The sequence below is a fragment of the Leguminivora glycinivorella genome, chromosome 13 (genome assembly GCF_023078275.1).
Source record: "Leguminivora glycinivorella isolate SPB_JAAS2020 chromosome 13, LegGlyc_1.1, whole genome shotgun sequence".
Taxonomy (NCBI): Eukaryota; Metazoa; Arthropoda; class Insecta; order Lepidoptera; family Tortricidae; genus Leguminivora; species Leguminivora glycinivorella.
This window is the reverse complement of record NC_062983.1, coordinates 1,312,543-1,367,652: the sequence shown is the minus strand read 5'-3', so window position 1 is coordinate 1,367,652 and position 55,110 is coordinate 1,312,543. Positions and strand designations below refer to the sequence as shown.

Genomic DNA, 55,110 nt, shown 5'->3' with positions numbered 1-55,110 from the left:
GTCTACTATTCACAGTTGCTGATTAAAGTTTACGTGATTACAATTAGTGTTTTACTTAAACTACGAAAGCGTTTCCCTGCGTTAGAATTAAATACTGAATGCGTAACTTATTGAGACAGCCGAGCGGCGAGTACTAAAATAATAACTTTCCAAAATATTAGATAGTTTTTAAGCAAATGTTGTTTCTTTATTGCAAAACTGGATATAAAATAGTCTTGTTCTTTGTCTCTGCTAAATATTTAGATAAATATACACTGTAACACTAATGTGGCTATTCTATGCCATATTAACTACGTTTTGATACATTTTTCAAGTTTCTCAATTGTAAACTAAGCTAAAAACAGTTGCCATTTGTACCATTCCGGTTACATTTACGCCCCGAATTTGTATGAAAATCATCTAAGACCGTCATTTACGACCCTATCAACTCTAATTGTTCAAAAAAATCGTGGGTGTAAAGGACGTCCATAGCATTTTGACGTGTCCTTTACAACTATCTAACTTCTAAACCGTTTAGTTTATCACTACGGTTGCTACACTAAGTGAAGGATACTAAAAATCTACATATTTTTCTATATACGTCACAAATATAGGTCAAAAAACAAAAAAGATATAAACATTTTTCTAAAAAAAAAGTTGTTTTTTGCTTCTCCTGAAAACCTGCATTTTGTCCTTTACGCCAATTGAACCCAAAGGTATCGATATGTATATAAGTATGGATATTAAATAAATAAAAATAAATAAAAATACGTTTATTACCATAACACAAAAAGAGTACAGCAATGGAATAAAAAAGTAATATGCTAATTCACTTAAGCTAAGCAAAATAAGAGCTAAGTACATTTTTTTTTTTTTTCGTGCTTGGTAAAAGGATTCAGGTCTCAACATGCGCTAGGTTATAATACCCAGCGTTGATTTTCAGACTGATCCTTATTCCGTTGCCAGGGTGAACATCATTAGTAACAATACTTACGAGTTTTATTTATAATGTATATCTCTATGCCAAATAAATATTTTCTATTCTATTGTATTCCAAATCTAGAGTTGCAGAAGAAAAAAAAATCGTTGTGAGGGGCGGTTCGCGCAATTGTGTGTGCGTGCATGTGTGTGTGTGTGTGTGTGTGTGTGTGTGTGTGTGTGTGTGTGTGTGTGTGTGTGTGTGTGTGTGTGTGTGTGTGTGTGTGTGTGTGTGTGTGTGTGTGTGTGTGTGTGTGTGTGTGTCTGTTTGTGTATGTTTGTACGTGCGTGCGTGCGCGTGCGCGCGCGCGTGTGTGTGTGTGTGTGTGTGTGTGTGTGTGTGTGTGTGTGTGTGGGCGGGTGGGTGGTGTTTGTATAAATATAATATAATAGACGACAATTATATATTGTTTTGTAATAATTAAATGCTTTTGTAATTTATTGTATTGTATTGTGGATTTAACACTTTCGCTACCAAGAACCCGACTGTCGGGTACACCGCTCGTAGAAGCGTAGCCGATTACATGGGTTTCCCCGTATGTAGCGAAAATGTCGTAGCGCCGCGTAGAGCCCGGTTTCGAAAGTGTTAAGCTATATTTTGTGGTTTGTTTTACCTTACTTTCTATATGTAAATTTGTTCATGTAGTTATATGCTTAATTGATTTATTTATTTTTTTGTATTTGAAGAAGGTAGGTTTTGGTTAGTTTTTTAAATTTCAGGAAATGCATCGGCTGTTTTAGTGGTGGCGGTAAGTCGTTCCAAATTTTTGTTGCAGCGAACTTAAAGCTCCCTCTGAAAGACGTTGACTTGTGTTTTGGAATTACCAGCTCAAGCTTTCTGTGTATTCTCAGCGGTCTATTGTGTGTATCTTTAATCCATTTTAGTTCATCAAATAGGTAACGTGGTGTCTCTGTCTCTATAACTTTTCGGACTGTAGCAGCAAGGTGCAGGTGCCTTCGACTTGCCATGTTCAGTATACTTTTGCTGTTGAGGTAAGGCGAGATGTGGGCTCTCTTTGGTATGTTATAGCAAAAACGAATACATGCATTTTGGACTCGTTGAATGGATTTTTTCGTTTTTTCTAGGAGCCTAGGACCGTATACAATGTCACAGTAATTTAATTGCGATAGAACTAGAGATTCGGTGAGAGTTTCTCTTACTTTCTCAGTTAAATACTTCCTAATACTATACAAAGATTTAAGTCTATAGAAGGAGTTCCTGATTTTTGCATTCACATGCTCCATATATCGCATTTCGCCGTCAAGGATAAGGCCAAGATTTTTCGCTCTTTCCACACGTGTAACTGGCTCTGATCCTATGTAAATGCCGGGGTTTTGTGCAAGGATATTTTCACGTTGTTTTTTGGTTCCCATTATGATATACTGTGATTTTGATGGATTTAAAGCCAAGCTATTTTTAACTGACCAGTCACGTACTATGCTCAAGTCTTCATTTATCTTTTCCAGTGCCAGACTTATATCTTTCACTGCAAAAGAGTGATATATTTGTGTGTCGTCATTAGTACATATATCTGCAGTAGGAGCATATTACAGCAGCCTGCAATAAAGTTTCGTGTAAATAAATAAGCGACGCTACAGCAAACATCTTGGTTTCACCAGCTAATTAGCGAAACAAAACAGACAAAGCTTGGGTGCACAGAGAATATTATAATGCAGAAGTTTAACTTAAAACAAGAATGGTTTCATTGATTTTCTCAATACGATAAGATAAGATATGATTTATTGTATAACTGTGTACAAAGATGTTTACAATACTACAATTTGAGAACCAACAGTTTATTCATCACGGACATACAATATTATTTCCTTACACTAAACTATAACTGCGAAACTTGTCAGAAAACATAAAAGTACAGGAATCTATCTTAAAACTAGATAACGATTGAAAAACAAGTATTTTGTATACACAATAAATAAGTAGGTAACTAAGCGCTAAGTAACTTAAGTTATTGATGCTATGGGTGACCAGAGTGCTGGCCTTCACATTTCACTGTTTTACTCATTGTCACTGGTGGTTTTGCGAGTTCATACTTTTGCATCTTGCTACTTACGATTAGTGGTAAACGTATTCAACTCTCAATAAACACTGATCATCGTTTAAATAGGCCAAATGAGAAGGCCAGACACACTTTACCTTAAGACACACTTACCCATATTGACCTTGCATGTTATGTGATAAATTATACTAAGTATTTTTTCTGTTTTTATAGTTTCATACCTGTATTTAAAGAAAAAGAGGACAAAAATTATTTCAATAACAAAACGGACTTTAAGATCAATCGAGATGATTCACAAAAATCACAAATTATGCTTAGTCGACTTTTAGTTAAACTTAAGTAATACTACTGTCGGGGCTAAGCTGCAGGCTACCGGCGGGGTCACAGCTGGCGGATAGTGAACGGCCACCAGATATGGTGGTTGGGCGAATAAGCAGGCGAGCACATACCAGAACTGGCTGGAGGACGCAAAAAACGACGGCTCTGTGACATGGCGGTAGGCCGCCTCCAACTCCCCTGGTGTTGGGCTGGCAACATCAGAATCTGGAGGACGAGGAAAATGATCCAGGCTGGGAAACTTATCATAATACTGCGGTGTGGAAGGCAAATGGGGAAACCACCACACAAGCATCCCTATTCAGGAGCAATGAGAATGTCAACAAATGAAAATAATGTTCTTGACAACGGGCTTCCACGACGTAACATACCGTGGCGGTCCGAGTCCGGCAGGCATAGTAGCAGGGCTAAGTCGGTCGTCATCATGCGAAATCCCTGCCAGATAGGAACATGGAACGTTAGGACTATGCTGCCGACAGGTAAAATAGAGGAGTTGTTGTCAGAGATGGAGAGATTAAAGATTGATATTTTAGGTATTAGTGAAACTAGATGGGGAGGCAACGGAGATTATTGGAACGGAGATTACAGAATCATTTTCACTGGTGATATACAAGGGAGTAATGGAACAGCAATTATATTAAACAAAAAGTGGGGGCAACAAGTAGAGAACACAATACATCACAGTGACAGAATTACCGCAGTCAAATTAAAAACCGAAAACATAAACTCACTTATTGTTCAAATCTACATGCCGACTGGTAGCCATCCTGATGAAAAAGTAGAAGAAATATATAACAACTTAGATACAATATTAGATGTAGCAGACAAAAAAGATAATTTAATTGTTATGGGAGACTTTAATGCTGTGGTAGGGGAAGGTAAAGAAACAAATATAACGGGGCAATTTGGACTGGGTAAAAGAAATCGAAGGGGAGAGAGACTTATTCAATTCTGCAAAGAAAATAATCTGGTGGTATTGAACACAATGTTTGACCAACCCAAAAGAAGACGATATACATGGAAAATGCCAGGAGATATCGGAAGATACCAATTAGATTATATATTAATAAAAAGTAGAGATAGAAACACAGTAATGACATGTAAGACTCTGCCTGGTGCTGATATTAATACAGACCACAACTTACTTATAAGTAAACATACATTTGAAGTTAAGAAAACACGTAGAAAACACAAACCTAAGAAAATCGATCTCAGTAAGTTAAAAGATAAGAAAAGCAATAATTCAGTGCAATATAGTAATATGGTAGGTGATAAGTTAGTTCAAAGCAAAGAACTAGATAAACATGTAGATGGTAATAGTAATATTCATTTAAACGACCGTTGGAACAAAATTAGAGATATACTTATGGATTCAGCGGAAACTTGTTTAAAGAGAGAAAAACTTGTTCCTCGGAAGAAATGGCTCAACTCGGAAATAATAGATCTCATGATAGAGAGAAGGAAATACAGAAATAAAGAAGATAATGATAGTATAGAGAAATATAAAAGACTAACTAATATAATTACAACAAAATGTAGGAACCAGAAAAAAAACGATTTAGAACAAAGTTGTAAGGAAATAGATTTATACATGAAAAAAGGAAAAGCAGACAAGGCATACGGCATAATAAAAGAACTAAATAAAAATTATAAATCAAGAAGTACAGCAGTTTTGGATGAAGACGGTAGTATAATTATTGATAATAAGAAAATTGTGGAGAGATGGAAGAGATATATTGAAGGTTTATATGACGGCGACGGTTTGGAAAACGACGATTTAGAAGCAGAGAGTAGCGTAACGGAATTTGACTTAGGTCCAGAAATAACGAAAGAAGAATTTAATTTGGCAGTTAGAAGCATAAAGACCGGAAAAGCGGCTGGTAATGACGGTCTATACATAGAATTAATAAAATATGCAGAATGTGATATATTGAGAAACGAAATTTATGACATAACAAATCAAATATACAAAACAGGAGTAATTCCGAAAGACTTCCAAGTAAGTAAAACAGTTACACTGCCAAAAAAGCTAAATACACTACGCTGCGAGGAACACAGGACTTTAAGTTTGATATCTCACGCTTCTAAAATATTAATAACAATAATCCAAAATAGATTAAGAGAAAAAATTGAACGAAGGTTAGGACCAGATCAATACGGCTTCAGACAAAATAAAGGAACACGGGAGGCTATCTTAGCACTGCGGATGATCATAGACAGACGTATGGATTTGGGCCTGAGTACGCACATCGCTTTCATAGATTTAGAGAAGGCCTTCGATAAAGTAAACTGGAAACTTATGATGAAAACGCTCAAGGAAGTAGGAGTAGATTACAGAGATAGGAGAGTAATATATGAATTATATAGAGAACAGGAAACTTTAATACAGATAGGGGAAGAAAAGGAAAGCATTAAGATCAGACAAGGAGTAAGACAGGGCTGTCCACTTTCGCCATTGATATTCAACGCTTTCATAGAAAGCTCCATCACCAAAATAATAGAGAAGGAACAGGGAGGAGTCAAGTTCAATGGGAGTAAGATACATTTCGTACGTTACGCCGATGATATAGCAGCATTAGCAGAAAATAGCAATCAACTAGAACTATTGCTTAAAAATATGGACTCAATATTTCAGGAATCAGGTTTAAAAATTAACATGTCGAAAACAAAGATCTTAACAGCATCCAAATTTAAAAAGAGAAGTAGACCAATTAAGCTTAACAACACAGTTTTAGAAGAAGTCAATAACTTTAAATATCTCGGAAGTATAATTAATAACAAATCAAGATGTAGCCAAGATATCAGTACTAGAATCGCAATAGCTAAACAAGCCTTCAACAATAAGAAACACATTTTCAAATCGAAAATGTGTACTACCACAAAAAAACTTTTTATTAAATCCTATATCTGGAGCATCGCCTTATACGCCTGTGAAACGTGGACAATGACGAAAAGAGACAGAGAGAGATTGGAAAGCTTCGAGATGTGGTGCTGGCGGAGAATGGAAGGGATTAGTTGGACAGAAAAAATATCAAACGTTAGAGTTCTAGATAGGATTAAAGAAAAAAGAAATATATTAAAGACAATAGAAAACAGAAGAGGCGTACTGGTTGGACATCTGCTACGACACGACCTGTTTCTCAAAAACATCGTAGAAGGAAAAGTAGAAGGAAAGAGGGGAAGAGGAAGACCTAGGAGAAACTATTTCACCCAAATTAAAGAAAAGGTTCAGGTCATGTCGTATCAGAAGGTGAAGGAGTTGGCAGAAGACCGCACGAGTTGGAGATTGCTCCACCGACAAGAGCACAGCTCTTAAGTTAGAAGAAGAAGAAGATGTTATACCATAAAAAATTATGATAGGTACATGACTTGCACGTCTTGTTTTTAACCCCGACGCAAAAACGACGGGGTGTTATAAGTTTGACGTGTCTGTCTGTCTGTCTGTCTGTCTGTCTGTCTGTCTGTCTGTCTGTCTGTCTGTCTGTCTGTCTGTCTGTCTGTCTGTTTGTCTGTCTGTCTGTGTCTGTCTGTGGCATCGTAGCTCCCGAACGGATGAACCGATTTAGATTTAGTTTTTTTTGTCGGAAAGCTGAGTTAGTCGGGAGTGTTCTTAGCCATGAAACATGGCTGTTTCATGAAAATCGGTCTACTATGTCGCAGTCGGGGGTTTTTTTTTTTCAAAATTTTAATTTTGTGGTTATTAACAATTAACTATGAGACACATTGTGTAAAAATGCATTTATTTGTGTATCTTATGTGTTTCAATGGGTATAATAGATATATATCCCTATCCGGAGGTCGCGGGTTCGAATCTCGGCTCGTACCAATGAGTTTTTTTGGAATTTATGTGCGAAATGTCATTTTGATATTTGCCAGTCGCTTTTCGGTGAAGGAAAACATCGTGAGGAAACCGGACTAGTCCCAATTAGGCCTTTCGGGTTTTAACAACAACTGCCTACGCCAAATCTTGGGATTAGTTGTCAAAGCGAACCCCAGGCTCCCATGAGCCGTGGCAGATGGGATAATGCAAGAAGGATGATGATTTTAAATCTATCCACAAAGAAACGGTACCCAGTCCAGGAATAGTTACAAATGCACATAAGGTGCACAACAGAATTGAGCAAAGTTGAAGTCTGTTGTGCAGTATTTATTAGCAAAGTTTAGAACGCTGTGTGGCAATGTAGGTACAAAGGGGCAAATCTTTACGAGCTACAGGGTGTTGTAGATAGAAGAAAAAATGCATGCGACCTCTAATTGTATGCCCTGCTCTGCTCTGCTCTGCTCTGCTCTGCTCTGCTCTGCTCTGCTCCGCTATGCTCTGCTCTGCTCTGCTATGCTCTGCTCTGCTCTGCTCTGCTCTGCTCTTCTCTGCTCTACTCTGCTCTACTCTGCTCTACTCTTCTCTATTCTACTCTATTCTATTCTATTCCTCTCTATTAGCAGTAGTAGTAGTAATAAACACTTTATTGCACAGGACAAATTATAAGTACAGTGTTGGGGATATTACCAGGTTGATGATGAAAACTATTACTTGTACCATCACATTTACTTTATTCACTTATAACAAACATATTAACAACCAATTTACAATAAATAATTCAAGACTTCTTCACTACTACTCGTCTGTACTCGAACTGGCCACCGTCACTGCTTGTCCGCCATTTTTATAACATTCCAACATGGCGGAAACCCAGTGACTACTATTAGTCAATTGATATTCTTTAATACTTTCATCATAAATGACAGTAAGATAAATCAAAATAAGGCATTAATAAATAATTACTCTAACAGCTCGGCCATCCTGTTCGAGGCGAGACCCTTCGCCAAAACTTAATGTGAAATAATTCAAAAGAAAGACAATATCAGTTTATACAAGAAAAAGATTATAAAAGTGTAGTATAATATGCATTTGAAATAATTCTTAAACAATAGAAATACAAAACATCACTTCACTTCATACCGATACCTTTACCACATAATTACGATATGCTATAAAATGGATTTTTAAATATTTCCATAAATCTTATCAAGAAATATAGGCCCGTGAAAAATAAATATATGAATAACATTAACTTCGATACAATTAAATTAATTAAATTAATTACATCTAATTAAATTCATTACATCCAATTGAATTCATTACATCTAATTAAATTATGATAATTAAATTAATTTCACAAGTTATAAACATATTTAAGTAAACAATGCAACACTTCACTTCACACTTCACTCGCGAAACAAGCAAAAAGAACATATTTACACGGTTTTATGACATCACCACCTCATCACACGATTGAATGAAATTCCCGTGCCGCCACGGGCTTCGGCAACATGATGTACCCGTCCGCTGCAACAGCATCATGGGCCACCCAAGCTCTGTCAGCCTGGATAGTGCTGCCGATGCTGCTCATCACGGACGCCGGACATTGCGCCGCCAGACGCAAGCTCGCATACCATGCCAGCGTATGAGGACCCACGGTGGACGATCGAAACAGAGGTATCTTTACCCTGACCCTCTCACCTGGGCACTCCTGGGTCGGAAGTGAATCTACACCCCGACCCTCTCACCTGGGCACTCCTGGGTGGTAAACGAATACCAGGCCCTGGCCCTTTCACCTGGACGCTCCTCGGTCCTTGATCTGAAACTTGCAACACTTTCTTTAGGAACATAATTTCGACTGTCTTCGAAATTATGGTAAAACGATTATGGTTCGGTAATCAATTCAATAAGTCATAATGTATCGATAGTCGTTATGATTAATTAAATTATTGTCATCGCCTATTAATATATCCACTGTTTATATATACTGAGTATATTCAAGATTTTTCAGATGTATATATCATACACATTTACAGAATCTTTAAATACTCAAATGACCTGTCAACAAAATATCGCGCCTAGTTAATATTTACCATTTGTAACGTAAACATATTATATTACGCAACCATTTAAGACTAATCGCAAGTACACGACTACGGTGTAGGTCCTTATTATTATTATTTTTTTTATCCTGTTATTATTATTATTATTTTAGGTACTAGCTAAGATTGATGCAATAGTATGCCGAAATAGAAAAACTCTTTGTACATATACTATTTAGGTTACAGGTCAACAATAGCGACACCCGTCAGACATTATATACATAATCTCTTTTTTTTATATATACCGTGTCGTATGAAAAACCAAATACGATATCCGACGTATCTTTATTCGCGCTGATTACAAGCCGCAAGTGGTAAGCAATTCATTTAATTATCAAAAGATCTATTCACACATAAAGCAAGTATATATTTTCTTTTCATGAAGAGCTATCGCGAATTTAAAGACAAAAGATTATTAATGTTTGCTCTCTAGATTTCAAATTGCACATTTTCAATTTATTTATTTTATCTATGAAAGGGAAACTAGTCGTTAGTAACGATTTTATTTTAAATCTAATAGGTCTCTTCATAACCGATACAAAGTTTAAGTACTTCACTTTTAATATTTTACGAGCTAAACCTGCTAGGTAATAAGTTTTATATGTTATCAATAAAGTCTCTTTTTTTGTTACTTTATTCTTGATCACCTAAGACTATAAAACATGTAAAGAACTGGATACACGTATTACACGTAGCCAAAAGATAAATATTTAATTATTGCTGTACTACTTTATCCAATCAAAAGTCGCAAATAATATACATTCTGATATTAAGGCACAGTCATTTATGTTGTACTTTTATATTAATGTTTCATGTATTTATAAAGGTTGAAATGAAAGTCTTTCACGTTCATCAACGTGCTTAAATGTTATGCACGTATATCCACGCGCTTTGAATCTCGCACGTTCATCCACGCGCTTTAAATCTCGCACGTTCATCCACGCGCTCTAAATCCCGCACGTCCATCCGCGTGCGTCAACCATTTATTCCACAAGATACGATTCATTGTGCAATACCCTGGCTCAAGTCATTATTTTATACTGGGGCCAAAATACTCGAGTTTACGCGTACATATGACTCTATGACCTACATATGACTGACTCTACATATGACTGACTCTACATATGACTGACTCTACATATGACTGACTCTACATATGACTGACTCTACATATGACTGACTCTACATATGACTGACTCTACATATGACTGACTCTACATATGACTGACTGACTCTACATATGACTGACTCTACATATGACTGACTCTACATATGAATGACTCTACATATGACTGACTCTACATATGACTGACTCTACATATGACTGACTCTACATATGACTGACTCTACATATGACTGACTCTACATATGACTGACTCTACATATGACTGACTCTACATATGACTGACTCTACATATGACTGACTCTACATATGACTGACTCTACATATGACTGACTCTACATATGACTGACTCTACATATGACTGACTCTACATATGACTGACTCTACATATGACTGACTCTACATATGACTGACTCTACATATGACTGACTCTACATATGACTCTACATATGACTCTACATATGACTCTACATATGACTCTACATATGACTCTATATATGACTACATGTGACCATCACCCATGTCATGTCACATGCACCATAATATATAAGCATATCAAGATTGAATCGTTATTCTTAAGAAGCAAACAGATATTACTAATAGTCTGAAACATGTCTTAATGATATTTATTCACACCATAGATGTAATTTTTCGATTTCCCATCGAATTATCACCCATGATCACCATGGTAAAATGCGAAGAATTTTATTTTATACGTTACTTTTATTAAATAATTCTGCCATCACTGGCCATTATAAAATAGTATTCATAAATGTGGTAGCATACCGTCAACAATCAAAATGAGATCAATCAGTCCAATTCGTGAAATAAAACGTTGAAAAACAACACATTTCAATTCGTTGAGTTTTAAAACTTTAAAACGCTAAACATTTTTATAACGAGTTATCATAAAATATCTGAAGATGATTAGAGATACAACTTACTCTCCATTATTCATACCAGGGGTTGGCAACCTTATTATCAAAGTTGTTTATTTAAATTCAGTACTTAACAGAATTAAACTACCCACAATTGCACAACTTCAATTTTAACGGTTAATATAATATGTTAAATTCACTATTAAATATGTATTTGCAAATGAACAGGAATCGTTTTTGTTCAAAATCGTACTTAAAGCATTAAATATCAAAATTAAGAACTGCATTATAATTCTCAGTTTGAATTGAGATCAACTTTTCATAAGTATACATAATTTTTACCAATCTTGTGTTACCGGACACGAGGGATTAAATTATTGAAGTACTTTATGAGAACATATTTTACACAGCGTATTTCATTCAGTATGAATGTTTAATTGTTTATCTGATCTGTATAACTTGATAAGCTCGAATATGTATAATTATATTATAATAACAGAATACAACAGCAGGACAATTGCCTCGTTGGAATAAATTACACCACTTTTCGGAAACAACATAAAATGGCTTGTGTTTAACAACTCGAGGCATCGTTAAATAAAGCAGTCGTTTAATCAGAACTTTATTTCTATTGATAAGATACAAATTTACTTTACTCATAATTCCACGATTTCCTTATGCCAATTAATTTATGAAATTTTACTGTCACAAACTGAATGACGTATCATATGACGGCGCTTATTGTGTATCCAGAATATACTAGTCATATAGTTATCAGATTTATGTGTTTCAATAACTAATGGGCAATGTAATGTTACACACCTTTTGTAAAAAGATTTTTAGGTACAAAAGTAAGTCATCTTTTAAATAAAACAATAATGAGAGCTCATCAATTTATACTGCCATGAGGGTAGATTATCAAACCAGTTTCAGAACATGAAGTTTAATTTTAAGAAATAAATATAATACATGTCTCACTTACCAAAGCAATTTAAATGCACGTTTCGTTAAATAAATCCGTTACATTATTTTGACTAAAAAAAAAAAAACCTTACACTTGTGCGGCGTGGCAAAAATCTTATCGATTTTTGTTTCATCCCACTTCTGAACTGTTGGGGATATTACCAGGTTGATGATGAAAACTATTACTTGTACCATCACATTTACTTTATTCACTTATAACAAACATATTAACAACCAATTTACAATAAATAATTCAAGACTTCTTCACTACTACTCGTCTGTACTCGAACTGGCCACCGTCACTGCTTGTCCGCCATTTTTATAACATTCCAACATGGCGGAAACCCAGTGACTACTATTAGTCAATTGATATTCTTTAATACTTTCATCATAAATGACAGTAAGATAAATCAAAATAAGGCATTAATAAATAATTACTCTAACAGCTGTGAATAATTATAATGGTTATATACAAAGGCGAGCTTATCCCTTTAAGGGATCTCTTCCAGCTAACCTTAGAATAACTGAGAGAGGAAAATAGATGGTAGACAAACAAAACTAAAGTGCATCGGCATATATACAAAGTACCTATCAACATTGTAATAGTTTAAGATTTAGATTAAGTACTTATATAGGTACCCGGCAACCTTCAAGTCAAGAGTGAACAGGCATCTTCTAGGAGCTCACTCCATCGTAGGCCACGTCTGCCTTTGGCTAGTCTGTGGCCAAGAGTAAGCTCATTTATAATTAAAAAAAATATTAAGTATAGGTATAGATTTTACGTACCTCATATCTTTGTATTCGCTGTGTTGTGGCAATAAACGAATCTTCTTTCTTTCTTTCTTTCTTTAACATATCTTTACACATTAGCGTGCAGCCATTGTATATATACCTATACATACCTCCAACTCCAGAGGCGTAAAAGACATAAACTCACAGGTAGAACACATGAAACTGCTAAAGTTTCAGTACGTACCAATCGTATCAAATAAGGTGTAGATAGAAAACGAAATCGTGATTTTGAACGATTTTGTCGATATTCGGTCATTTAAAACAAAAAAGGATAACACGAAAAGGTGGGGATACTAACATACTTGTTGTTGTTGTATGTCCTAAGGCACCCCATAGGTGCATAGGGCCTCCACAAGATCCTTCCACGCCTTTCTATCTTGAGCCACCGCCTTGGCCTCGTTCCAGCTCAGTCCATATTCCCTCAGCTCGTTCTCAACGCTCCGCCTCCAGGTGTGTACTAACATACTTACCCTATATTAATAATCATAAAAATAATAACCTCCTTCTCTCGTGGCGTGGGTGATGGGCTGACGGCCTGTCACAGCCATATCACGATTTCGTTACTTTTAACCCCCGACGCATAAACGAAGGGTTGTTATAAGTTTAACGTGTCTGTCTGTGTGTTTATCTGTCTGTTTGTCTGTCTGTCTGTCTGTCTGTGTATGTGTCTATCCGTGGTATCGTAGCTCCCGGACGGATAAACCGATTTAGAATTTTTTTTGTCTTAAAGCTGAGTTAGTCGGGAGTGTTCTTAGCCATGTTTCATGAAAATCGGTCTACTATGTCGCGGTCGGGGGTGTTTTAAAAATTTTAATTTTGTGGTTAGGTTATTTCAAACCGTTAATTGCTAAAAATTTCACCAAGAGGTTTCATACAGGTGTGGCTTTTCATTATATTAAAATTGAAATCGAAATTGAAATTTCTTTATTGCCACAGAAACGAATTAACAATTAGAAAGTAGGTACAAAAAAAACTTAACCAATACTAAATTAAATCCAAGTACGAAATATTCTTGAATGTCGTAAAAGGGTACCTATATAAAACCATACTTTTTTGTGATGTCAAAGAATATTTCCATCCTGTATATCTCTTACCGACGATTGACTCCTGCATTTGAAGTTCGCAAAGCCAAAGTAGAAGTAGTAAATAGTATTGGCACTTGGCAGTGCTAAAAGAGTAATTAAAAAAGTATGAAGACGATTAATCTATTAAACCTGTATGTAGGTAATTTACGTAAGGTATAGGTACCTTAGACTTACTTAGCCGGGACAAATCTCGACTGGGGGCCAAATTTAACTGATCTATTTTTTCCATATTTTACAAAGTTTGCATTATTAAATAGAGCGTCCACCGGTTATATATGGTAGACGTGTTAAGTGGATACATGTAAAACTCAACATCATAGTGTAATAATGGAAAAAATGGATCAGTTACAATAAAATTGTCCCCCAGTCGAGATTTGGCCCGCTGTACCTTACGAAAATTTATGTAATGGTAAGACGTTAATAATCGTCTGCTTCTAAACAAAGCTCAAAGTTATAGTCACCTGTGTTCCAAGTACCTATCAGTCTGTAAGTACCTTGTTATACAGAGTGGGGCCTGTAACCAAGGTGAAGAATTGAACTCTAGGCTATTCCCCTTATACTGATCAACATTTGTTCGGCGACTTTTAAAAATAACTTGTATTTTGATTTTTATTACCCTTGAAAGTTTTTTATAAGAGGTACCTAATGTATTACGAATTCTGTTAAGTCTAAAGTGTGACAGACAACGTCAATGACAACAATAATGGCGTACATTGAAGCTAATATTTATTTTGTATGAAAAATTAAAAATTTAAAGACTTCATAATTTTTAAAAGTCACTGAACAAATGTTGATCAGTATAAGGAGAATAGCCTACAGTTCAACTCTTCACCTTGGTTACAGGCCCCACTCTGTATAGGTTGCTTGCCCTAATATTGTATCACAGTTTTCTTTGACCGGAAGAATGGTTTAAGAATGGTACTGAAACATTCTCATGCTCAGGTCTATTGCTCCACTTACTCATTTTGGGGATACATGCATATTTACATACATACAATCACGCCTGTTTCCCAGAGGGGTAGGCAGAGCACGGATTTCCATTTACTACGATCCTGACAAACCAATTAAAATATCAATATTTATAGATTATTCATACACTGAACCAAATAAACATGTTTGTTACCGTGACTCGTGTAAACACCTACTTATTTATGTAATTAGGTATGCAATTATATTTAAAAAAACAGTTTTCTTTTGATAACCTGAACATATAATGCTCATATCAATTTCTAGTATATTATGTATCTGTATACTGATTAAGTACCTACTTACTTATATAAACATATTTTAGAAGGTTATACTGTTAACAAAAAAAATGCAATAAGTAATAGTCAATTGTTTATAGGAAAATGCTTAGTATTTAGTTACAAAAAAAACTTTTCGTTTACAAAAACTTTTTCAACAATAACCTATACAAATAAAATGTCATCCAATGGCTCAGGAACAAATATCTGTGTTATTCCAAAAATGAATGCCCTTAACGGTATTCGAAGTAACCAGCCAGGCTAGATTGGTCTGTAAACGAGCTGACAATTAGCTTTTGAAAGAACTTCTTGCCCCGCACAGCTAAACTGGGGAATGAATGAGGAGGCACACTCAGATTATGACAGATGGCGCCACCCTATTGCGTATCCGGTATCCGTATAAAGTCGAATGTTAAATCTTTTCTTTCTCGTTAGGTTAATGGTTTAAGTTTTTTAAATTTCTATTTATGTATTATAATTTGGTTGTGACCGAGTTCAAAATGCCTGGAAGAGCTACCAGTATGAAAGAGCTAATGAAGGGCGACCTTCCAATGTCACTGAAGCGCAAACTCGTTGACATGTGTATTCTGCCTGTCCTCACCTACGGTACCCAAACGTGGTCGTTCACCGAGGGTCAGAAGTCCAAATTGAAGGTTTGCCAACGAGCAATGGAGCGCAGTATTTTAGGTGGGATGGATCGCATCCGAAACACTACACTGCGCTCCAAAACACGAATAGATGATGTGGAGGAGAAGACCGCCAGACTAAAGTGGGACTGGGCAGGCCACGTTTGCCGCATGCACCCGGATAGGTGGGCCAGTAATAGCCACCAAGTGGATGCCTCAAATTAAGCGCGGACGTGGCAGGCCCAGACGGAGATGGCGGGACGACCTTGATACCTTAATGATTAATTGGTCAGAAATAGCACACCAACGGGAGCTGTGGAAATCACGCAGAGAGGCCTTTGCCCAGCAGTGGGACACATAAACGTGCTATTAAAAAAATGGTTTCAGTTTTCGCCCGTATTGAATTTACACTATGAGACGCAAATATAGTTGATTTTCTAGACTATTATTTTGTAAACTGTAGCTATTACTTCCACTGATGCATTTATATTTTTCTATCGTGGTATGTTACCGAACATGTTTTTCAGACCGCACCATATCCGGATTCAGTCAAAATTTCTCCCAAGCCATGCATCGCTCAACTGATTCAAAGTCAACTGAAAGCATTAAGAAAATCGCAGAAGAAATATTTTATTATCTCTCGAGTACCTACAGTAACTTTCCGAGGATTGAAAGGAGATAAATCATATCTTTAAACTCGGTAGATACGTCCTTTTTAAACGAAGCATAAGATAATTATTAATGTTTATTAATTTTTGATATCCGACGTTAAACCATTAGTAAATATTGGAAAAATTTCATCATTTTCTAGCTTGTTTATAATAGGATATGCTTTGGATTCGCTTTAATAGTCGTATTGGCTGTGTATCGAGCACATTGTTTATAGAAAATGTGTTTGAAGAGTATGTGTTATGACAGGACCTTGCTAAAAGGACACAGCCTATCACAGGTTACTTGTGAACGGCAATATCGTGTTGACAAAATCCTTAATCTGTGGTGTTTGATGTGATCTACTTGGTGCAAAATAGTTGACCAGTGAAGGATTGTAACTCCAGAGGTGTCGTAAGTGCGTTAGAAAATAAGCAGAAAATAAACAATAAGTAGAAGACACCAAATGTGAAAGCAGTGAAATCCAAAAGTATCTCGATAAAAACTTGTCAAAGGAAGCATTTCTAAGGATTCACATCTTTAAAACGGGTCAAATGTTTAATGTCCTTATACGAGTGACCATTCATACTAAATTGAAAAATACAAAAGTAGAAACCAAGTAAGTATTGCACGCAATGTTACCAAAAGATAAAAATTAAGAAATGTACAATAACAGTGTTTTGTTGTGATTCATAAACGATGTTGTGTTAGTTGTAGGTATCTATTTAGTGATGATGCTAAGAGAAAGGTATCAAACCAGTTGATATGGTATTTTGTAAAGTGAATGAAAAGATCCAGAGCGGTCTTCACTATTAAAATGGTAAGTATCATTTTACAAGGGGTGTCATTTAATCGATCTGCAGAATATTCCTTTTTTGGTAAGCAAAAATATATATTTGGTCAGCAAAATTGGACAGTTGGTTAGCAACTGAAGGTCAGAAAGTATTTTTAAACTAGTTCACAATTAATGTCATACTGAGCTGCTCAAAAATTTTTTGGTTGACAGTTTGATTACTTAAGCGGCAGTAAGCTATCAGCCTTAAATCAGATTTCTTTAAGCAACCTGCGGGTAAGCGATTTATTTCAGTTTGGATTACAATTCAACTGATCCGCTAACATTGGTTCGCTAAAAAATCAGTTGATCAGCAAATTTACCTTTTACCAGCCTAACTTATCTTTTCCTGATCGGCAAATTTATTTTAATTTTTTTTTAAGTTTTGTCCTTCAAAAAACTTACTGCCCATTTGTAAAATGGGTACAATAATAATTATGTGCTGGACATGATATATTAGGTCATTACCTATGAAATTGGCGTTATTGTTCAAAGATATAGGTCTGATTCTATTTTATTTATTTCAGTAGTAACTTCGGGAATTGTTTTTTATTTTAACAATGCACTCAATAAACAATGATTTTAAATAAAAATAATTGTAATTTTTTAATGTTCTGTATTCAGAATAAAGCCTTGAAAACAGGCCTTTTTATGTGCTGTCGGTTCGAGTATTAAAATTACTTATATTTTTCTAATGGTACAATTTTTTAAGAAATTGAGACATTAAAAATATACCTTAAAAGTGTCTAAAATTACTGACAGAATTTTGTTTGATTTGAAATTGCCATCAAAAAATATTCCGCAAAATTCATTGTATGAAAATTCGGGTTCCGTTGAAATTCCCCATACAAATTGCCAATAACACCTTTAAAAGTACCAAAACAAAATAAAAATCACTAACAAACACGTAACGTAAGTCCGTTTTCACATTATCCGATCTGATATCGGATGTCGGAAGGATTTCAATGGAAAAAATCCAAGATGGCGCCTGTAATGTATGGGATATCGGTCCGACATCCGATATCGGATCGGATAATGTGAAAACGCACTAAACAACAATAATCTTAGAATGAAATGCACGCACACGATTGGCTGCTCGTGTGACGTGGACTAATTTCACTCCGGTTACAACTTTGCCGATTTTTCAAATCAAACGCCACCAACTTTATTATATTAGATTACCAATGCCTTAATAGGCATACCTTTCAATTAAACTGCTCACGGCCATGTTTTTTCTGCCCACCAATTTTTAAATGTTGCTGACCAACTAATTATTTTGCAGCTCAACCATTTATTAAGCAGATAAATTATAACAAAAGCAGATCGATATTGGTTATAATGTTGTCCGTTTGTGATTTTTTTGCTGATCAAGAGTTGTAGATCCATTTTTATTTATAGCCAGCAAAATTTTTGTATGCTGACCAAATGATTTAATAGCTATTTTTTTTTTGCGAATCAGTTTTAAAAACGGCTGATCATTTAATTACTTCCCTTTTACAAGTGTTAACACTTACGACCAACCAATGAGCTTCCATGAAAGTAAATAGTTATTTGTTTTACCTATACGGGGAAAAATTGTGGTTTAACCACACGTGCCAATATTGATACCCGAGCAAGCGAAATATTCTAAAATCAAAAAGTGGAATCTTGAGCGTGGCGAGGATTTCAAGGCACGAAGGTTAAATAAACTTTACCGTTGAGTGAAACACACTTTTTTCACCACACCAACACAAACAAAATACTGGTAACATCAAATCTATCAATTTATTCATTATTTATGATTCAAAATCATCATTTATAGGTAAATTCTGCCAGCCAGCTCAAGATATCAAGTTAAAATTTGTATTAAATTACTTTGCACGCTTGAGGATAAAATGCAATTTTGCTATCTGTTTTCGAATAGCAAAGTAAGCCTTTACCAGTTGGCGTGGTGAGAACATAATTGTTTTCTAACAATAAGTGAGTAAGTATACATATTTACACTTTTAGAAAGTAAATACGAGAACTATTTAGCTCAAGACACAGCGATATAATATGTACTTATCGCCTAAAATGTGTAGATTTTTTTATGTATTCAAAATATTTATTATATATTCAAAATAACTTTTTTTTGTTTTGTTTGTTTTCCAATATTTTAAACGACTCAATACATAACGATAAGACCGGACGGTCCGACTGGTTATCTATCATTGTTTGGATTATAATTCTGTGTTGTGTTTTTGTTATATCTCTCAAAGTAATAATAAACAAATTTTTCTAATGTTTAGACTATGGTTACATAATCTGATACAGAACAGATAACCACGTATTTGTTGTTCGAAAATTATTTTTTTATAATATACATGGTAGTATTGGTAGTAGCACTCGATTAGATATATAAGAAATATGGTTCGATCAAAAGTTCTGTCGCAAAGCTTTTTACTATTTGACGTACTACTAAGGTTTGAAAGCTTTTTCTACCTCTAATTTTCAAAACGTATTATAATGGAATATGCTTTTTTTAAAGCTTTTTCTTTATTCTACACCCGTATTTTTATCTGCCAAGACAAGTCTATCGTCTATTCCTAAAATACGATTTTTTTGCATACAGCCTGTACTTGTGATGTTGTAGTGAGAAGCTGATGAAGAATTGATGAAACGCCCTTAGCCACTTTTTTGTCGTCAACGGCCGGTAGTCAACGTGCCCTTGTAAAATCTAGCTATCAATTTACATGTGCCAACTCACCGTACACTGTCGTACCTACTTACCGTACCAAAATCAATAACAATTATCTCATATCACCTTGACACTGTCAAAATATGTATTCCTAATGGACTGTAGCCATTTAATTTTAAAAACTTAATTTAAGACATGCTTATACTTAATCCAAAGTAATCTAAATACAGCTCATAGAATGCTCTTAAATGGCAATAATTATAGACAGAAGCAAACAACAGGCTTTCTTAGGGTGAATCTAATAAGCAAAGTACATCAATAGCAAAAATCAGAACTAATTACGATGACTCTAATTGTATCCGAGCCTTTCATTCGTCTCTGATAAAGCAAGAGAATGTTTATCACCAGCTTTATTAAAATTATTCCATTGCAGTCGGAGAAGATAGTCGAAATTCAAAACACATGTGAAAGGTCACCTGATAGTTGTAATCACAGCGTTACTAGGTAGAAGATAAGGGGGTGGTTTGGGTATATAAGGCCGTACCTGGAGTGGTTCGGTACAGTTGAGGTCTGCATCAAGATGAAGACTGTCCTGATCCTAGCTGCCGTCGTGGCCCTAGCGGTCGCGGGTACTGTTCCGCACAAACATGAGGTGGAGCTGAAGTCTGGTGAGTTCTTTAACTTCTAATAGTTACCTTAACTTTAGCATTTACTTGTTTTTTAGGATTTACACAGATAGTATATATTTTTTCATTATTGAAATCTAAATTTGCTATCTTTCCATCATTGATCACTTACCCATAGCGTGTCGTGCTCTGTTTATTTAATTTGACAATTATTTTATCATTTCATGTTTCTAAAACCAGTTTCTAGATCAAAATTTAATGTTGAAAATAATGTATAGTTGTTAATAACTAGCATTTGCTGAGTGCGGCACAAGTTAATTAGTTCTCCTTCGCCCATATGCATAATGTTTATAATATATTATTTGTATGTATATTTGTATTTATATTTGTGTATAAGTATACGTGTAATGATATGAATGTATTATTTATGTATTATATTGATTGTATGTAAATAATATTGCTATACTTGTCAATAGTTGTCATGCTTTCTAAATTTATTTTTCTCACTGCACCCACATTCGCGAATTTCTGTTTGGCCCTATGGTTGACTGGTAGAGAATGCCTGAAGGCATTAAGTCCGCCATTTGTACTTTTTTTTACAATTGTGCAATAAAGTTTAAATAAATAAATAAATAAATAAATAACTTGTAAATTTGTTTCATTACAGTTGATGCTCATTACATTGAGCATCAAACTAAAGTCATCGACCTTCTGGAGAGCATCGGACAGTACAGAAAGGACGCCGATTGGTTCAAGCTTGGCTACGAATACGATGTCGAGGCTAACATTGACAACTACACCGTAAGTAACACATTTCTTAATTTGACGTATATTTTAAAACACAAAATTCAATTCAAATTTTTTGGTATTAAGTACTCAGTTTTGCACTCGAACAAACTCGTAAGTCTAGTTGAACGTTACGTCATGACGCCATCTTTCTGTTTCCAGAACAAGAAGGCCGTCGAGGAGTTCCTCGTGTACTACAAGAGCGGTTTCATGCCCAAGTACAAGACTTTCTCCGTCTTCTACGATGAAATGAGGGAGGAGGCCATCGCTCTCTTCAAGCTCTTCTACTACGCCAAGGACTTCGAGACCTTCTACAAGACCGCCGCCTTCGCCCGCGTGCACTGCAACGATGGCCAGTTCCTCTACGCCTACTACATCGCCATCTACCAACGCCCTGACACCCAGACCCTCGTGCTCCCGCTCCGTACGAGATGTTCCCTCAGTACTTCGTCAACACCAAGACTTTCCTGAAGGCATACCGCACTAAGATGCAGCACGGCGACTTCGACCCCGCCTATGTCGCCACCCACGGCATCTACCACGAGAACGGCAAATACGTCTTCTACTCCAACTACACCAGCCCCTGGTTGACCGGCAGCGTTGAGGACAAGCTTTCCTACTTCACCGAGGACATTGGCATGAACTCCTACTACTACTACTTCCAGATCCTCTACCCCTTCTGGTGGAAAGAGAACAGCATCCCTCACTTCGACGAGATGCGTGGAGACTACTTCTACTTCTTCTACCAACAGCTTATTGCTCAGTACTACCTGAACCGTCTCAGCAACGGACTTGGAGAGATCCCTGAATTCTCGTGGTACAAGCCCATCGAGACCGGTTACTACTGCCAGCTGTCCACTTACTATCCCTTCTTCTCGAGAAACGAATACTACCACATCAACAAGGTTGAAAACGACCAGTACATTCAGTACCTTAGCAACTACGAGCAGTCTTTCCTGTACTACTTGGAGCAAGGCCACTTCAAGGCTGTAAGTATAGCTTCTACTTCCTCTTTTATTCTTACCTTAACGAAGGTTCAGTTACTAATTACTGTAGTAGGTACAATATATTCTAATGTTGGTATCTTATGGGTATTCCTTTTTGCAGTACAACCAAGAGATTGACCTGCGCAACTCCAAGGCCATCGACTTCGTCTCCAAATACTGGTTCACCACCGTCGACTTGTACGAAAAGATGCCCAAGAACTACGAACGTTTCTACGAAGTCATCGGTCTTCACCTCCTCTCTGCCACTCCTGAGCCCACTGACAAGTAAGTTATCAAGATCCAAAATACAAATAACTATTACCTAATTGACAGAGTAGAGAGAAAGTAATAGCACGGCAATGTGTTCCGCATCAAGTCGACCCTCGTCGTTTGTGTATGTTATTGCCCGTTTTCGGACCAAGTCTTGAAACTAGATCATCTTTTATAGATGGTGGAACCTTCGAGATAGCTGATTTAATGGTATATTTGATTCTGATTATGTTTCTATCAACTCAACCCGACTTTTTCGCTAGGTTTAAACGCAACCATATCACGGTAAACGGTGTCCTGAAAGGTTATAGACATTATAGTACAATTTTACTAATGATCAATTGTCTTTCCAGATACACCATCTTCCCCAGCGCTCTGGAGCTGCACCAGACCTCTCTGCGCGACCCCATGTTCTACCAGTTCTACGCTCGCATCCTGAACTACTTCCTCCAATGGAAAGAGTACCTCGAACCCTACAGCTACAGCCATCTCCACTTCGAGGGTGTCAAGATCAACGACGTCAAGGTTGACAAGCTGGTCACTTTCTTCGAGCCCTACGACTTTGACATCACCAACGACCTCTTCCACAGTGTTGAGGAGTTCAAGAGTAACGACCCCAACATCTACGCTGTCCGTCAGCCCCGTCTCAACCACAAGCCCTTCACCGTCACCGTCGATGTCAAGTCTGACGTCGCTACCGACGCCGTGTTCAAGATCTTCCTGGGTCCCAAATACGACAGCAATGGCTATCCTCTTAACATTGAAGACAACTGGATGAACTTCGTCGAGCTTGACTGGTTCGTACACAAGCTTACCGTTGGACAGAACAAGATCGACCGTCACTCTACTGACTTCGCCCTGTTCAAGGAAGACTCCGTGTCTGTTATGGACCTCTTGAAATACTTCAAACAAGGAAAGGTCCCTGTTGATATGTCCGAGAGGTTCTTCTACCAGCCCCAGAGAATGATGCTGCCTAAGGGTACCAAGGGTGGCTTCCCCTTCCAGCTGTACGTCGTCGTCTACCCCCACACTCCTCTGCCTCAGGGTTGGGAACTGTTGAAGGCTTACTTCCCCGACATGAAGCCCATGTCCTACCCCTTCGACCGCCCCGTGTACGAGACCTACTTCAAGCAGCCCAACATCTACCACGAGGATGTGTTCATCTACCACGAGGGCGAGCTGACCGCCAACTTTTACAACGTGCAGGAGTACTACCCCAACTACAAGAACCAGGTTCCCAAGCATTAAGGGGAATATACGTCCAAGGTGTGCTAGTCGTGATGCTGTTGAACTGTATGAAATGATCTAATTATAATAATTAAAAAAATTACAATATATTTGTTTTGTATTTACTATTCACCTTATTGATACTAGTCCGTTTCATTCGCTTTAAGAATAAAGTATGATATACTCCAAAAACGAAGAACACAAATATCATATGTAATGCATGTCGTGACTAAGAAATAGAAAGATTGGGAAGCAACTGGTCAAATGTACCTATGCTTTTCTGCGTTTTTCATAGTTTATTCTCTCCAGAGTAAAGTTTTTCAAAATGCTTTATTTGACCGCCAATTTGTACAATGTGCAGGAGTACTACCCCAACTACAAGAACCAGGTTCCCAAGAATTAAGAGAAACATACGTTCGAGGTGTGCTAGTCGTGATTCTGTTAATCTGTATGAAATAATCTAAATATTTAAATAAAAAAACAATAATAATATTTTTAACTTTCATTATCTGCCTACTTTATTCATTTGTCTATCAATAGTCCGACTTATTTCCCTAAAAAAAGTCTCTAGTAAAGTTTTGCTAAATCCAGACGAGTAGGTCACATAGGTTCAGAAAGACCTGGGGGGTTACCATGAAGTGTTAAAGCCGTTCAGTTTAGGTTGAGAGAAAGGGACGAAGCTATAGCAGTTCCATAGCTCTGTCCCTCTCTCTCAACCTAAACTGAACGGCTTTAGCACTTCATGGTAGCCCCCCTGAAGTTACCTACAAATGACTGGATGGCATCAGATCGCACAGGAAATGAGTGAATGGGAAGTTTAATGTTGAAATCTAAATTAAAACATTTATTCAGCAAGTAGACCACAGGGGTACTTTTACATGTCAACATTACAACAAATAAATGAATTTAACTAAAGTACAAAGTTACTATAATGACGACCGGTATGGCTCAGTCGGTAGTTAGTGTCAGATATTTGTTCCTGAGTCATGGATGTTTTCTATGTATTTAAGTATGTATTTATCTATTTAAGTATGTATATCGTCGCTTAGCACCCATAGTACAAGCTTTGCTTAGTTTGGGGCTAAGTTGATCCGTGTAAGGTGTCCCCAATATTTATTTATAATGATTAAGAGATTTATAGAATTTCTAAATGTACATAAAATAAAAAATAACTAAAATAACTTTAGAGTTGAAAGAGACCCTTAGATGTCACAACTAAAGATAATAATATTTAACTGTTTTTTATACAAATGGTCACCAAGAGTCAGAAAGGAAATAAACAAACAAAGTACCTCAAAATGTTTCGTTGGAGGCCAAGATCTAATGGGTCGCGGAACCAGCGAAGTAAATCAATATATTGCCATGAGAAGACCATTAACGAGACAATACAATGCGAATTGAATCATGTTTTTTTAACAGTCGGTTCTCGACTTCTCGCTATCCAAGAAAAGAGATGTGAAAGAGAATCTTACATAGATCATTTTCAAAATAATGCCAGAAAACTTGGTAAACAGGCTATTTCTGTACTTTTAACGCCCCTATTTAAATAATATGCAAATGATCGTACTACTTTAAGCGCCTCTCAAAGATACCGTCAATAATAATATGCAGATCGCCAAAACTTTTGGCTAAGCATTATCTTAAAAAACTCCTACATTAAACGATTAAACGGACGCAGGGATGCTACCGAACATATTATTATTACTTGGTTCTGCACAAAATTGTTTTCCCCTCACTAGCTCGGAAACACGAGTTTTGTCCTTTAATAGCAGCGGGTAAAAACGCACTTTATCCACTAGTGGGTAAAGTAATTTGACCTTGAATAAAGTCAAATTAACTGCCTTAAAATTGATAAAAGTAGGTGAATCTAGTAATAAAGATGATTTACCACCTGTGGAACTACTGAAAGCAGTGATAAACGCATTTTTGCGCTGTAGTTTCCTCGCTATAGTGAGGGGAAAAGTTTTGTGTTACACTCGGGCGCAAATGTATTTTAGTTCTCGTGTGTTAAAAAACTCGCAAGTTCAGGATTCTATTCTCGAACCACTCGCTTCGCTCGTGGTTCAACTATAGAATCCTTTCACTTGCTCGTTTTTCAATTTCACACTCGGCGTTAAAATACAACTTTGCCCCCACGTATAACAAATAACTATTTTTTTTTAGTACAGGTGCTAGATCGTGCTTTTTTACGCACTAGTGTGAAAAGTGGTTCATTTCTTGTCCGGTCGAAACTTTGGAGAAAAATGATACACGTGCGAAAAGGAAGTTCGTAACTCGTGTCGTTTTAACTTCATTTTTCCGCATTTGTATCGTAATGGTCTATGTCATGTTTGTGTGGTCTGGTGTTCGGGTGTCCATGGGCGGCAGTGATCGCTTACCATCAGGCGACCTGTCTGTTTGTTTACCTCCTATCCCATAAAAAATGTTTATATCTTTATTCTGTTGACGTATGGTTGTCTATAAATAAAAATAAGTTATTTGTAATCGACATTAATTGCATCGAGAGAGAGAACAGCGCCCTTAATGGTTACCTACACATTTTTTTATAAAACAGAAAATTTTGTTAAACTTTTTCATACAATATAACCAGCTTTTATTGCTCTTGAGTGCGCACGTTTGAAACAGTTACAGTACACGTGCGGTGCACTAAAACTGGCTAAAACAGGACTATTTACTGAATGGCAGGACAACGAAATGCCAGGGGTTTTAGTAAACAACGCGGGTTCTATTCTGGTGTTTTGGATGATACTAGAAATATGGCGATCATAATAGTTTTTTTTTAGATAAATCGTTATCATATAAATTTTGTTATTTTTGCGCAGCTTTGATATAAAAAAACGTAAGCATAAAATGTGATCCTCGCGCCTTCTCGTATATTAGGGTTTTAGTGTAACCAGGTAGACTAGTATCTTGGCCTCGGTAGTGACCTGTCCAAAAAGCAGAACTCTGTCTCAAATCCTAGAAAAGGGCTTCTGTTTGTGACACTGCCACACAAAGCCAGGGATATTGGACCAATTGCTCTTAACCGTTCGCCACAGCGAATGTACATTAAATTCTACTGCGAGAGATGCATACCTACGTAAACAAACCTAACCACAAAATTAAAATTTTGAAAAAACCCCCGACCGCGACATAGTGGACCGATTTTCATGAAACATGGCTAAGAACACTCTCGACTAACTCAGCTTTAAAAAAAAAAACTAAATCGAAATCGGTTCATCCGTTCGGAAGCTACGATGCCACAGACAGACACACACACAGACAGACAGACAAACAGACAGACAGACAGACACACACAGACAGACATGTCAAACTTATAACACTCCGTCGCTTTTGCGTCGGGGGTTAAAAAGTAATTAAATTATGCATGCACAAGCCAGCGATAATGTTTGAGCTTGAGTGGTCGCTCGGAGCGGAGCGTTCGGCGGGGCGGGCGAGCGTACATCCACCCTATGCAGCGTCGACTCACGACACTTGTATGAGTTTCAATTGTTGGATATGCACGCCGTACGCTCCACCTTTCTGCACACCCAATATGGCCAAACACAGTGACAAACTAGTAATTGTAGTCCAGCTGATCGTCAGCCCTTTTTTAATGCTAGTCCATCAAAATTTGTAGTCAGTGCTACTGGGTCTTCTACCCTTCCTAAAGAGTTCTACCCTTACGAGTCAAAGTCGAATACTGCCCCAACCATTTCATACGGAACCCTAGGAGCGTTTAATTTAAAGTTGGGACGTGGCAACACTGCAGGACATGTGACGGGGCTGCCAACTTTGAGGAAAAACGAAAAACGCGAAAACTCACGGACAGCTCGGGATAAATAAATACAGACGCGGACGTAGGCATAAGTGTCCTTTTAACTCTTTTATTTTTGCTATTGTCTGTAAACAACTAATCATAATAACCACCTACTTTAATACCCACGGGAATAGTGCAATGTACGTACTTGTGCAATTCCCGAAAAGTTTGTATACATTTGGATCACGTCTCCGATTTGGATAAAAATTGGTAGGCTGATAGAGTCCATGATGCTGAGCAAGATCCACTAGGTTTCCCAAAATGTTCTAGGTGGATTGTATGAAACCTTCCTTTTTTGTTACCGAAAATTTCATGTGTATGTGTAATTTTATTTCATGAGTAACTATCGCGGTAACCGAAGACAATATTAATAGGTATATAGTTTATTCTCTCTAATCTCCACTCTATCTAATCTTTGCCCCTCCCAGCTTATGCATGGCAGTAAAATTTAACGTTTCACAATAAAGTAACTGAAACTAAGGCCGAGCGCACACTTTTACGCAATAACTTACTGTGCACGCGGCCTTATGACCAGCTATTAAGGGATTTCGGATTCTGGTCCGTTTTTTTTAATCATTTTATGGAGGGCTTATGGCGATTTTTGGCGTCAAGTTGAAGCTTGTACAAATAAAGTTATTTAGAAACATATTTTTAACTCAATAGGTTTAATATTTATTGAAAACTATCTAAATTAAAAGTAAAAATAAAAAAAAAAATAATGCGCCTATAAAAGGATTTATTATCGCGTTGCGTAGTCAATTGGTAATATTTTTTGCATATTTAAAAAATTGATTATAATAGTTTTGTTTTGAATTTGTATTTATTAGTTTTATTATTAACTAGTCACTTTAAAATCCGATTTATACATTATTAATTTATCTTAAACTGGAAATCGTTATAAGTAAAAAACTTAAGAGCGATCTAGGTACCTATTTTAAAAGAATATACTCGTATAACGTCCAGTGGATACAGTAACAGACCTTTGCATCTGAGACAGATGATTTAAGCAGCATCGTTACGACACTTGCGTTCGTGGCTGTATAGCCCATTTCGAGAGAGGACCCCTCGTCCGCACACACGGCAGGTGTATGCTCCCCCAGATGGGCGGGGGTTAGAGGCCTGCTCGTGACGCCTCATGCGTTTATCATTCAAGGAGGAGAACCAGGCATTGTCGTGCTTGGATTGACCGTCATGGAGAACACGGCGCCACGCGGGTCGGTCTTCGGCCAGTCGTTGCCACTGGTTGCATGGAATATCAAATGTGACCATGTCACGCTTCACGCAATCTTTGAAGCGCAGCATTGGCCGTCCGACCGGTCTTTGCATCTGCAACCTCTCCCAGCAGGATTTGTCGTGGTAAACGAGTCCGCTCCATTCGATACACATGCCCAAATCACCTCAGGTTCTGTTCTGGATATAGAAAATGTAATATTTGTTCAGTTGGTCATAAGTTGTTCACAGAAATCGCGAAGCGTCTGGTTGAGGTAGCTCGTGACCGAAGAGCTGGCGACTTTCTCGCACAACGTATCAGCATTGCGACACAGCGAGGAAATGTCGTCAGTATCCTTGGTACAATGCCTCAAGGGCCTATTTTAGAGATTAGCTATCTTTTAATTTAGTCTTAGTTTCTTATATAATTATATATGTAAATATGTTCATGTAAATAAAGATATTTTATATTCATATTTGTTGGCAGCACTGCTCTTTGGATATGTCACACAGCGATGCTTTTGATCCAAAAATTAACGGTTGACTTTGTATGCGCTGCAAGTCATGAACGCTAGCGATCTTTAATGAAAATATTTTACATTGTGTTATTTTAAAGCTATAGTCACACTACCATAATGTAGAAATTAATGGCGAAATAAAAATGTAATGTATTTAATGTAATGTATATATTTATGGACCAATAAGTCTGAAATAAATGATTTCAATTTCAAATACATATGCATTACACACTGCCTACCCCTCTGGGAAACATGCGTGATTGTATGAATGTATGTATGTACACATATGAAATAGAAAGTCTATAGCCCCCAGTGCCTTGGTCACAGGCAATTGTATATATGTTGCGCATATGAAAGTTAATTTGATCTAAGCAGGCAGGCAAGCACGGTCGCGTGATAAACGATACTTTATATCGTATAACGTCAGGCCGTCCTTTTCGCACTATTTGTAAGTGCGACCGATGTGATAAAGTTTATCGAACTAGTGTGCTTGGCCTGCAGCTGTGACCTGGGTGGCCGAGAGGAAACAGGCACCTGCCGCGAGTTCAGAGAACGCTGGTACACCTCGGACACTGGCGATCAAATACATATAATACGAAAGAGGCGCGTTCCTAGCACACAGTCTAAGCTCGTGTAGGTGAACGCATACCATGCTTGTGTAAGTGAAATATAATAGGTCGACTGTTCGCGTTTTTGACATGCGGTAACTGTGAAGTAACCGAGAGGGGGTGGGCGGCACTTTCAGAGGGGAGCGGGAGTGGCCATACTGTACGATAGTATTTACTCTTTATTATACTGTGACGCTGGTATGATTCCAACCTCAGGGCACTTGTCTTTTTCTTTCATAATATGTGTAATTTATTTCAGTTTTAATTTAGGCGCAGAATGTCAATTTTTTCGCCTCAACAGTTGAAAGTGCTTCAGGTAACATTTTCAGTTAACTAATGTTTTTGAATACTTAACCCATTAACGTATACTTTATTTCATAAACATAGCATGTAAGTGTACACTAACAACTATGGACTGTAATTGTCTGAAAATAAACAATTTTTATTTTATTTTTATTTTTTTATTTTATTTATTTATTTATTTCGTTGTTCTACTTATACACGTTAAACTTTCGTGAGACATATTCAAATAATTAATGCATCTACGGTTGTACTCACGTTATTATATCGCTATTGCTGCGTCATGTTTCGGGCCAAATTAGGAGGCCCCTCTTCAGGCATATATAAGTTCTCGCGGCGGCTAAACTCCGTTTTTCTTAATTTTCCCGTATCAATTACTCATATTCTTGCATTTATTGCCTTGGACCACACCATAAAGTCACCACAAAAATAGTATTTCCACAATGCAGCAAACAAAGCTTTTGCCGGCGCAGCTTTTTGCCCCAATTTTGACGAGATCTTTAATTCACATGTGTAATTGCAACTGACACGTTCACAGGGTCTGAATTTTTGGGGGAAAATTATTGCTTTCAGTCAAAATGACGTTTCGGCATCTGTTTCTGAAATATGTTCATTTTAGTTGCTTATGATGTCTCAAAAAAAAAGGGTGGAATGTTATAAGCACCAAAAAATAAATTGTTTCCTACATTCAATATAACAGCTAAGCCTAACAAGCCTAAATTTTATACATAAAAATTAATAGTTATTTGTACAAGGGGGCAAAGTTGTATTTTAACGCCGAGTGTGGAATTGAAAAACGAGCAAGTGAAAGGATTCTATAGTTGAACCACGAGTGAATCGAGTGGTTCGAGAATAGAATCCTGAACTTGCGAGTTTTTAAACACACGAGAAGTAAAATACATTTGCACCCGAGTGTAACACAAAACTTTTCCCCTCACTATAGCAAGGAAACTACAACGCAAAAAAATGCGTTTGTCACTGCTTCCAGTAGTTCCACGGGTGGTAAATCATCTTTATTACTAGATTCACTTACCTTTATCAATTTTAAAGCAGTTAATTTGACTCTATTTAAGGTCAAATTACTTTACCCACTAGTAGATAAAATGCGGTTTTACCCGCTGGTATTAAAGGACAAAACACGTGTTTCCGAGAGTGAGGGGAAAATTTTTTGAAAAACCCCCCGCCCGCGACATGGTATGAAAATCGGTGTACTATGTCACGGTCGGGGGTTTTTTCAAAATCTTAATTTCACATTATCAGCCCACATACGTGACTGTGCTCGGGAAAACGTCCCACTTTGTCGATTGCTATAAAGTCGCTTTAGTCAGTTTATTCATATACTTAAACGATGTTTTCCTTCACCGAATGACAAATATCAAATAAAATTTCGTACTTAAGTTCCGAAAAACTCATTGGTGCGAGCCGGGGTTCGAGCCCGCGAGCTACGGAACGAAAGTCGCACGCACTTACCGCTAGGCTACCAGCGCTTCAAAAATCTTTTTCTTAATATTCAGGAAAATTCCCCACCATAACAAAAGCCCTCACGCACACAATGATATCTAGAGGAGCCAGTTTCCTACCCCTGGGCCGTAAAATTTTACAACTTAAAACGGTTAGACTATACACCGTGTTTTTTTTGTTTTCCGATAAATTCGACACGTTGTTAGGTTCGTTATCAGGAACCACATTTATTTAAATTCGCCGAACATTTTTTTTCATCGTTTTCATACATAATAAATGAATTAATTAGTGTGGAAGACCCTTAAGAATAATATTCAAGTTTGTGTCAAGTGATTGACGGCACATGTCAAAACAAATAACATTACGAAGTGGTAAAGGCTGTCACAGAATTCGATAAAAACAGGGTGTTCTTACTGGGTCGCTAAAGGGATCCTGTAAGGTGACAAAAATTGGTTGGTATTTAATTTTTTTTATACTACGTCGGTGGCAAACAAACATACGGTCCGCCTGATGGAACGCGGTCACCGTAACCTATGGACGCCTGCAACTCAATGGGTGTCACATGCACGTTGCCGACCCATTAGAAACTTGTGCACTCCCTTTTGCTGTTTTAAGTACACAGCAAAAAGGAGTGTACAAGTTCTGAGGGTTTGGGTTGCCGACGACTCAAAAGACAATAGACGGAACGAGTTAGTTCCGTAAGTCCTCCCGTCATCAGCACACCGCACCCTCGTTGAGCTCTGGCAGCCTTACTCACCGACAGGAACACAACACTATGAGTAGGGTTTAGTGCTATTTGGCTGCGGTCTTCTGTAAGGCGGAGGTACTTCCCCAAATTGGGCTCTGCTCTAGATTCGAGCGAGAGGATATCCGCTGTGCTGAGCCTTACCACACAAAGCGGAATATCATTCGCTATGCCCTTGCTCCTTTTCATTGAAAATTAAAAGATAAACTGCGGAAGAGCTAAACTGTGAAATGAACTGTCGCCTGCGGAATTTACGGACGAGAATTTTCAAGAAAAGAACGTACACGGGTATCTTAAAGGCCGGCAACGCATCTCTATTCCGTTTGGTTCTTCAGATGTCCATGGGCATCAGTATCAGGCTATATCGCTTACTATCAGGCTCGTTTGCCTCCTGTCGCATAAAAACTCTTTGAACTGAATGTGACGTAATTTTGATTTATCAAAATAAAGAAACAAAGTTTTATTATAGATCTGGGCAAAGAGAAGAGAAATGGATTAAAACTCATCAAATTTATGGTAAAGTAGCTTTTGCCCGCGGCTTCGCTCGCGTTAAAGTCGAAAACTGCGGAATTATCCATACAAACTTCCACCCCCATTTTAGGGAAGTGGGGTGTTAGAAAGAGACAAAAAGTAGCCTATGTCACTCTCCATCCCTTCGACTGTCTCCATTTAAAAAATCACGTCAATTCGTCGCTCCGTTTTACCGTGAAAGACGGACAAACAAACAGATACACACACTTTCCCATTTATAATATTATTTAGTATGGATAATTCTAGTATAACCTAACCTAACCACAAAATTAAAATTTTGAAAAAACCTCCGATTGCGACATAGTAGACCGATTTTCATGAAACATGGCTAGGAACTCTCCCGGCTACCTCAGCTTTCAGACAAAAAAAACGAAATCTAAATCGGTTCATCCGTTCGGGAGCTATGATGCCACAGACAGACACACAGACAGACAGACAGACACGTCAAACTTATAATACCCCTTCGTTTTTGCGTCGGGGGTTAAAAATTATATGGTACATACAAGAATTTGTCCGGTCAAGCTATAACCGACAAAACGAAACTATAATTAAGAAATAAGTAAGCCAATTCAACCACAAATCAACAGTTTTATATCTACCCAGAAAACGCAGTAAACACGTGCATACAACACACTGTTTAAACAGCAGCATTTGGCAACAAGATCTGTTTAATAACAACCATAAATGTATCCGCCATTGCATTAGAAAGTAAATGTTCTAAATATAAAAATGGCGTACTTTACAAGCATCTGCCTTTTAGGACCATAGATCGTAGAAGCCCGTAGATGGCTGGTATGAGGTGTCATCACGGCACCACTTTCGCATTACGACAACATATGATATAGCCAGGTTAACAAACATTGGCATGTATTTCATAATTTACCGCAGCAACACATAGACATAGAAAGATTTTATTCAACATCACATGAAATTGTTACAGGAAAGTGTTTCGTTGTAGTTGTTGACATAAAAAACTTCAATTTAGACTCAAACATCTAAGAAAATTACAGCTGGAGATTAAAATATTCATGCCATGTGTGTACTGTAAGAGAGACGGCCTATTGGTGAAGGGAATCCATACATTTAACTCAATATCTTTTTTTTATTTCATGGGAGTTAAATCACAAACAACTATTCCCAATCGCTGCTTCTAATTGAATCCCCTGTCAAGTGTTCGTTCTCCTTGACGTTTATCTATTATTCCAAATTCAAATCGGGGACTGCCAGTCAGCTAACATCAAAATGCTGTAAAAGGTTTCATTCTGTATATGAAACATCTTACGGTACACCATGTGTGTAACACCGTAGGTAAACTTTTCAACTCAATTTGCTTTTGTATGTCTGGATGTTCTCAGTTCTCTAGCTCAGGTCACAATTCTCAACTGATTCTCAGAACTAACTCATTTTTTTGGCAATCCAGTTTTTGGGAATTACTTAAAATGCGTTTTTGTTTTTGGAAATTACTTTAATTGCCATAAATGACTTAATAGACTATCGTGACTGTGTGACTTTTAGAACTAAGTATGTTTCACTTATGCGTTTTCTAAGCATGTCGCAATGGTCTACCTGGAGCCACTAATTAGTTTTTGAACAGGAAAAGCGCTAGAAGGTTCAAGATCAAATTGAGTAGCTATATCTGTCTCTATCAGTATATGATACATTTACTGAGTGTGCAGGTGACATTATACGATACTCCTGCATAAAACTTTCCCTCTATATTTTTCTAAATCTATGTTTACGAACATCTGTCTTTCAGGACCACCTAGTGAGACAGGTCTGACACCACCATTCATCTTTATTCGTTGGGAACCAACTTAAAAGCGCAACGAAATTTCTTTACCACTTTTAACTTAAAGATGAAAATCCTGTAACTTAACTGTAACAGTAAGCTTGTACAGGATGAAGTACCACGATTTGAAGGCACTCAACGCATCTTTAAAACTTTTAGCATAAAGTTGAGTTTCCTATACCTCGTCTGTAAATATAAATTTGTTTAGAATGATATGCTAAGTAATTCATGGTTATAACTCTTATTGTAATGGGTTATGGTCGTGTTTCGATAGAGGATTGATGAAATATGAAGAGATGCATGTTTGTGACGTTTTGTTACCGTATGTATGGAAGTCTGTGAAGTCTGAAGCGCTGGTGGCCTAGCTCTTACGTGCGACTTTCGATCCGGAGGTCGCGGGTTCGAACCCGGCTCGTACCAATGAGTTTTTCTGAACTTATGTGCGAAATGTCATTCGATATTTGCCAGTCGCTTTTCGGTGAAGGAAAACATCGTGGGGAAACCAGACTAGGCGGACTAATTCCAATAAGGCCTAGTTACCCCTCGGGTTGGAAGGTCAGATGGCAGTCGCTTTCGTAAAAACTAGTGCCCACGCCAAATCTTGGGATTCTTTGTCAAAGCGGACCTCAGGCTCCCATGAGCCGTGGCAAATGCCGGGATAACGCAAGGAGGATGATGAATGATGTATGGAAGTCTGTACATCCCTTTTGCAGTAGTTGAAGAGTCTTTTAGTTTATTGATAAACAGTACAGACAACCAATTGGAACCCTAGGCCACTCTACAACCATATCAAAATGACAAGCCGTAAGAGATTTCTTACAACCTGATTTATAACGTCACTATGACATAGTTCTACAGTGGCCTAGGGTTCCAATTGGCTGAATATTGGCTACGTGCACGACAATTACGCCCACTACCATGTGAACCTGAAGTGGAAAATGTCAAAAAATGACATGTAAACAAACATTATATTTTAACGATTTTTCGTTAATTTTAAATAAATCGAATAACAAGAGCTACTATTTCAAGTGTAATTTAGGTAGATAGATTATAAAGACATGGATATAATTGTGGGTAGATATGAGATTTGTGTATTATGCATGTGGGTAAGCGAATAAACCTTCAGTCAGTCTGAGCTCGAACTTGGTGTTTAATTTACGTCCTTAACATGGCGCAGCCGAAATAAAAGAATCTACTTCTATTATCACTGTTCGGAGTGAGTTTTACGGTTTACGTAGTTAACCTGTTGTGTACGTGCTGTAGAAAACACAATCTTTAGACGTTTTGTGGAAACAATTACACGGGCGTTAATCATGGAGTCGATTTTACCACCGCCGCCGCCATTTGTGTTCGTTAATAGTTTAGAAAATGTAACTACGGGAAATTTATCAAAAGAGTGGGAAAAGTGGAAGAATTCATTTCTCATTTACTATGAAGCGTGTGAACTATCTAAAAAAGATAAGAAAGTACAAGTAAGCATCCTTTTACATATCATCGGCGAGCAGTGTCGAGAAGTGTACGAGCAGTTTGACAAGTCATCTATTACGACATCATCGCAATTACTGGATAAGTTTGATGCATTTTTCCTACCTCAAAAAATCTCACAATCGAGCGGCACAGATTTTTTACGCGCGATCAAAAGGAAGGCGAGTCTATCGAACAATATTCGTTCGAATTAAAAAAGTTGGCAAGTTCTTGTGAGTTTCAAGACTTAATGGAAACTTAAATTCGGGACAGACTTATTTGTGGAATAAAGGATCACGCTATTCGGGAAAGACTGTTACGGGAACCGGATTTAACATTGAAGAAATCATTAGATATTTGTAATGTGGCGCAAATTTCGAAGGTGCAAGCCGGAGCTATAAAAAAAGAATCTGTGGAGCATCATGCCTATGCCATACAACGTAATTATTCTTGGAACCACGAAGTGCAAGGAACCCCTAGTGAGGGTGGTATCGATACGAGTGATGTGAATCGGGTGATGTGGGTAGCTCGGCGAGGAGCGTCTGCGCATCGAGGAACAGCGCGCGGGTGGCCCCGCGGTCGTAGCCAGCTGTCGCGGGCTCGCGCGCCGTCTGCTCGTCCTCCACTTGTGTCCGCGCCAGGGCAGCGATGGCAGCCATCGGTGCAACGAAATCAGCTGACGCACAAACACGGTCGTGGTGGTGCTAGTGAGAATAGTGTGTGGTGTTCAATGTGTGGTTATGAACATGGGAGCTCAAGATGCCCTGCTGCAGGAAAGAGGTGTTTGAACTGTAACCGGCTTGACCACTTTTCCCGAATGTGTACAGTTTACGAGATTTGTGCGGACGAGTCAAATGATCAGGTACGAGTAATATATTATCTCTCTGATTCTCAAAATAGTTGGTCTGTTGATTTAGCGATTAATAATGGTACATTAAAGTTTAAATTGGACACTGGGGCTGACGTGAACATTATACCACTTACTTGCTTGCGAGAGTTAGGCTTATCCGAGCGAGAGTTAGGAATGTCTTCAGTCCGATTAATTGCCTACGGTGGTACCGGTATAAAAGTTGTAGGGCAGTGTAATTTAAAGGTGGAGCACAAAAATCGTAGTTATATTGTGGATTTTATTATTGCAGATGTAAATTCATCACCAGTTTTAGGTCGCGACGCATGTTGTGAGTTAAATTTAGTAAAGTTGGTACTGGAGGTGAAAGGTGATACGGAATGTAATTCGAAGCATAGTATTTTTACAGACTACAGTGACGTTTTTGAGGGGGTAGGTTGCATGCCAGGTCATTATAAAATCGAGCTTAACGAGAATGTCAGGCCGGTGGTACATGCACCTAGGAAGCTCCCGGTTGCTTTAAAGGAGTCAGTAAAGTGTAAATTAGAGGAAATGGTTAAAGATGGAATTATTGCGAAGGTTGAGGGCCCAACGGACTGGGTCAACAGCATGACGGTTGCTAGAAAAGCTAACGGGGACATTAGGATTTGTTTGGATCCACGTGATTTAAATTTAGCAATCAAGCGTGAACATTTTAAACTGCCTACTTTGGACGAAATTACAGCAAACCTAGGTGGATCCAAATATTTCAGTACTTTAGATGCGAAACAGGGTTTCTGGCAGCTTAAATTGCATGCTGACAGTACAGACCTTTGTACATTTAATACCAGTTTCGGTAGATATAAATTCTTGCGTCTTCCATTTGGAATTTCATCTGCATCGGAAGTTTTTCACAAAAAAATGTATGAACATTTTGACGACATTCCAGGGGTGTGCTTATTTGTTGACGACTTACTTATTTACGCTAGCACTAAAGAGGAGCATGATCGTAGATTGAAAATGGTACTAGATAGATGCAGGGAAATAAATTTGAAGTTAAATTTAAATAAATGTAAGATTGGATTATCGGAGATTAAATATTTAGGTCACAAGATCACTCCTCGCGGCATTTACCCTGACGATGCGCATACGTCCGCGATAAGAAACATGCCCCGCCCATTAAACGTGAAGGACTTAGAGCGTTTTCTGGGCATGATTAATTATGTTGGTAGTTTTATACCCAATTTGTCAGATAGAAATCATGCTTTGAGACAACTTCTTAAGAAAGAAGTCGAATGGCACTGGACAGAAGAACATGAAAACTCTTTCGTTAGACTTAAAGAATGCTTGTTGAGTGCTCCAATCTTGCAATATTACAGTTTGGATATTCCTGTAGTAATTTCAGTAGATGCTTGTAAAAACGGACTTGGATGTTGCCTTATGCAAAATAATTTGCCTGTTTGCTACGCGTCACGTTCTATGACTAAAGCTGAGCAGTCATATGCTCAAATTGAAAAGGAGCTTTTAGCTTGCGTGTACGCGTGCGAAAAGTTTTATACGTATATTTATGGCCGTAGTGACATCACTATAGAAACTGACCATAAGCCACTTGTGAGTATCATTAGCAAGCCAATAGCATCAGCTCCGGCACGTTTGCAGAGAATGTTATTGCGGCTACAGCCTTATAACTTTAAATTGATTTACAAGCCCGGCAAGTATTTGTTTATAGCCGATACGTTGTCGCGCGCTGTAGAACCGGTCAGTGCGCCGATAACAGAACCGCGTGATCACCTAGATGCACTGGCGCAGGTGTGCGCCGTGGCAGTTAGTAACCCGCTTGTAGACACACATTTCTTACAAATTCAAAAGCTGACACAAGAGGATAAGGAACTAAAATTATTAGCAGAGTACATAAAGTATGGATGGCCGCAAAACAAACAAGAAGTGTGTGATGAGGTTAGGGCCTACTGGGGATACCGGGATGAATTAACTATGGCCTACGGTATGTTTTGGAAGGGTGATAGGATAATTATTCCTTCCGACATCCGTAGTGAGATGTTAAGGCGGGTGCACATTGGTCACCTTGGTCTTGAAAAATGTAAACTAAGAATTCGCGAAATAATGTTTTGGCCGAATATAAATTCACAGTTAGAAGACCTAATTAACAATTGCCAACCTTGTTTGTTATTTAGAAATGAGAATAGAAAGGAAACACTTATATCGCACGACGTTCCTGGCAGGGCGTGGTCAAAAATTGGTGCCGATATTTTTCACTGGAAGAATAAAAAGTATTTAATAGTGGTAGACTATTACAGCAAATATGTAGAAGTTGTAGAACTATATTCATTAACATCTGATAGTGTGATTCAACAAATGAAGATAATTTTTAGCCGTCAAGGCATTCCAGATATTGTTATGTCTGATAATGGCCCTGAATTCAGTTCTCACAGCTTTAGGTTATTTGCACAGTTGTGGAAATTTCAGCATGTTACTTCTTCGCCCCACTATTCCCAGTCGAACGGGCAAGTGGAGCGAACGATACAGACAATTAAAAAGATTTTAAACAAAACGCAAGTCGAAGGCGCAGACTTTAGATTAGCCTTATTGGAATATTTGAATACCCCAATAAGCAGTACTCTCGCATCTCCTTCTGAGTTACTTAATAGCCGCAAGTTGAGAAGTATAGTGCCATGCATACCGAAGCTTCTTAAACCAAAAGTTCCGAAGAATGTCACATCTCAGCTTCAATTACGACAAAATAAACAAAAGGACTATTATGATAGGGGTGCTCGCGACTTAACTCCTCTTGTACCAGGTCAGAAGGTAAAAGTTAGGATAAATAAAAAGTGGGTCAACGGTATAGTGCAATCGATTCGTGGAATACGGTCGTATGCAATACAAATAATAGGTGGAGGCATTCTAATCAGAAACCGACGGCATCTGATATGCGATTCAGATAATCGTCCTGATTCAGAACCGGAAAGCCCTGTGTGCCTCCTGCCTTATGACGACTTAGACATTCCAACTGATAACGCCGCGATGACGTCATCCGCGAGTGCATCACTTGCGCAGCGGCCGGTCCCAGTCCCAGTGTCCAATGATAATAATTGTAATAATGCACAAAATAATCATTATATTACTCGTTCTGGCAGGACGGTCATACCACCTGATCGATGGGGCTACTAGCTAAACATGCAGAGTGACGACTCGTCAACTATTGGAAATAAAAGAAAATATTAAAATGTAATTACATGTATACCTAGTTATATATAAATTTAGGTTTCCTTACGTAGGTGATTCTCAGTTCAGTTCAGTGCAATGGCCTGTATTAATAGTCTTTATACGAGACTTATTTACCTTATAAAATAAAAACTATGTAATCAATTATTATAATAAAATGTCATTCGCATGCAATATTATTGAAATGCCCATTGCTCTGAATGCCTTTTTTTTATTAGTTGTATTTGATATTATATGTCTGTAATGCATGTTTATTTTTGTAAATAATACCTATATTGTAGGTATAAAAGCGAATATAAAAAAATAAAATAAAATATTATATACATCTATAAAATTTAAAATGTGTCAAATAAAATTAAAAAAAAAAAGTATTTTTACGGTCTGTATTACTTACTTACTTTCTTTTTTTTTCTTTTCTTTTTCTTTTCAACTTTCAGATAAAGTGAAAGTACTATTCAAGTAGGTAATTATATGTAAGTATAGAAATTATGTAATTACAAAAGGGATCAATCTTTATCACCTGATTTATATTGTATTTTATTTGAAATAATGTACCTACCTACTGTTTAAAACACAACTAATGTAGAATAATAATTAGTTTAATGTGTGTAATAATTTAATGAATCCTAGGTTATTTGATTGCATACCTACGTACTACGTAGGTATGATTTAAAATGTATACATTTTAAGGTTTATTATCATATCTTTCTTTATTGTTACTAAAGAATAGATGTTGAAATAATTCTTTAACTTATAGGAGTCCTTGTTTTGCATAAGTACCTAACGTGTAGTCTTGTAACTACTTTCATGATTTTATTCAATGTACCATCAATTCGGCCTAAAAAAATGTTTATAAGAGGATGTGTAGTATATAATTAAATTGTATTAAAAAGGAGGTTGTGGGTAGATATGAGATTTGTGTATTATGCATGTGGGTAAGCGAATAAACCTTCAGTCAGTCTGAGCTCGAACTTGGTGTTTAATTTACGTCCTTAACAATAATACCAAAAATCAGTTTCCAAAGCATTACTCACGGTATAAACTTCCAACCCCAGACTACAGAAAGAGTCAATAAATTGGTGCTGGCAGGGCATATAAGGAATCTTGAAGAACATAGGAGTAATGGTACAAATTCTTCGAGCTAGTGATATGGTATTCGTTAAACCTCCGTCCCGTTAATGCCATATAAAACAAATCTAAACGTAAGTACCTAGTTATGTCCGCGGCCGCAGAAATATTCGACACGGGCCTATTCGTAGGCTAGGCCTGAATCTTTAAGCATAATCTTTTACGGTAGGAAAAATACTAACAGCGTATTGATCAATATTAGGTAAACAAATCTTAAATATATTTTATTATGTTTTGTTTTGACATGTCACTTACGTTTTCTCTTCACCGTAGCTATCTATTTAGTTCTTTGATCCAATTTCCAGTGTGCTCTAAGAAATAGAACCTGCAACGACTATTTATGCCATTATTTGTACAATTAACAACGAAATTTATTTTTAACAAGCAGAAACGTCTGCTAACGATTCTAAACATTTTTATATTAAAGGAAAAAACCGGCCAAGTGCGAGTCGGGCTCGCGCACAAAGGGTTCCGTAGCAGCAAACCAAAATTACAGTTAAATCAACCTATCTCAAAAACTATAAGAGATACTTTGATCAAACCAAAAATCGTTGAAAGAGTTAATTAGCATGCATCACCTCTATTTTTTTTAGAATTTTATACCCCGTAGTTATAAAAATAGAGGGGGGGGGGACATACTTTTTACGACTTTGAGAGCTGATATCTCAAAAACCGTTCACTTTAAGAAAAATGTTTTTTAGAAAACTTTATATCATTTTAAAAGACCTTTCCATTGATACCCCACACGGGTATGTACATCGAAAAAAAAATTTTCATCCCTCAGTTACATGTATGGGGGCCCCACCCCCAATTCCTTTTTTTTACTATTTAGTGTCATAATTTTGTAGCGGTTCATACAACACATATTCCCATCAAATTTCATCACTGTAGTACTTATAGTTTCCGAGTAAATCGGCTGTGACAGACGGACAGACGGACAGACGGACAGACGGACAGACGGACATGACGAAACTATAAGGGTTCCGTTTTTGCCATTTTGGCTACGGAACCCTAAAAATGGAAAAATTTACGCTTCCACGGATTGCAAATGATGCGGGTTCAAGTCCCGCCGGAAGCGTAAATTTTTCCATTTTTTCCTTTAATATAAAAATTAACAACGAAACAACATTGATGCCCCATATTAAACATTACACATTGTATTATATTTTATGAGTTTTGATAGATGACAACCACAATCAGTGTCGATTTTGACCACCGCAAGCACTGCGATCGCTTTGCTTACCCCCTCCATGCACTTCGCACGAAGCCAATACATTTCATGCAAAAAAATATACTTATACTAACTTAATATTAGTAAATGGGAGAGTGTGTGTGTCTATCTTTTTGTATGTCCGTCTTTCACGGCAAAGTGGAGCGACAAATTGACGTGATTTTTAATTGGATATAGTTACTTTTTGTCTCGTTCTAACCTCCTACTTTGGGGGTGGAAGTTTATATAGAGCATTTCCCAATTTTCTAATTTCACACAAGCAAAGCTGCGGGCAAAAGCTAGTATACAGTCAATGTCTGAGTTAAACAAAAACCGGCCAAGAGCGTGTCGGGCCACGCTTAGTGTAGGGTTCCGTAGTTTTCCGTAATTTTCTCAAAAACTACTGAACCTATCAAGTTCATAACAATTTTCCTAGAAAGTCTTTATAAAGTTCTACTTTTGTGATTTTTGTCATATTTTTTAAACGTATGGTTCAAAAGTTAGAGGGAGGGGACACACACTTTGTTTTCTTTAGGAGCGATTATTTCCGAAAATATTAATATTATCAATAAACGATTTTAGTAAACCCGTATTCATTTTTAAATACCTGTCCAACAATATATCACACGTTGGGGTTGGGATGAAAAAAAAAATCTGTCCCCACTTTACACATTTTTTTTCACTTTTTATTTTACCACTTTGTCGGCGTGATTGATATACATATTGGTACCAAATATCAGCTTTCTAGTGCTAACGGTTACTGAGATTATCCGCGGACGGACGGACGGACAGACAGACATGGCGAAACTATAAGGGTTCCTAGTTGACTACGGAACCCTAAAAAGAGTGGTAGTCCTATGTGGCCTGTAACATGACTAAATAAACGGTGGTCCCTAATTAATTGGGCCTGTTACATATAATAGACAAATACTTAAATACCTTCATAGAAAACATCCATAACTCAGGAACAAACATCAGATCAGATGTGTTCATTACACAAATAAATGCCTATAAACGGATTTGAACCCAGGACCTCCGGCTTACCAGGCAGGGTCACAATCCACTAGGCCAGACTGGTCGTTAAATACGTTGACACAGGTAGCTATAATGTTTTTGTAAAAATGACATATCTTTATTATTAATTACTAGCTTTTACCCGCGGCTTCGCTCGCGTTAGAAAGAGACAAAAGTAGCCTATGTCACTCTCCATCTCTTCAACTATCTCCACTTAAAAAATCACGTCAATTCGTCGCTACATTAAAAGACGGAGAAACAAACAGACACACACACTTTCCCATTTATAATATTAGTATGAATAATATGTTTATTGTTTTCTTTACGCAAATTAAAGAAAGTAACAAACATTTAAAATAACAAACTTAATTGCGTGTTTATCTCAATTTTGGTCGGGGGTCCAGGTCAGTGACAAATATGCGATAGTGCGCTGATAGGTGAGCGTTAACCTTTAACCCACATTCTTTGGGTGATAATGAAATAAATCTTTAAAAACAGGTGACGTTATCAACGAATCATCATCATCATCATCGTCGTCGTCCAAACCGTATCCGGCTATAGCGACTCCTTGTAAGTCCATGACGTGGCATGTGGTTTTGGTCGGCTCTTAAATGACTCGCAAAACCGAACTTGGAAGACGGAAGACCAGATAAAAGCCGTCCTACACTTACCTACACATAATAATATAACACAGCTGTTAACGAATACAAAGTAAGCGAAGTATTTTTTTTATTATATTAACCCGTCTGATATTAAACATTTTATTTAAGAGCATTTCTTTTTTTTCGCCACTGTTTGAAAAAGATTATGCTATTTCTACTCAGGATCACTAGCTTTTTCAATCCTAGTAGTTAAAAAAATTTACCCATACGATGTTTTCTTATTTTGTTACCATTTTCCGTACATGTTGTGTGGGGGGTAATAAAAATGTATGGAAATTCTGGGACACTTTTTGTCTCCCAGTGAGATTGAAAGTACTCGTGATTCTGAGTACAATTGACCTAAAATTCCCTAAAAAAAATCAAAATAAAAAAATGGAAAAAAAAGAAATGCTCACCTGGGAATTTTGGAACTTAGCTTCGACGAAAGTTATAACTTAATTGATAATGATTGTGTGATTACCACAAGTTTTTGAGATGTTGCTGGATAGCGGAATGGTTTACTGCCACGGAAAATAACTTATTTGGAGAATAAGTAGTTTAGATATTTGAAAAAACTCCGACCACGATAGAGTGGACCGATTTTCATGAAACATGGCTAAGAACACTCCCGACTAGCTTTCAAACAAAAAAAACTAAATCTAAATCGGTTCATCCGTTCAGGAGCTATGGTGCCACAGACAGACATACACACACATAGACAGACAGACAGACACGTCAAACTTACAACATCCCGTCATTTTTGCGTCGGGGGTTAAAAAACCAACAGCGCCCTCTTAAGGATGGTATGGTATACCAGTTACATACTCGTACCAACAAACTATCTAACACAATTCCAACTGATTCTACTACTTAATCAAATTATTTTCCATGTATTAGGTAGGTACCTTAATAACTAGAATAATGGATACATGTGGCCCCAGATAATAATGTAAAAGATAACAAATACAACAGAGAGAAAATACAACCAGTTTTCATGTTCATTCAACAAGTTTTTTGGTTAAAATAGCGCCTACGTGCTCTTTGGTTCAAACAACAAGCTACTTGTCATTTGAATCGGCAATATATTTGAATCAACAACTCGATTTTATAAAAACAACCTGACACATAATTGTTTTAAACATACGTTTGGCTGATTCAAACGGATAAACCGCAACAAGTCGAACTTGTTAAATTCACAATGCAAATTTTTCTTAGTGTAGGTAGTTAAAATAACCCTCCATTCAGGAACCGCATATACATAATTAATTTATCATGAAAATAAATAATTCTACGAAAATGTTCCTGATTCTAAATTCTTTAGAATTAGCTGCTATATTTAGCACTGACTGTACTAGAAACGTTGTCACAGTGTTTTGTTCGTTTTGCTTCTTGTCACTTGGAGCATTAGTTAGTAACTTACACCACAGAGCCGGTTGAACAGTATAACTAACGGGTTGATGACAATCACTGATTCAAAAATTCGTCGGAGAACAAGTAAAATATGGTTTAAGACGCATTTCACGCTATATTTGACAAACTGAGCAAAGAAACTTAACTGGTATTCAATTCAAAACCTTTAATGTCATAAACAACACATGTCAAAAATACAAAAATAATAATACAATAAATAAGGAATTAAAATAATCTTAAACAACTTAGTAAAAAAATAATGATAAATTTAAATACTAACCATAATTATATATATATATAAAAAAACACAAGAAATTAAAACAAAATGTCAAAGGAAAAAAAACACACATTCATCATTTTAAATTAAACTTACTATAGAATTCATGGATCGTAAAAAATGCCTTGTCAATTAAGAAGCCCTTCAGCTTTTTAACAAACAACTCATAAGAAGCCGCTTCCTTACTGTCACGGCTCAAACTATTATATATTTTGATACCCACCACTTCCAATGAGTTTGATGATTTCGCGAGCCTGACTAATACAGATTTAATATCACGATCAGTTTTTCTCTGGTCAGGTCGACGTAGGACATATTCATTCTTGTGTCGATACATACATTTTGCCACTTCAAATATGCATAGACATGGCACCGTCAAAATTTTTAATTCACGAAAAAGCCCTGCAGTCGGAGTAAACGGCGGCTTCGACTCAGTTCTGCCGCTAGAACAGCCAGCGTAGCCGAATGGCAATCGTCGACGCCAGACGCCGTCGGAAATGCAGTCGGTGCGTAACCGAACGGCACAAACTCTCACGAAACGTAACGCTAGTAGATAACTATCTCTATCGCTCTTGCGTATTGGCGTGACAGAGCCAGACTACCTTTCGCGGCGTTTCGTTTTCGTTTCGCGTCGGAGAAATGCCATTCGGCTACGGGGCCTACTCTGTCGCGCCAATACACAAAAGCGATAGAGATAGATGTCTACGAAACAGATTTCATCGCGAGCGTTTGTGCATTTGGCTACTACGTACCCAGAATACGAAAACAGATAAACATGACGGAAGGCCTGTCAATCGATTTGCAGGAGAAATGATAGTTCCTGAATCTAATCTCGAAGTTAGCTTGAAATAATAGGCGGAATCTATTGTATAACATATAATGTAAGGGAAGGGTTACCACGAAAAACCAGCGTCAAAGTATCTATCTAAAAGGTATCTTGACACCAAACTGAGTGGAAACATTTTCAGTGACGTTTAAATGCAATGATTGTGGCATGTTTTTGTATTTTTTTATTGTTAAAGCGTCCTGAATAAAGTTTTTTTTTCATTTTTTTTTCTTATTCTGTCATGTGTAGCTTTAGCTACAGATGGCGACAGATATGCACATGAACAAGACCCGACTGTAATCACGGGGTCCTTGCTTATCTCTGTAAGTGTGCACGTCACCAAGACAAGAAAAACCGGCCAAGAGCGTGTCGGGCCACGCTCAGTGTAGGGTTCCGTAGTTTCCTGTATTTTTCTCAAAAACTACTGAACCTATCAAGTTCAAAACAATTTTCCTAGAAAGTATTTATAAAGTTCTACTTTTGTGATCTTTTTCATATTTTTTAAACTTATGGTTCAAAAGTTAGAGGAGGGGACACTTTTTTTTTCCTTTAGGAGCGATTATTTCCGAAAATATTAACAATATCAAAAAATATTTATCGTAAACCCCTATTCATTTTTTAATAAATACCTATCCAACAATATATCACTCGTTAGGGTTGAAATAAAAAATAATCACTCCCCAATTGTGATTGGCGTGATTTATAACGTCATATTGGTACCAAATTTCGGCTTTCTAGTGCTAACGGTCACTAAGATTATCCGCGGACGAACGGACGACAGACATGGCGAAACTAAAAGGGTTCCTAGTTGACTACGGAACCCTTAAAAATCCCAATATCCACCAAGTTCTACCATTTGATTAAAGCATCAAAAAGCATTAACAGTTTGTAAGAAAACGGTTTAACCGGGCCCAAATAAAACAACGCACTACATTCGGTGTGTGGTCTTATTATCACTGTCACATTACATGCTCTGAATTCTCTCCGCACTAAAGAACCAGTTTAATTAGATCTCCGATAGAAAATACTTTTTCACAATAATAATACGTAGGTGGCAAACAAGTTAACCGCTTACGATAAGTAGTTACTGCTATGAACTGTAATTGATACCGTACCAGGTTGCACTGGCCGTGGTCGCGGAAGACAGTGCCAGTGCAACCTGACCGAAACGTTGGAAGTGAAGGTAAAATAATGTTAATTATTCGCGTTCGACCTGTTTGTGACTTTAAATATGTGTACAAAGCAAGAACTTAGTGTTACAGCGAACTATGTGATCATACTTTTCCAATAATAATATATCATTATCATCCAAGAGAAAAACAACGACTACTTTTGTACGAATAATCTTCCCCTTTCCCCTAAATATAATAAGTTAATCGGATCCACTGTTATAATATGTTTACAAGCGTATATTAGACGGGCGTACACCATCTCCGAAACTGCACGTCGGGGACTCAGGCAATATTCAAAGCCGAACGAATTTCTAAGAAAACTCAAAGGGGATAAATTTTGTTTTATATTAGGGTTACAGGGAAGATGGTGAATATTTTGAACGGTTTACATAATGTGCACGAGTTTACGTTTTGGTGGTTTCGGAGATGGGGAATAAATAAATTATAAAATAAATTATTATCATGTCGAACGATCCTTGACAGGTTCCTATGTTTCTGCCATTTTCATTAAATTTACCTGTAAGATGCAATGTTATTGAATACGTTTAATTTACCTCCCATTCTATTTATACCCAAGCCTCGTGTCATCTGACTGACATCTACATTAGCCCCTAAAAGCCTCAATTTCCCCGTAATTTCCCTACAAACGTATTAAGGACATGGTAATACGTAATTCCCGAGCTAATGATCAGCCCATGTACCCTCAACGCATGATTTACATACAAACTTGAGCTCGTTATTAATATCAAAATGTCTCCAATAGCTCCAATATCGTTGGCTGTTACGACCTTTATCGATTAAGAGTGAAGCGATGTACAGCAGGTCCCGCTATTACAGGAACATTTACATATATCGCATACATCGCCTTAGAAGCGAAATGACTTAAGTTCAGATTAAAATCCTGGTCACGGCACCAAATTGTAACTGAACCCCCTAATAAGTAGCACACCTTTGACAATACAACATGCCAATGAATTTTCGATCTTATTACGCTGAGTTAAAATCGTCTTGTTTATATACGTCTTAATAGGTTTGCGCGAGTGATATCAGAATTAAGTGGTAACAGGTGGTTTCCGTGTTACTTGATGTAGGATCATTAGGAAAGCAGTCTGTATTATAAGTACAATTAATTGCTACATATGTTAAACAGGAAATGGGTTGCAATGTTAGGTACTTAATATTTGATAAAAGAGTAAAATAATAGTATCCAATATAACTTATAATTTATTTACAAACTATCCAAATTAAATTATATATTTTACGAGATACATTCCGTTTTTATAGTTTTATTTTATGAGTATCAGTAGTAACTTTCGCGCTAAATGAAGACATTGTCATTATAAACTGTTTATATTATTTACATTTAACACTTTTTATTATTCTCTGATTGACATACGTATGATGTCAAGTTGATATATATACCTACATGACCTTTTAAGATTTTAAATACTTGTACCTTATAAAATTATGAGTTTTATTTTAACTTTTGATTTTATAGATTATTATATAAAAGTCGAGAAAAATGTGTTTATGCGAAGGAGCTTTTAGTAAAAACCATCAATTAATACGATTGGTTAAGTTACACAGGAACATTTTTTCCAGAAATCATCACTTTATTTATTCAAGGAGTTATACTAATATAATGGTAGAAACTTGCATGGTACCTATACTTAAAAAGTTAGTCACTATATCAAATGTTTGTATGATATCGACTGTTTTCTATGTGAACAGGAAAAACGAATTAGCGCATAAGCTATGATCGACAATAGAACGACGAAAACTATTGTCGTCGTATGATAGTCAAAATTTACGAGAACAGAATTAATCCGATAGATCACCTAGGAAAACAAATCAGACCCACCATCATAGTCTGACCACTCTAATTTGTTTTTATTACCACCCTTAATCACATTCACTCTATACACAGGCATAGCTTTCGGTTTATTACCTCTACGTTTCCTTGAAACATTCAAAACCAACTCCCCCACAAACACCAAAATACTAGCCATGTACATTATACCTATAAACATGAAGGCGCCCAATAAATGCCGAATACCCAACGGCACTACTTTACTCGTACTATCCACACCTACAGTGTGAATAAACAATTCTTGATTCCATTTATCTATTAGCCCATTTTCGGATACACTACGTATAATATTGTTGAAGCGCTCCAACATAGGAAACCAACGCCGTGCAAGTAACACTACACCGTATTTATAAAGATTGTTACCCTCTTTAAAACAATATAAGAGCGGCTCCCCTTTGCCTAGTTTCTGATCCTGGTATTCCGCCTGACGACGCGAGGCCACAACGGCAAAATTCCTTTCCAAAGCAGCCCGTTTAATCCCTTCAGAGAAACTCGTCGAGATGTATTTGCGATACAAGTAAAACGAACTCGCGTTATTAGTCTCAAAATAGGATCTGTAGATCGCTCTGCCTCCCAAAGGAATGCCGGACTGGATGATATCAGTCTCGGAGCTTATCTGCTTCTCGTATCGCGGATGCATTAGAAAAGTTCTCAGAAACGACTCGTAAGATATACTCATGATCATGCCGAAGAATAGCCAAGCGAAGATTAAGATCCGGAACGTAGCTGTTTTTGGTTTAAACGATGCGCCCCAACCTAGTATCATACTAAACGTATAAAGCAATGAATTAGTAGGTAGTTTTGTTACTTTTCTATCATTCTCTCTATAATAAATATAATGAAAAATTATTCCCATTACAACTATGCTCAGCAGCGTTGCCACCCAAGTTGTCCATTGAAATATGATCACCAAATTGTTCCAGGTTGACGCTTGAGCAGATTTGGGTACGCACCATGTCATCTCGTCCTGCGTGTAGCTCACGGTCGGATGAAACCACTTGCGGATGGTCCTCGTGACTTCTATGTCACCGATCACCAAATCAACCGAGTCGTTCCGTAGGATTCCATAAGCACCCGTCGCCGTCCCGTTCGGGTAAATGAGACCCCAATTTTCCGGTACATCAGATATTCTCACAATCAAGCTCATGTTTGTGAACTCGCTGATCAGTTTCACTAGATTGATTTCACCGCCTTTTTGGAATTCGTAAGCATCCGGGTATGGACTGTTTGTCAACTGGCGGACCGGCGGCATGACGTAAGGTTCGGAGATAACAGCCTGAGTCACAAGAGGACATTTTTTCATGTTTAGCGGAAACATTTCTTTCTGAGGATTCTTCTGGCTTACGATACTATTCTTACATATGTCGAGAATATAAACGGAATCGCATTGGCCTCCACAATTCGTATTGCTGTAAGGCGCCCACGTATATGAAATTAATTTCTCATCATCTGGAGAATAAATAAAAACAATGCTTTTCAGAAGCTTGTATTCCCTCAGTTCGTTTATAAATCTCTTAGCAATTGTTTCGCCATCTTCATCTGGCAAAAGTTTGTAAAAAATAATAGCTTTAGCTAAAGGATTCCACGTTGGCAGCTTATTCAGCTGCAGGATGTTTCTAACGAGCTCAGATTTCTCTTCTAAAATCAACATATAATTTTTAGCTTTCTCAGGGAAATGGGACGCGTTAGCATGCTTATAGAATGAATCTTTTACCATAACGGAATATTTAATGCCACTGTGGATGGTGCGCAATAATAGCATCTGTGTGGTTGAGGTATAAGAGTTGATGTTGATAATGACGATACTTCCACTAAGAGCTTTTTTCTCAACAAAATATTTGGCGGATAATTTTAAGACGCATTCGGCGGTTTCTTCTATTTGTCCGGAATCACCAGATGCCATTAGCATCTCGCTTTTTGCAGAGATAAAGTGAATAAAACATAAATATGATAGGAATAATGTGGAGTGCATCTTGGTAGTGTGGCGGCGGAACAAAAAGGCTCAAAGGAATCAGAGGCAGGGCCTTTTATTCTTGTTTATGAGTGAGCTCGTTTGATGTCGGCAGCGATGTGCAACTGTTACGTTATTATTGTGAGCAGCTCGTATTTTATTTACTTTATAAACAAAATGAATTTATGAAAACGCAGTGTTATTTATTTTGTAATACTCGTTCGTGCTGTTTTTATGCTTCAACGATATTGTAATGAATACGTTATTATGAAAACTGTATATTTTAGTAGATTTTTATTTACTATCGGTTAAACCCACATGTCTGTACATATATTTAACAGAGTTCTACGTACATATTTATATTTGGATTGTTGCTACTCATTTATATCTTATCACACAACAGAGATGTTCAGGTGTTTGTGAGGCACCAGGGCCGCTCCAATATATCTAATTGCTACTTTACTTGGACTGACCGACAAGGTGATGAGACTCTGTCTGTGACAATGGACCTAATGTTACGTTCGAAACGTCCAATATACATGTAAGTTTTACTCGATTAAGTCCCGCTTTAATTTTAAACTACCACCTATATACCACCTTGTTTTTGTATTATTTTCTTACGTAAAATTCATAGGTCTATGTGGTCAAAAACTTTATACAATCTAGGTAATGTAAGGGAGTGCGTAAATGTATTATTTGAATAAGAAATAAAGTGGGAATATTCTGACAACCGTCTGGCCTAATGGGTTGGGTAGTGACCCTGCCTCAGAAGCTGAACCGATTGTCTTGGGTTCGAATTCCGTAATATTATAGAATTTCACAACGACGAGTCACGTTTATTTGAAATATGTTTATTTATACATAAACATAAGTTTAAGCTTATTATAGGTCTAGTATTTATTTCTTCATAATATTACACCATCATATTATTATATTTCAAGGATACATGTTGTCTACAACTGATCCAAATAAATCGTACCGATTTGTTGACATTTCGTAAAAATTATTATAACTGACATTTTGTATAATGGGGCTATGAATTGGCAGTAATATCGTAACTGCCTGTGCCTTGACCTTCAAAGTTATTTTCAAGACCTTTTAAAGTTCTTGTCTTGTATTGACTATCTTTTCACCAACTTTTGTTTCCTTTGGAGAAGATACTCTATGATGTAGTCGTAGTATAATATTGCTGAAAATGTTATTTTAATCGAATAGTTAGTATGTACTTACTCTTTTTGAGATTTCAGCATTGACTGTCCTACTCGTACTTATACTTTTACATCTGACGACCACCTCCTCGGCTCCAGCATCAGTGGGTTTGGTCGTTTTTTTCTTTTTTTCTCTTTTGTGTAGGTACATATATTTATTATAGTTTATAATATTAGTTACATCTCATTCAATCCTTTCATCTTGATATTATGGGTTCTATGCATCGTCAATATAACCGCAACATCTTTGTGTTTTTACTACTAGGTACAAATTGATGTCAATGATTATAATCTACTCTTTTCAAATACGAGTACTTATTACTTTTACAAGCTTTATTTTGAAGGTTGCATCGATCCGAATATATTGCGGGCTAACCTGTGTAGTTAGTAAATAGTGCCTAGTAGTAAATAGTGTATAATTAACCTTTATTGCTCCTGTTTTAGGATTTTACACCCATCGATCGATGGTGTCTGATACTTATACACATGTATACAGACATACATAAACTGACGCCTGTATTGTAAAGGGGTAAGCAATGATCAACTTTCAGTGCCACTCTCAGATATTAAGCGGTTAAATGCCCACAGTGTAGCCGGCTAGTTAGCGGAGAAATGAAACAAAGGTTCTTTAAGTAAATAATAATATAATGAAAAATATATACAATAAAATAGGAGATGTCTGTCAGTACGCGAGGAAAATAAATAACGTCACGGGCCTTTAAGTTCCCGGGAATCACTCTGCGTCGGGTTTTGAGACGTGTATTAACCGCGGGTCTCCTCTTGAATACAGCCAGCGACGTATGGCAGTAGAACCCAGCGGAGGAACTCAGCAAACCTCTTGCGTCGATGGTTAAAGACGTTGATCCTCTTTAGATTAATTGTAGAGTAAAAGGCTGTAACAATCGGGCGTACTTCATTCCGATTGGAACCTGACCCAAGCCTTATCCAGTTTTATGAACCAGTGACGTACGATAAGACTTAGATTAGGTTTCAACGTAAACAAATTAAACTTAAAACCATTTACATGAAACATACAAAGAATATATGTACCTGCATAAGAAGGCAGCCTAATACACTGTTTTTGTAAGTACAGATACAAATCATATATTTTAAATATAATTAATTTCAAGTAAAATAGTAGTAATTTCCTTCCAGCGAAGAGAAAATTTGGCCGTCTCCGAAACAAAAGACGCGCGACAAGCTTATTATTTTTTCCTCAGCGGCCAGTGCGCGCGGCGGCTGCAACATGGAGGTTTGCTATATATGTTACAACAGTTGACTGTTTTTTTTATACCACGTCGGTGGCATACAGGTATACGGCCCGCCTGATGGAAAGCGGTCACCGTAACCTATGGATATATAGATAATCATTTATTTGTTTGCTACAATACACACCAAAATTACACAATTAAAACAATAATAAGTACTAAAACTACAGAAAAAAACAGCATACATTAAATTGTGGATGGGTTTGCAATGTGCGTTGCAGCAGAAACAAAAGGGTTCTGGCTCAGTAATACGCTCCACTCTTTCGGGTGAAGCAACTGATAATTATGCTATGGACACCTGCAATTCAATAAATCGACTATGTAATAAGGTGTGGTGTGGGCGATGGACTGGTAACCTGCCACTGTAATTTTATCTCACAATTTGTTTTTTTTTTTCAATTCCTTAATTGCCAAGAGTGGCACTGAAATTTGAGCAGTTCGCGTGCTCTGCCTACTCCGAGCTCCGTTAAGGAAGACAGGTATGTGTTTTACTGCTCCGTTTAGGAAGACAGGTATGTGTTGTACTTTTATTTTTTCACTTGGGCGAAGTTGGGCACCTACGGTGAAGTTTATGTTTCCTGCGCCTGGTAAAATTGGGAAAGGAAATAAAACAAGCTCATTATGTAATTTACATGGTATTATTTCAAATTCTGTCACTTGTACAATTTAA

The 55,110-nt window shown here is 37.2% G+C and overlaps 3 protein-coding genes across 3 annotated transcripts; 2 read left to right on the top strand and 1 right to left on the bottom strand.

Moving 5' to 3' along the window:
* Positions 1–20,595: 20,595 nt before the first annotated feature.
* LOC125232565 (arylphorin subunit beta-like) lies at positions 20,596–24,085 on the top strand. Its single transcript, XM_048138286.1, is given in 6 exon segments — positions 20,596–20,748; positions 21,374–21,507; positions 21,655–21,910; positions 21,913–22,481; positions 22,600–22,763; positions 23,102–24,085. Coding segments are annotated over 6 exon segments (2,106 nt in total). The 5' UTR covers positions 20,596–20,660; the 3' UTR covers positions 23,997–24,085.
* A 12,476-nt stretch (positions 24,086–36,561) lies between these two features.
* LOC125233013 lies at positions 36,562–40,957 on the top strand. Its single transcript, XM_048138877.1, has 2 exons — positions 36,562–37,261; positions 40,378–40,957. Exons 1-2 carry the CDS (start codon positions 36,917–36,919, stop codon positions 40,393–40,395), a joined length of 363 nt encoding a protein of 120 aa, XP_047994834.1. The 5' UTR covers positions 36,562–36,916; the 3' UTR covers positions 40,396–40,957.
* Positions 40,958–49,981: 9,024 nt separating this feature from the next.
* LOC125232655 lies at positions 49,982–51,985 on the bottom strand. Its single transcript, XM_048138410.1, has 2 exons — positions 51,734–51,985; positions 49,982–51,289 (listed from the first exon to the last, which is right to left on the bottom strand). Exons 1-2 carry the CDS (start codon positions 51,983–51,985, stop codon positions 49,982–49,984), a joined length of 1,560 nt encoding a protein of 519 aa, XP_047994367.1.
* Positions 51,986–55,110: the final 3,125 nt, after the last annotated feature.

Excerpts from the sequence above, each read along its gene's own strand:
- LOC125233013 (XM_048138877.1), top strand. The coding sequence starts at position 36,917 with ATGTGGGTAGCTCGGCGAGGAGCGTCTGCGCATCGAGGAACAGCGCGC.
- LOC125232655 (XM_048138410.1), bottom strand. The coding sequence starts at position 51,985 with ATGCACTCCACATTATTCCTATCATATTTATGTTTTATTCACTTTATC. Across the intron at positions 51,290-51,733 it reads ACAGTGGCATTAAATATTCC|GCTGTTATCTCCGAACCTTA; the intron begins GTTATGGTAAAA and ends CTTGTGACTCAG.